Here is a 60,867-nt window from a genome sequence, read left to right as displayed (position 1 = left end):
CTTGACTTATGAGTTTAATTTGTTCCTTGACCAAGCTCATAACTCAATTTACTTATTTGTCAAAACAATGTTCCCCAGTGAAATGCACTTAATCCTTTCCAGCCTGCTCAAAAAAATTATTTACGTGTTTTAAGAAAGGGGTATAAAAAAAACACAGTATACGTAATAATAGACAATATAAAGATATTAACTGGTTCTATTAAAGCCTCAGTGTATAGTCCTTAGCACCATCTAGTGGTCAAAAAATAGCATTTAGAAGCACACAGGAGCACACACACACTACGGTGGCTCAGAGAGACCACATTTCGCAAGCCTACCACCAATTCTTATTTTGCGTGAACAAATGAGCATATCGGCAAACGACGGCAACTTGGCAGCCATTGTGAAGCCCGGCGAGCGACGCCGAAAGACTGAGCGAGTCTGAATTAGCCGGCTAACAAGAGCGGCTAGGGTGAGTTAGTCGGAGCGATAGGCTGGAGTGGCTAACAAGTGCAGCTAGCGGGAGAAGCTAGTAAAGAAAAATGCTAATAAAAGCTTGCGAGAGCAAAGCAGAAGGTGACAAGCGACGGGAGTCAGTGACGACCACCTGCAGGCCCCAGCTGTGGAAGGTAAGCGGCGGTCGACCCATTGGGTCCGACACTCGATGAAAGCACCATCAGGGCTTAAGTTGTCCTTTGGGCATCCGTAGCAGGAAGATGGCAGCAAAACATGGCAGCTCTATTAAGGAGAGACTACAGCCATGTAATATAATTAGTGATTATGAGACCTGCGATTATATAAAAAAATATTTGTTTAGGCTATGCGATACATACATTTTTTTTTTGCATACTATTGACATAAACAGTTGTGTGTGTTTTTTTTAAACGAATGAATTATTAGTTTACCACTCGATGGCGCTAGGGATCACTGACTGCCCCTTTGAAGGTAGCTTTTTTTCTGTGGTCAACGGGAATGTCGGGAGTTTCCCGGGTCACCAGTGACGGCAGTTGTCCCCACCCACCCATGGGGAACTGTGGACGAATAGTATTCTGCGCATGTCCATCCTCTCATTCACACTCCCTACCCCCATCAACGAATAGGATTCGCCACGTGCCCGTCATCTCGTCCACAGCCCCCTCACTCCCCATTGACGAATATTTTCCCAGGATGAATTTTGTTCCCAGCCGGTCCCTGACCACAACAAGTAAGGCTACATTAAAGTCTTGCTAGCAGCTTCAAGACTACATATTCCATCTTTAAGTTTATTTACTGTACATTGAAACAAGCCAAAAGTCACACAATAATTATCACCTGTGTGCGTGTACATGATTTGTACCTATTGAAGGTATCCAGCGATAACTTTCTACAACTTTCCAGTTGACTACCATAAGAGCTTGTCGGTCAAAAATTACTCCTTGGATTACTAGTCTGTGTTTTTAAGAAATTGTAGTCAGCTACTGAGATGCTCGCAGCTGGCGGGGCCAGAAGCTAGCAGCTAGCACCTCTACTCGCGCTAGGCTAGCAGCACAACAGATGAAAAACAAAATCCAGGGTCAGAAGACGCTAAACTTAGTGTGAACCCTTGTTATACTTGAACTGCAGCTGCAATGACAGCAAACTAATTTTATTTAAAAAATTCACTCAAGCTCCCTTGTAAGTCAAATTTTGTCTCGCAACACAAAAGCAAAATATCCATCATGCGATGTCTCGAAAAAAAAGAAAGAAACTCATTAAAAGGGGTACTCGGAAGTTAAGGTACCACTGTAAAATAATACAGTACAGTACTCTGCTGATGTTCTAGATTGTTTTTAAAACTCTAAAGGTGCTACAAATCCACCAGTGTGTCTAATGGTGGCATGAAATGCTGCCCCCCTCTGTACATCAGGAGCAACCGCAGTGGTCCACCACCATGGATGGGATCTTTCCGTAGATGATCTGCTCCTTGCGGTTAAAGTAGAGCATGTTAATGGGCGACATCTTTGTGGGCGTGCAGCAGGGTCCTGCCGTGCCGCGTGGGTTGGCCTTGTTTACCAGGTGTGCGTGCGGATACTGCTGCAGGTGCAAGAACTCGCACTCTCCTGAGCAGTAGTTGGCTCGATAGCGCTTGGGTGCGATGATCCAGTCCCAACCAAACTCCTCGAAGTCCACGGTGAGCGGGTAACGACAGCAGCGTGTTTCAGCTGATTCTTCATCGCAGTTCATACCCGAGTCACGGCGGGATCTCTTTGGGCTGTCCAGGATTTTGACTTCAATGAATGGTTGCTGGAAAGGAATCAGTTGTAGCGCCGTTTACGTACTCAACTCAACTCAACTCAATTCAATTTCATTTATAAAGCACTTTAAAACAACCATCGCAGCATACAAAGTGCTACATGTCCAAAAACTTTAGCAGGCTAATTCTGATGCCTGAGCCGAGAGACTGACTGAATTAGTCTATGTCAGGGGTCAGCAACCTTTACTGTCAAAAGAGCCATTTTAGGCCAAATAAATAACCAAAAACATCTGCCTGGAGCCACGAAACATTTGAACATTGTTATAAGCGGAACAGTGTGTTCGTGTTAGTCTAATTTGCTGAGGGCCCAAGAGCTAATTAGAGCTGCACCATAACAGAAAAATATGCAGCATCCAATACTTTGAGATTCATTTTCTTCTACCTTTCGTCTTTCGTTTTTGGATTATTTATATTTTTGGGTAATTTTTCATACTTTGTTTTCCATACATTTTTAGACTTTTCTGCCTTTCTTTAAAATTTCTGACATTTTTGTCAATTTTATGGATGTATTATGGTAATTTTCTGCCTCTCTCCTTCCTTATTTGGACATTTTATGTTTTGTTTAAAAAAACAAAAACATTTCTACCTTTTTGGCTATCAATTTTCTGATATTTTTGGCAATTTTGTGGACATTTTATGATAATTTCTTCTTTTGTTTATGAACGTCTTATGGTTCCTTTTTGACATTTTCTTTTCAGCCTTTTCTTAAATAAATTTTCAGACTTTTTTGGGGAGGTTTTGTGGACATTTTATGCAATTTTTTGGGTATTCTTCTTTTGTTTTGGGACATTTTATAGTTTATTTTTAAAATACATTTTCTATATGTTTTTTGTGGCAATTTGTGTACATTTTAAGGTAATTTTGAGGTGATTACTTATTTAGGTTTTCAACATTTTATAGCTACTTTTCACAATTGCATATTTTGTTTTCTGCCTTTTTCAAATTTAATTATCAGACTTTTTTTTTTGCATTTTCATGAACATTTTATGGTAATTTTCTGCCTCTCTCCTTCCTTATTTGGACATTTTATGTTTTGTTTAAAAAAAAAACTTTTTTCTACCTTTTTGGCTATCAATTTTCTGATATTTTTGGCAATTTTGTGGACATTTTATGATAATTTCTTCTTTTGTGTATGAACGTTTTATGGTTCCTTTTTGACATTTTCTTTTCAGCCTTTTCTTAAATAATTTTTCTGACTTTTTGGGCGGCTTTGTGGACATTTTATGCAAATTTCAGGTATTCTTCTTTTGTTTTGGGACATTTTATAGTTAATTTTTAAAATAAAATCACTATATGTTTTTTGTGGCAATTTGTGTATATTTTAAGGTAATTTTGAGGGGATTACTTATTTTGTTTTTCGTCATTTTATAGCTACCTTTCACAATTGCATATTTTGTTTTCTGCCTTTTTTTTTAATTTAATTATCTGACTTTTTTTTTTTTGCATTTTCATGAACATTTTATGGTAATTTTTCTGCTTTTCCTCTTCATTTTTGGACATTTATGATCACTTTTTGGACATTTTTAGGTCATTTTAAAACCGTTTTCATCCACCTTTCCTCTCTTTTTCTGACAATTCGAAAACTTAGACTGAGTATTTTTTTAACATTTAATTCATAAAAAAAAAAAAATCTAAATCATTAATTCATTTACACGTTAAATTTTATCTCAAAAATAAAAATAAAAATGTAAAAAACAAATATTCACATCTACTCCTTTTTTTCGTTTAATAGATCCACAGGGATCCACAAGAGAGGAACTTTGCAAAGTTTTATGTAAAGCATGTAAGGTGCACTCACCAGGCCTTCCTCTCCAGGCTCTGCAGATGTGACTGCCAGGTTTTCTCCTTGAGGGTCGAAAGCATTGATGTCGATACCATAGTTGCTATCTGTCTGACGCAGCCATGCCTGCAGCAGAGACTTGATGTCCATGCTCTGCCAAGAACCGGCGCCGGCATCAGCGTCCACCTTTAAAGAGCGTACTCTGACCCGGGTGTTGTTTCCCTCCCTGTCGGGTTTGAGTCGCGAGATCTGCAGGAAGACAGTTGTGACCATGTGGACTGGCCGCAGATGAACCCACAGCTGAGCGCTCAGGATGTTCTCTGTGTGAATCTTTGGACTGAGGTTGAACAGACAATAGGACAGCCTTCCTTTTGCGATGGAGTCTGCTGGAAGACATTATTCACAGCAAATGTTTAACTAAATATCAACAACTTTCAAGTCCGTCACCCTGTAAATTCAGGGTTGACAAGATTATATGAAAAATGTTTCTCTCATACTATATACTATTGTAAATAATACTTTGATCTTCAAGTATCACCATCATGGCCCAGTTCGAATATGGCAGAACGACATTTTAGGCAGGAGTTGGTCTGGTTCGGGCCAGACCGGGCTGGTTAGCCTAAGTCAAAATACCAGGGCCGATTTTTTTTTGTGCCAGTCCAGCCCTGGTGTACATGAAAAGTAAAAGAACATACTAGATTAAAAACAAAAAACAAACATTCAATCCACTGCAACATAACACAGTTTGAACATTAACACAGTGCTTAGGAAAATAAAAAACTGTACTTAAATAATCATTCAAACAAAATGCATTGCATGTACATTAAATGAAAATTGCACCTAAATAAACATTGGAAACATTTGTTTAATTGTATTTCATATATTTCATGTGTTTTATGCTCTGTGCAACAATTTGGCCAAAAATATCTTTACAATAGCCTTTTTATTTGACCATTTATGACTGAAACATCTAATTACCGGTAGTAGATAACGCCTTAGCTGTTCACAATGGCTCCTGCAAGCCTCTGGACAATAGTTTTCAGACTCGATTCGGGTTCGAATTTCCCGCCCTCTGTCTGCAGATGTGAGTGAGCAGAAGGAGTGTGCAGTTTTATTTTTCATTTTTCAACAGGCGTCAGTAGCGATTCGTCATTGAATTTTCTCCGTTCAGCTTTAAATGTATTTTATTTTTTGCATGAATTGAGTTATACTTTTGCATACCACTAGAGGGAGCCCTTTAACCATTAATGGGCTACGAGAATCACTGCACGACCACATACAATGTTTTGTAGTTTAGTTATCCTTTTTCCATCCATTTCCTTTAGCGCTGATTAGGGTCAGAGGTGAGCTGGAGCCTATCCCAGCTGACTTTGGCTTAGTGGCGGGGTACAATTCTGGACTGGTTGCCAGCCAAATACATGGCACATATAGGAAAACAATCACATCTAAGGACAATTGAAAGTCTTCGGTGAACCTAACATGTATGAAAATTAAAATGCAAATTTGATTGTGGCCAGTTGCATTAAAAATGGTCATATTGCTCCCATCAAAATGAATGTTTGGTTAGTTTGGCTATTTACACTTGGTTGCCATGGTGATGATGGTTTCCGTGGTGGCGTGGTCCTCATCTTCCACCCGCGGGTCGTACTGGTCCAGGAGCTGCGTGAGTGGCGGCGCTTTGGGCAGCAGCTGCTGGATCATGTCCCTGCTAATGTTGGGTGCCTGCTCCAGCCGTAGGATGCTGAGGATCTGGGACTTGATGCTGTAGAGCCTCATCTGCTTGCTGTGCTCCCGGAATTCACAGGCTGAGCATTGCTCTGTGCCTTCTGCCATCAGCCCGGAGGTCCGGTTCAGCTCCCTGGAGAAGCCTGCAGAGAGAAAGGCAGCCACAACAAGCAAGAGGAGCATCTTGGACACAAGTGCTTGGTGGGGTGGCGCTATCTATTGAAATGCTGCCTCTGCCCTCAGGACTCGATGATTGGCTGTTGAATCTCAAAGGAGATTTAAAGAGGTAGCTATGTTTTTTGGTTTTTGGTTTTGTTTAACATGCTGTCAGATGTAGATATCAGTGTGAGGTGTTCTGGAGTTTATTGCTGGAAATTTAACATATGCAACATAAGATAGACATAAAATCAGAAAACAGTATGTTTAATGAGAGAATGGACTTAATTTCAAACATGCAGTACAAGCAAAATAAATTCTACCCCATTACCAGTACCTAAGATAAGTCAAATCCGAAATATACCTAAATATACATGCATATTATTTATACATGCCACCATGTAAAGTGCCTCAAATAAAGTTCTGAAGCTATAGAATGCTTTTCCAAACATTTGTATAATTTTTTTAGGGTTGATCTAGGGTACTTTAACTTGGTCAGGTCAAAGGTCAAATGTGAACCTGTACACGATTCACATGTAATTAATTCTGAGCACAGTCGAATGCTCAATTATAAATGGGTCTGCAAACTTTATCTCACTTCTCTAGTTTTACTTCTCTTGTATTAAATAGTTTTGTTTTCCTTCTATAAGATTTATTTTTGTCTCATTGTTAAATATCACAAAAACTGGCATTTGACCAGGGGTGTGTAGACTTCTTATATCCACTGTATTTCACCTGTTAAGTGTTCCAGCCAAGAACCTTGATTGTGAAGTGAACACAAAACAACAATGAATGAACTATTTGTCCCAGGAATGTTTATTATTGGAAATTTGAGCGTGAAAGCAGTGCACCTGGCTATGTAATACTTATTACCACCAGAGGACGCCACTAAGCTAGTATGCTTCTTTAAGGTTAGGGACGGGTTGGGTTAGGTTTAGGTTTGGCGCTATAAAGTGATTTCAGTGATTTGTTTCTAAATATATTAGTACTGATTCAAGAAAAAGCTGAAATGGATATGAGCTCAAATGTATGTCAGTGATAGCACTGTATTGCATTTGATGAACAGCTAACTTTCTCTCGAGTGTGTCCTTTTTTGTGAACCCACACACCGGGACACAAGTTCGTCAGTCTCGTTCGGAAGGCTTCACAGTCTCGTTCGGAAGGCTTCACCTTGAGTCTGTGATCATCACCAAGGTGAAGAGACAGAGTATCACGTGATGTTTCCAACTGACAACGTCAGGATAAAAACAGAGATAGTGTGGACGTCCTCGGGTTACAGGACTCTCAGGTTGCTTCCGGGTGATGGGACGGAACATCCTCAAATATGTCACATGGGCAGACCTAAAAATTCACATTTTCAGATCATTTTAGCCGTGAATATTGTCAGTCATCCAGCTCATGGAAATCTACAATAGTTGAAATGAAGCAACTGGACTCTTGTATGTTTCACATTTATTCCAAAGGCTTCTTCACTTTTATATTTTAGGTCTTCCTTTTTATGTCTCTGGTGGCTGTGTCAAGTCTCAAGTGGCAGTCCATGTGTGAGTTGTTGCTGTTCTTGTTCTTGCTATTCTGCGGTTATTCTCCTTCCTGGTGGCAAAGCGACTCTTTGTGGCCACCCTGACATGGATTAAGACAATCTTTGTGGGAGAACTGTCAGGACATTTGTTGTAAGCAGATGATAAGTGATGAAACAAGAGGTGTGAAAGATTTCCATCTATATCAAAATAAAGAAGGTCCGCTCGAAACAGAGGATAATCGGATTTGTTGATTGGTTCCACTGTGTCCACGTCTTTAATTTTCTCAGACTAGATCGGTGCCAGCGCACATGTGACCCTAATATATTTATAGAAATTAAAATTGGACGTGTGGATGCTTAAACTGTGTCATTAAATCTATACAGCAAATAATGTTTGTAAAATTTGCAAGTGTATGTGATTAAATCAAATTTATCTTAAATCCAACACGGATTCATTTTGGAAAAGCTTGTCATATTTATTACTTCTTTGTGTATGCCACCTACACTGCTGTAGCTCATTCAACTGTGTTATGTGATAGTTTAAAAAAAATATATATTTATGTATTAATTTTTTAATTAGTTTTAGTTTTAATTTTATTTTTACTTATTAACATTTCAAATTCTGTTAACTTCAACTAGTTTTTATGGTGGCTATCTATTTTATTTTATTCCTTTATTTCCGTTTAGTCTTATTAGGCTTTAGACTTAGATTTAGTTTTAATTTTCTTTTTGTAGTTTGTGGTATTTCTCTTAACAAAAAAAGGTCACAATAATTACTATAGAGTAATAAAACATAACAAAAGCAAAAATTCAGGGTTTTAGAAGAAATTGTTACCTTAGTACAACATCTACAAATCAAATACAAAATTCAGCAGAGCCTAAACGAGTAGTTTTCAAATCAACCCAAAAAGCTTACAATAATTATGTATACCATAAAATTAATTGTTAAAAATGGCGATATTTTCACTATAACGTTTTCATTTGTTTGGTGAACAAATACTGTATTGCAATTAGAGTTAATTATTTTTTTGTGTAACTCATTCACTGCCATTGACGGCTATAGACGTCATAAATTCATTTTAACTATTTCTATTAGTTAAATTTTTTTCCCCACTTTTGTTAACAAGAGTATGAAAACCTAGAATATTTTTTTTACGTTTAGAACAGATATAAAATTTGTGATTAATCGTGAGTTAACTTGTGAAGTCATGCAATTAATTACGATTAAAAAATTTAATCACCTGACACCCCTATTTTTTAATAATCTTTTCTTCTTTCTTTTTTTAAATGATAAAAATTAGGGGCGTCAGGTGATTACCATTTTTAATCGTAATTAATCGCATGACTTTACTAGTTAACTCATGATTAATCACAAATTTTATATCTGTTGTAATACAATAAAAAAAATCTAGGTTTTCATACTCTTGTTAACAAAAGTGGGAATTTTTTTTAAACTAATATAAATAGTTAAAATGAATTTTGGACGTCTATACACGTCAATGGCAGTGAATGAGTTAAAAAAATCGAATTTAAATTAATTAAAATGTTTTTCAATTTTTCAAGATTTTGTTACTTCGTTAGTTTTCTAAGACGACTATCAACTATCATAACCTTGACATGTATGCATTTAAAAATAAATAATAATAATGTGCTGTTACATGAGTACAAAAACACGTTTCCCTGTGTTTTACTCGTTTATAATCAGACATCCTTCAGAGTGGGGCGTTGTGATGGTTGAATCCAATTATGAGTTGCAAAGCCACTAGTTGGGCTACAGCTTTTGAGGTGTGGCTTGGGGATTGGAGAGGTTTGGAGGGGATGCAGATTGCGAGATCTACTCACCAGGCAAGACAAATAAACTTAATGTAATGATCATAATGATGATGAGGCAGTCAATGTGAAAATTTGGACTCAGTAAAACGAGGTTTTAAAGTTGCCCTCAGGTGCACGTGTGTCCAAGTATCCTCCCCTGCTGCAGGAAGATGGTACGGTCCATGTTACCAAGGTGAGTGGACTGCTTAGTGGGAGAGGCCATATCAGCCCAGCTCATTGTGTTCACACAGAGTGGCCGCTTTGAACCTCTCTGGACATGCTGGGATTCCACTCACAGGTACTTCCTGTTTCCCTCCATATGTGTGCTTCATTTAAAATCTGTTCTGATAAAATCATGTGCTTTAAAGACAAGAGGGATTACATCAAATAGTGATGTGTGTGTGTATGTGTGTTAGAGATAATAACAGCTAGATAACACATGAAAGTTTGGGATGAATGATTGGTGCTTTGATCAAACGGTTTGTGCTTGGAGTTGAACAGAAGCACGATTGTCAGATTTTACAGATGTGTTTAGGAAACTTTATTGTCCTACTCTCATGCTTAATTTTCCGGTACAGGCAATGGCACTCAGATAAGCCCAGCCATGATGACTGTGGCAGTTTGCTTTGTGTTGCTGTGTTTGTAGATGAGTGGGGCCCGTTAGCCCCATAGCTGCATGTTTTGGCCCTGTTGTCAGCAGGCTGTTGGATCAGAGGGGCTCAGATGACGGAAATTGAAATGACACTTGCGTGATTGGATGATGCATTGACACGCCTTGTGTTTTCAAGGGTGTACATCTTGCAGTCTCCTGCCCTGGCAGAGGACTTTCACAATGATGGAGCTCAGGCTGAAATTGTTTGCTGTCTCCACAGAGCAAGCATTCCTGCTCGGCTGCGCTTACGTGCCCACAAGGACACCGAATCAGATGAAAAACAGAACTCTGGACTGTGAAATACATGTTCCAGCCTCCGCAGGACCCAACTTTCATGCACACTTATTTATGAAAAGTTAGTACATGACAGGCTTATTGCCTTTGATTGAGTGTGAGCTCCTTTCCAAAATCCTAGATTACAGCAAGGACACTGTGCTGGACAATGACTCCTCCCCTTCTCTCAAATCCCCCTTTATAATCCCCGCAGAGATCTACCAGCAGCAAAAGGTGTGTTGCACTTGTTTGTACAATGCCACAGACTCTTGTGTCACATTGGTGTGAAAGTATAACTTTGTGACAGGCATAGCTGCGGGAAAGTGATATGAGCGTGCATCTTACCCAAGTCTTCAGCACACAGAAACTACTCATGCAATAGGTGAGTTTTTTTTCTTCCTGCATTCACTATTTGATATGTCATACGTTCACCTGTGATGCCACGAGTTGATCACCTTGAGCTCTGATATGCCTTGATAGCTCTGTGTTTGAGTTACTACCGTCAGAATCACAAGTATTCTTGTCCAGTCAGTTGTGAATATTAACGTTTGGAGTTGTATCCCAAATTAACAGTTAAAACATCCCCTGACAATGGACAAAAACACTTAGTTGCATTGTGGATTAGCTTGTTGGGAGACGACACAACTTTTATTTTGTGCATCACACTGATGTTTGACTGTCAAAATAAGAGCACCTTTACAAAAACTCTGCTACAATCGTCTGCCTTCTGGACGATGCAAAAGAACGATATACTGTAGTATGTATATATATATGTATATATATATATATATATATATATATATATATATATATATGTATGTATACTATACGTGATGTTACCTTCTGGCTTGCGTTCATTAACATATTAGCCTGATTACTGGGACAGCTAGAAACTTTTCCACATGAAGCGAGAGCATGGCAGGAAAGGAAAATACCTCCCTGCATTCCTTAGTGGAAAGAATGTGCTTCCATCACAGCCTGGCAGTGTCAAACCTTTGGGTAGGACGATTTAATGATTACATTGACATTCGGACAGCAACCATGTAAAACTGGTGAAAAAGATTCTTCACATCCCACCCAGTAAAGGTAAATTATTTCACTTGTTCATCCTGACAGGCTGCATGTGTTTCCATTGTAAGCCTCATTTTGTCAACATGACCTTCCCTGATTTAGTGAGTGTGATATAGTTCACTGTAAACTTAAGAGTTTAGACTTCACTAAAGGCTTCATGGTGTTTGTGACTGACTCGCCCTGTGTTTTTTCGCTACTAAGAAGGTTGATAGGGACATAACCGGGGCACATTTATTAACTCATTCACTGCCATTGACGACTATAGACGTCAAAAATTCATGTGAACTCGTTCTATTAGTTAATTTTTTTTATTTCATTTCATTTTTTATGAAAACCTATAATTTTTTTATTGTATATTTATAACAGATATAAAATTGTCATGTGATTCATTACGATTAAACGGCCCTTATTTTATTTTTATTATTTTAATTTGGCCCATCAGGCGATTACATTTTTTAATTATAATTAATCACATGACTTCACTAGTTAACTAACGATTAATCACACATTTTATATCTGTTATAAATTTACAATATTTTTTCCCCTAGGTTTTCATACTCTTGTTAGCAAAAGTGGAAATAAATGTTAAACTAATAGAAATAAATTTAATGAATTTTTGGCGTCTATAGCCGTCAATGTCAGTGAATGAGTTAATGTGGGTTCTTGTCTTATCAACCTGCTTCAGAATTAGAAGTGTTGATGGTCTGCAATCATCCTCTCTTTTTCCCTTTTCTCTTCCTTTGCTCGTCATTATCAGGACTAAAATGGTTGATGTTGTATCACCACACACCATGCCATCAGAAAGCGAAGTTCTTGTGGCAAGGTGCTTTCTGACCAAGATTTTGCGAAGCTCTATGAGGTACAATTACGTAGCTAGCATCCTCGGATCACATAGGCTAGCGCTCAGGGCTGGTAGATGGAGGAGGTATCCTCCATTGTTCTGCTTCACTAGTTTTGATTCCTTGTGTCAAGACTGCTTGTCAAGTGAATAGAGATTTTTAGTAGGTTCACACATGAATGATAAAGCATCATTTTTTTTGTTCAACATGCCAACCAGGAAGAATCGCTTTAAAGGGTATGTCAAGACCAATTCATATGGTGTGAAATGTCCTGATCTATAAGTCTGCCAAGATAGCAAAATAGACACAGTTGAATCTCTGTAGTTACACCTTGCAGTGTTACAGTCTTCAATTTTCAAAAATGATAACAGCATTTGGAAGAAGTTCAGTGGTTTCTGGCATTCTGCTCAACAGGAAGAATGATACGAGCTCTCGCCCTCATTCCTGGCACTCCTCCAAGCTGACAGTGGAGGAGTCTGAGCCCCTTGGCAAAGAGGCTGCCACAATGCCAGTGTGGCAGCAAAAAGAAGCAAGGTGGGCCTGACACGTTTGGTTGCAAGTGACTCCCTTAGTTTCTTTCAAAACTCAACAACTCAAAGGAATCATTATGGACGAGGCCTACTGTAGTGATGATAATGGTCATTATAATGGTGCTGTAACCCCAAATCGTCATGTGATCTTCCACAACAGGCACAAAGAGTCATCCTGTCAAATAGGCCAGAATAACAATCTGCTAACTGGCCAGCTCGGCTCAGTGAGCAACATGGAGAAACCGGAGCGTCCTGGTCATCCTTTCCCACCAGATCGTGCTTCCCCGACTAAATATACTAGCATCAGTGAGACTCTCAGTGGTTCAGAAGGCAGAAGAGACACATTCAGCTGTTTCCCCAGTGGATCCAACTCCATGGTCCAAGACTCAAGCTCACTTGGTAGAAAGGGAACCAGTGCAGAAAACACTTTTTTCAAAGGTCTTCAAGAAGAAGGGCCCTTTACAGTGGAGCGCCCCGAGTACTTTCAGACTCTTTGCGAGGAGGGGCCATGGTTAGATAAGCAGATGTCAAATAGATTTAGGCGCAGCATTGGTTCAGTGTGGCAGGTACCAGAAAAGAAGAAGTCCAAGTCTCCTCCTCCTCATCCCCCTTTGGGCAATGATGGTTGTGTTGCCACAAGCATGTTTCCATATTTTGAGGGATCTGAAAAAAATCTAATGACTTACAGCAGGTCAGTTGAGAGGCTGGCTGAAGGTAACAAATTTCAGCCAGGAACAAACATCAAGTCCAGATGTAGCATCACATCACTGTCAGAAAAAGACTTTTTCCATCCCAGCAGAGCAGTTGAACACAACCAACTCCACCCAAACAAACATTTCTCATTGTCCAGCACTGATGTCAGACAATCTCATTACGCCAACAGACTTCCCCACCAGAAACAGTACAATGATGAGAATCCCTTTTATCCCCAGACATGCTTTGACCCTCGCACCAAGATTCAGAGTGTTGGAAGTTATTATCGCAGTTTACAGGACCTGCCCGTAAAGGCCTCCTGCCGTAAATTGGTCTGGTGCTCCTCAGCCTCTGTGGCTGCCACAAATCTAGAAAATGACAGATACTCTGGTTCAGTAAACAAAAAGGGAAAGCACCAGTCGGTCCACCCAGAAAACAAGGGGCACAATGGTCTTTTGAAAACTGTTCCCCTTCTTGACCCCCAAATCTCTGAACACTCTCACTGCCGTGGGCCACAGGTTGCCACAAATAGAAGTGATGGACACATTAACAATATGAAAAGAATTTCTCCAGCTCATCAAAGTAATAATCACAAGGTTAGTCTTTCAAGTTTCCACGACCCCTGGGTACCAAAAGAAGATCACCGAATATCCCCCTTGGAACCCCCATTGCTTCATTCACTGCCAGAGGAGAGTAGAATTCAAACACAAATTATACCAACAAGTATTGTGTCATCCCAGAATCTCTGTGACTCCATGGTTGTAAGTGGCGGAAAAAACAGTCGGCGTGGCGACCGTTATGCCACTACACTACGGAATGAAGTGCAACAAAAGCGAGCCCAGCTGCAAAAAAGCTGTAGTGCTGCAACACTGACTTGTGATATCCAGGATGACGACCCCGCAGAGTGGAAATACGCTGAGACTTTGATATCATGTAGCAAATCCTCCTCAAACACCTACAAAGACAATCTGAAAGAGGCACAAGCTAGAGTCCTCCAGGCTACCTCTTTTCAGAGACGTGATCTAGAACCCCTTGGAGCAGAGGCACCAGCGCTTAAAACCTCTAATGGACGAATTCGAGGACGTAAGCGTTTCCAATTAGCCAAACGTATGCATTCCTTCTCAGAACCTGACAAAATAGATAGAGTGGGGGTGGACAGAGAGCATCGAGATGGACCTGAGGTCTCATTCTCTGAGGCTAAGCCAGCGTTTTCTAAACCAGTTAAGCCATTGTCAACATCCAATAAGGATTTGAACCAAAGTCAAGTTAGGACAGGAGAAACCAAAGAGAAACGGATATCGGGGGAAGCTCAGGAGACTCATTCCCATGTAGAGACCAGCAGCCTCAGCCCCCCAGGGGTGCTGGCCCTACAGGAGCAACGGAAGCTCGGAACGTTTGCTGAGTACCAAGCCACGTGGGACAAACAGAAGAGAACATCTGAGGCCAAGATCCAAGGCAGGTATTACTCGGCAGAGAACATCTTGGATACTGAAGCTGAGGAAACGGCAGCCTGCTTCCACGAAAGATCCAGATCTTCTCCCTCTGCAGACTTTTGTACTCAGGTGAGCCAAGGATGCAAATTCTTTTGCCTGATTCTTCTAGCTGAACAACTCTAAAACATTAATTTTCTTCTGCAGAATATTCCATCCCTGTGGAAAGATCCTCAAGCAAAGCAGAGCAATGACGCTGCAAGGTAAATTTGGTGAGACAAGAGGAAGAACTAATTTTGGGGGGAACGGTGAGAGGAAGCTGGACAACCAAGAAAAAATGTCTTTGTAACCTAATTTAAGTACTAGAATGAAAAGGACAGAGAGCATTAAGTCTCTGGACAGTATGTCTAAATGTCTGTTTTATATTTGACCACTAGAAACGAGGTCACGGGCCCAGGCATTACTGACCACCAGACCAACACAGATACTGTCAACCCGACCTTAGCAGTCTCTTCTGATCCTTGTAGCCTGAGTCCTCTCCTTGGCTCCCAGCAGCCAGCCCAGCCTCTACAAGTCAATGCTGTCTCATCCTCCAGGCCCCATTTAGGCCCGGAAACTATTTGCTCGTCGCAGGACTTACTCTCAGCGGTCCTTGCAGACCCAGCAATACTTCAACCTCTGTCCCTTTTGGACATCACTACAAAGAGTCCCGCCCCTCCTGGCTCTCCTTGCCTTCGCACAATGCCTCAATCTGAAGCGAGAAGAGAGGATGCAGAGAGCAAGAAGGAGCAGTCAGCATCTTCATCCTATTTATCCCTTGTAGCGAACCCCCCTCATGTTCCCTCGCCGCTTCTGAGACTGATGGACAAACAGCCGGCTGTGTCTGTGCAGGAGGATTCACCTCTTCGGTAAGCGGCTTATCTGAAGTGTTTCAGGTCTGCATCATCTCCTTGCCTTCTTGTTACGTAATAGTTTGCTGCTCTAGTAATACCAACTTTACTTGAAGAAAAGAAGATTTCATTGCAAAGTACCAAATTACTGCAAAAGTTTTTGAACATTTTGGGACTGTGTTTCTTTTTAGGTCTGAAAATGACTCTAAGATCTCAGATGGTCTGATGGACGTAAGCAGTTCAGGGGGGAAAATTGTTGTCTCACCTCAGAGCAACAACACGCCTGACATCTTGAATCCACGCTCAGGCACCATCTCAGTGGATGCTAACGAGATGTGGCCCTCCCCATCAATTATCGTCTGTACACAGCAGCCTACTAAGGACCTGAGATGTGGATCAGAGCAGCTAAAAAACAACATTCCTAAGTCAAACATAACGGGAGAAGAAGACGCAAAAACACAGCAGCTGGTAAGGGATATCATGGGCAAAGACAAATCCCTGGTGGAGATATTAGATCAGACTGGCAGGAAGACCACAATGGACCTGATGGAGGGACTATTTCTCCAAGAGAAGCTGATCCTGAAGGGGTCCCAGCAACGTAGAAGAACCTCAAGCGGCTCCAGGCTGTCCACCACAACAAGCAGGTCAGTCTTAAGCCCACACCGCACGGAGTAACATGACCTGACATTATTTCTTGACTATGTGTGTCACTAAAATGCACGAGTGTAGTCAAGCGCTGAAGCTTTGAGGCCAAGCAGCCTCATAAATAGCCATTCTCTACTTTAAACTCATTCGTCTCCTCTTTGTATTTTTATGTTTTTCCTTGACAATGGCACCATGTGACATGGTGGATTAGCACATCCGCCTCACAGTTCAGAGGTTGTGGGTTCAAATATGGGCTCCTGTTTTCCTGTGTGGAGTTTGCAAGTTCTTTCTATGCCTGTGTGGGTTTTCATCCACATAAAAACAAAAAACATCCATGGTTGGTTAATTGATAACTTTAAAATTTTGGGATTTGTGAATGAGATGCGTTGATCCAGGTCAGTACAAACGGTCCTTCTCACTCCGTGTATTTTTCCGAGGCTTCGCGTCATTAAGCACTCACCGAAAATGTGGGCATCCATCTACGATGGGGCCGCCGGAGAGACGGAAGGGCCCACCTCTGACAATCTCACCTGATTGTTTCAGTAATGTCCTTTTTTTAGAGATATAAAAAACTCAATCTTCTCTGACTTACACAATAACAGAAGTGCAATCAGACTGATCTTCCTTTGTCTCTGGTGTGTGCGTGTGCGTGTGTATATGTCCACGCTGTTAGGAGAGATGAGGAGGATCTATCTGCAGCGGGTTCGCTGGTTCCCAGCTCCTCCTACTACAACACGTCAGCTCCAAAAGCTGAGCTCCTCATCAAGATGAAGGACATGCAGGAACAACTGCTGCAACAGGACTCTGAAGATGAGCTGGATATAGACCTAGCCAGTAAAAAGGTATTACATCCTTGCAATTCATGACCTGAAAACAGTTTATCCAACCTTTATTGAGCATTTATCCTTAGAAATGCAAATCTCAGCACACACACCACCCAACAAAAATGCCACAAAAACTTCATACACTGGTTAGTTGTACGCTCTGCTATGTTGTGGAAGATCATAAATTGTTGAACGAAGACAAATTATTTGCAGTAAAATAATTTTCAGACAAATTAGGTAAAACTGGATAATTTCCCTTGGCACACCTGATGTTCTCGCACTGTACAGTCTTTGGAAATCATTGCCTTAAAGAAGTCATCTTTAATTAAGTGAATTCTCTTCGGAATCTCTCCAGCAGGAGCTGATCTCAAGCCTGGCCAAGAAGCTGGAGGTGTTAAGGGAGGCACGACAGAGCCTGCAGGAAGACGTAGAGGACAACGAGGCTTTGGGCAGCGAGGTGGAGAATACCGTGCAACGCTTTTGCCTGCCCAACCAGTTGGACAAGTTCCGGATGTTTGTGGGTGACCTGGATAAAGTCGTGAGCCTGCTGCTGTCACTTTCGGGTCGGCTGGCGCGTGTGGAGAACGCTCTCAACAGTCTGGAAGATGGAGCGCCCTCGGAGGAGAAGGTAGTTTCTTGTACAAAGCACCTTAAGGAGAACAGTGATTTGATCAGGGCAAAGCTTACTTAACTCATTCACTCCCAGCCATTTTCACTGAAGCAACCCCTTTTGCTCCTGGCTATTTTACTGGATTTTGACTGACCCACAGAATATTGTGTTCTATTGCTATAAAAACATGGAACCTACCAAAAGAAAGATTAGAGCCTCTTAATTCATCAGGAAAAAAAAACATATTTATATCTGTTTCTGTTTTGCATCAATTAGCATTAGAATATAGCTAAATTTCATATTATTTAGAAATGTGAGTAAAAGAGCTGTTTTTCAACATGGCCCTGGTTGATCTCTTTTGCTCTTCGGAAGCATGATGTTATTTAAAATAGAACATATTTATACGTTTTTTGGGAGCAAATTAGTTAAATATTGAATATTACCCGGTAATAAGAAATCCAGCCATCCGAGATGTCAGGCACTTAAGACCAGCTAGAATAGCTAAAAAAAAGTGTGGCATGGGACCCTTCACATTACTTGCCTATTCTTCTACTAAGTGCTCTTTTGTTCATGCATCTTGTCAACAAACTATTTCTTGTGATTTTATTTTGCAGTAACTAATAGCAAAGATGGTTAGGGGGAATGTATCAGCGTCTAAGTGTACATTTTATTTATGAAATGATCAATGTAAAATAAATAGTAAACTACACTCACAGAAATATTTCAAGCCTAATTTAAGATTTATATATATTTTTTAACATTATATTAGAATTTCTATTTACTTTTTTTATTAATTTTTTTAGATATTTTAACACAAACCTACCAAATTAAACTTATATAATACATATGAATTAGTCTAATAAAGCCTATTCATTTAAAATGCACAATCTTCAGGTTAATGTATTTAGTATTAATAAACTAATTTTAAAAAATAGTAATAATAATAATAATAATACATTTTACATTTTTGGGACGTCTGCATTCAATTTAATGCCAAATGTATAAAAATGTATAAAAAAAAAAACGCACAAAAAATAGACATTGTTTGGACAGTGTTTTTCACATAGCAGTATATTTATCATGCGTAGGTAACCTGATTGTGATGCAATTCAAACAATATAGTTTATGTATATTAAATAAATACTCTCATTATTATTAATTTAGAGTAGTTACACTTTATTAATACTAAATACAAAAGAACTGGGGGTTATGCATTTCAAATAAATAGGCTTTATTAGACTAATGAATATGTATCATGCAAGGTTTATTTGGTAGGTTTGTGTTAAAATTATCGAAAAAAGTAAATGAGAATTTGTCATGTAAAAAAATTACATAAATCTTAAGTTCGGCTTGAAATATTTCTGTGAGTGTAGAATCGTGAAGTTAAACCATAAATACAAGAACATTTTACTCAAGTACAGTAATTGAGAATATTTTTTAAAAAAGAAGCAGAATGTGGTGTATGTTGTAGATATAGACCAATATCAACAGCATCTGAGGCCTCCCTGCTAGCTACTAGCTAGCAAGGACACACTGTTGTTGCAGTGTTTAGCCTTGCTATTGATATAGGCAAACCTTCAGCTCGTGAATCGAAGCTAAAGCCTGGGCTACCGCTCTGTTTTTGCGTCTTCTCTGTCACGTTTTTCTCTATGCCATGTTGAGATAACAGATGTCTCCTCTTCTCAGCGCACCCTGACTGAGAAGCGCAAATTGCTAATGCGGCAGCACGAGGATGCCAAGGAGCTGAAGGAGAACTTGGACCGCCGTGAGCGTCTGGTGTCTTCTATCATGGAGACCCACTTGAACCTTGAGCGCCTGGATGACTATCGCCATTTTGTCAAGATGAAGTCTGCTCTCATCATTGAACAGCGCAAACTGGAGGACAAAATCAAGCTTGGCGAGGAGCAGCTCAAGTGCCTATTGGACAGTCTGCCGCTGGAGCAGAGGTCGCAGTTTTAAATAAAAACAAGATGAAGCTCTCCATGGGTTCTGGTCGAGTTACACTACTCTAGGTTATACTGTCACTGGCCGTGTAGCCTATGAAGGTTTTATTTTGCACATGATGTATAATGCTTCAATGTATGTTACTCTACAAGTATGTGACAGCGCTCAAGATTATAGAATCAATGCACTTTTGGAATGCTGTGATTTTAATGAGATTATCGACTTAAATGTATTGTATTTCATTCCTTAGGTATTTAATGGCATACATTATAATATCTACTGTATCTAGCTGGGAAAGCACAGCAGAACTGGATACATGTACCTTTGTGAACTATGAAATCCAACTGTAAAATATACAGAAATAATTATTCTCAGAGTGCGCAAGGCAGTCCTGATATGTTCACCACATACAAAATCACTGGTTCCGTTCATATTTTCTACATTGACGTCATTTGTTACATATTCTGTAAAGTCTCGATGGAAACACTGACACGGAAAAAAAAAAGTTGTTTTAAATTCGTTGTCGCTTTTGTAATCACTTAAAATGCGTGATGTTGGTGGTTTTCTACTCAACAAGGCTTCAGAGATCTGGGGTGCAGTTTCTAGTGACAAACAGGTGTTCCCTGTAGTGCGACACCGATTTAAAAGCCTCCAACGGGAACTCTTGTGTCTGGTCCTTTGCCAGGACTTGTGTACAATATCTATCCATTGGCACAGTGCAGCCACACCTTATGTACCCTTTCACCAGGGCAAATGCAATAAAAGGATCAGGTGATCGCTTCTTTCTGTTTCCTGTTGTTCAGTCCATTTTGAAAGATGTAAAGACAACAGTGTAGTCCTGTGTATGACTGATAAGCTGAGCAAAAGCACAATAACAGGAGGCACTGTAAATTATTTACAGCCAGCAGCAATAAATAAGGAAAAGACTTAGCGGATGAGGACAAGGAAGTTTGACTTAGTCTGGAGATGTTCTACAGGGACAAAGAAAGCAGGTGCGTTACTCCAAAATAACTGACTGGTTTAATATCTGGTTAGCCTTGTATCCAACTAGAATAGCTTTGCCCCTGCGCTGATCAGATTTCCACATTCAGAACAATTTTGAGGTTAAAATGTTACTCCAGGGTTTACTTCCCTCATTCTTCTGTGTGTGTTCATCATTTTAGGCTGGAGTCCAAAAGATGACATGACCTAGGATTCTCCTGATGTGGATTTGTTTGTGAAATTGTGCACTGGCTATGAGCCGCTCTCACTCCCAGCTCTGCGCCTTATGGCTGGGTTGCATAGGCTGGATTCTAACTGCCATAGCTCTCGGGCTGGTCCAGTGGAGGGTTTGGTTGGTGTACGACAGCGAAGTAATCAGCTCGGGGGTCGCATGGGTCGGCGTGTGGAGGGCTTGCTTCAACAGTCACACGCAGGTGAGCCCCGGTTTTATGGTCAGGCACTGCGGGTCTATCAGCCTGTCAGAGGCGTCCACACCACCCGAGATCGCGGCAGCTCAAGTCCTCATGCTCCTGTCTCTGCTGGTGGGCCTGGTGGGGAACAGTGGTGGCGTTTACACCCTGAGGAACACCTACTTTGGCTTGGAGAAAAATACAGCCACCTGCTTTTTAATCACTGGAGCGCTGTTCTTGTCATCTTCTGGGATGTCTCTCTTGCCCCTCGCATGGAATCTGAGCTCAGTTTTGTCCAATCAGACCATCGCGTTCCCCCCTGGATTCAAGATGCCCCGTGCTCCGGATTCTCAGCACGTGGGATGTGGCATTGCAGTGGGAATGGTGGGCATGGTCCTAATGGTATTGTCTGGACTTATGTTCTGTAGATATGGGTTATGTCGATCAACGAACACACCAGTGGGGTCACAATGTGACAGATCTGTTGAAAATGATCACCCAGCATTTAACTCTAATGAACTTGTTAGGGATATTTAATACAAACAAAAAATAATAACACAAGATCTTGCTTTGTCCGGTCATAAATATTTTATTTGGAAAAAAATGCTCATCAGAATGTCAAACCATCTGTATCAAGGTTCCTCTGAAGAAGAACTAGAAATGTTTGGAGTCCAGTTAAAGCTTCGCAAGTGTTGTTGCACACAGCTCTGAGAGAGCCTAACCTTCCACTGGATCATCATCTTGGACATTGCTGTTGGAGAAGCGGTTGATGTGACGTTCACCTCTTAATCCCTGAGTGTGCAAAAGACGGTTCATTTCCAGAAACTTCACACTACTGAATGTAAGATTTCAGAAGCAACGAGTGAAGCTCCCACCACAGCAGTGTGTCCAAAAGGGTGCAGCAAGCAATTTATTTACATGATGAAATATTTCAATATGAGCAGTAAACCACACAAGAGATAAACATGGCGTTATCAAACACTCCAAAACTGACATTAACATGTACAACCACAAATATCATTAGTATAAAAACAAATATTATTGAAATTATTTCAATACCAATACCAAATTATTCAATGGGAAACAGTTGCAAATTCAATGTAGACAGTGGTCTCCTCGACAAACAATTTTTCTGGGAGCAAACAGTGGGTCTTTACAATTCTGTACAAGGGAAATGCAATGCTCAAAATAAAGTACATCAAAAATGGTATGTCATTTAGTTACATGCTGCATTTTTACATCCTGGTGCTGTTGCTGTAGAATCTGTGTATGTGACATTACAGGACATGGCTTGTTTGAAAGAGTTGAAACCAAAAAGGCTCCCGTAAAAATACATCCTCATTGGAATGCTAACCACATACGCACTCCTGCAACCTCCAACCCCCAACCCCACCCAAGTCCCCTTTCTGTCGCGATGCATGGAAGCCCACATCATTTTGATCCAGATGGTTTGAAAGTGAACAAATGCATTCATAAAAAACAAAAACAAAAACTAAAAAACTAAATGCAATACAAGTTTAATCATTCCAAACTCCACCTGTCTGTTCTTGATATACTTCAATGACGTCCTCGTCTTCCATTCCCAACTGTGGAGAGAAGATCATTCATATTTCAGGAAGATGCCTCGAATGTGAACCTAATGTTAAAGTGTTTATCAATTTTAATGCAAGTACCTCTTTTGGAGTTTGATTATCTGCGATTCTCTGACCTTCAAACAGAAACCTGAGTGTATTTGCTGGGACGCCCTGCAACACACACAAACTTTTAGGTCTAACGCTCTGTAAGTAAGATAAATATTAAACAGAAATATGAAAAATATCAATAAACAGAATAAAGGATATAGCATAAATCGTTGTATACGACAATGTTTTGAAAGATAAAGTGGCGTGTGATTTGTTCAATTCAATTGTACTTTCAGTTCAGGTCCTGATATACTGTGCGAATTCTTACCTGTCTCTGGCTGTAAGAGTCCTTGAGCTTTTTCAGATGCGTTGTCATCTTCACTTTAAAATGAATTTCACTGCTGTCCTGTGAAACCAAAAGTGGTTTTGTCAAACAATAACGTTGTTACTCGGGCAATGGAAACCAACAAAACCAAATGTCACCATTTGGACAAGATTTCAAACATCTCCTACCTGACCGATCACCTTCAATTTGATGTACTCCCCATCCTTCTTATCTCCACAGTCTTGGCTCGATGGTTTTGTCTCCTACAAAATTACAACGAATACGCTGTTAAACGTTGCTATCGTAAAAAGTTAACACAAAAGACCCTCAGAACGAACAGACAATGGCAAAAAACGCCGCGGAAGGTTGTATTCCAAACTACCGTTAAAAATACACGTTGCGAAAATTGCTATTAGGAAGTTTGAGCTCGATGCTAAACTGGATAGTTGTTTAAAGGAGTTTGGGGCCTCTAGCGAGATATGTAAGCTAACAGTTAGCATTCCAGAGCACAAGATACAAAGTTAGCCACTAAACACCGCGGTGTCTTGTTTTGCCTTACGCACAAGTACAGAGCAACAACTGTTAGTTGATCCTTTCATCTCACCGTATCTGACATGTTTCCCTCTCTGGAAAATGCAATATTAAAATCAGCACTGGCTAGCAAACGTTGCTTTTCTCTCACATAAGCACACTTAGCTTATCTCGGACGAGATGTTGTTACTGTGAGTCAAAGGAAACGGAAATAACGCAACACCATCGCTACACTTTCGAAATAAAGTGTATTTTGAATGTCACGGGCACGGGGGAAAAGACTCGGCAACGATACACTTTCAAAATAAGAATCACTTGCTCGTCAAAGAACAAGTGCTTCGGAAGAGTTCGGGCATTTTTAGTCATGATCCTCGTAATTTGTGTGAAAATGTGGGTAATTTTAAAACACTGAAAATGAATTAATTTAGAAATTACATGTGGTTCAGAAAATGGATGCCATGTATTTTGCTGTAATATAATCCCCACCCCTTCTTTATTTTGTTAACTGACACACTGTTTCATATTTGCAGGTTGTAAGTTCTATTTCGTGTAATATTGTTTCATTTTTATTATTTCTTAATCTTTGGTTGTGTTTTGGTACTTTCATCCAAAGAGGTCGAAGGCTATAACATGTCAAGTGTGCTATTATAATAAACAATGATTCATTCTGTTTGGCTACAAAATAAAAATCTTTCGTATTATACGACGTTGTAAAAACCTTTATTTTGTTAGTAAAGTATAGCGACTTCCGTCACTAACTAGCAACAATCAAGCTGTTAAGGCCACAGCAAGCAAAAGCTATCGTAGTCAGCCAACACGGCGATAAGTAGCATAAAATCGCAGCTGTGTAGTAACTTCGTTATATATTTTTTTTAATCAGAAATTATTCTACAGAAAAGGGACTCGATCGTAGGTTCAATGCTACATTTGACGTTCGTTTTCCTGGGCAGACGGGGCTAAAGTGACAGCCCGAGGGCCTCGCCGTCGTGTCCCGAGCAGCTCTCGAGCGAACTTGTCAGCTCGGTGCCAAACTTCGGCATCGGTTTTCCGCAGGGCTCGGGGCGCGAGGCTCCGGCCCTGTGGATGAAGTTGTAAATTCCGTTCCATCCAGGTAAGATATATCAAATACAAGCACGACGGCCGAGTGTTATTGCAACCGCGTTTGCCTACACGACCGTGCAATGGCTTGCTTCCCCATTCGTCCACTTTCACGTTAGCGTAGCTTGACAACTTCTCTGGCCTGACAGCTAAGCTGCACAGCGAAGTGTATCGCTTAGCTTTCTTGCCAGTTACAAGTACGCCGTCGTATGTTGTGGGTTGACATGATCTGTAGCCGCTTTGCTTTGGAATTATTTAGCGAAAGTGTTAACGAGCCGGGGGCTCATCAAGCCGCGCTAGTCCATGTAGCATGGAGGCTAATTCTCTGCAAAGCAGGCCATAATCACGGCTGCAATGTTTGTTGTCAGTAGTAACAAGTAATGTGCTGTACTGTTTCAAAACCTTTCGTGAACAAAGGCGCATATTTGAATTCGAAAAATCCTATCGCACACTACTGAACAAAAATGTCACCAACAGTGCACAGGTCAATTTGGTACCTTCTGTCATTATACCTTGCTGGCGTAAATTGCTGATCAAACGACACTTTATTTACAAATAATAATTCAGGGGTGAAACTGGATAAATTCCCGCAGCACACCTGAGGATATATCATGGTGGTTGGTACTGTACTCTACTGTGCTGTGCTGTACTGTCTCTCACCTCACAGAATGGGGCATGTTAGCATTGATGAGGCTGTCTAATGCAGTTTCACAGCCTTTACGGAGGCAAAGTTGCACAACACTAAGCAAAAATGACAAAAAGTGGTTTCACGGGTCAGTTATGTACCTCCTTTCATCTAATGGAAGACATTTAATTGTACTACCCGCCATTACACATTGTACACATAGATAATAATAATAATAACAATAATAATCTTTATTTAAAACACCTTTCAAAGTACTTGAATTCTTTACAGTGGAATGCATTAAAGGGAAAAAACATGTTAACGTGAAACAATCACACAAAAGCATTGCAGAAGTGGGTTTTGAGAAGGAATTTGAAGGTGGACAAGATAGGGCATCTGTCTAGGGAGTGTTCTTCAGGGATGGGAAGAATGATGCAATATTTGTAGATAAATAACTAAAGGATCAGTTAAGTGAAATTGAATATATTCCTGTAACACACCTGATGATCTCTCACTGCACACTTTTTTTTGAATAATTGCTTTAAGGGCCATCAAATGCTGCACAAATTCGCAAAAAAATGACAGTTGCCCACTCGTGTGTGTGCTCTTCGTCTATGCAGCTATCTAATGTGATAGCAACTTGTGGCAAGTGAATCCATGACTTGTTGACTGATGCACACAGGTTGTCTTGCTGATCCGGTAGAACACATTTGCTTTTTCGGATATCTCGCAAAATGTGCAGATTTTGAGAGTGCGTTTGTTTTTGTTGGACAGTAACAGCATGCAGGTTAACGTGGCGCTGTATGAAGAAGAAATGTTGAGTGTCAGTTGTGCTCATCTTCTTGTCATAACTTGTCTTACAGGAGGAAGGAATCCCTTTGATGGGAGAAACTTATTTCCTGGCCTCTTGGGTCAAAGGTTGTGCCATTATGATGGGTATGTATGTATTTACATGACAAGTTCTTAAGCCCGTATCCCACTGAGCAGCGAATGTAGCCAATGTTGATTTCTTGTCAGGGTTCGTTTAAGGTCTCAAACGGTCACAAAGACATTCGCCAACACTTTTTCTTGTCGCAATGTCCTTGCGACAAGAAAAACAGTTTACGTTGTTAACTTCCTTTTATGCTTGTGTGCCAAATGAATGAGCAGATGAGCAGGAGGCGCTGCAGTCAATCATGCAGGACCTGGCAGAACTTCACCGCTCCAGCCGTCCTGCCGGGTTCCTTTCGGACCTGGCCAAGCCCAAAGCCTCCTCGCCCAAGAACCTGGTAAGTTTTGTGCTCAGTGTAGATTTTGGGTTTATTGGCGGCCGTTTCCTAGATTCAGGACTTAAAGGACTCCGGATCTCCGGCGTAAGAGCCACCAGTGCTTTGACAAATCCAACAAAGTTTACATGTGGGGAATATTGGAAACGTCAGGCAAAACACCGCCAATGTGGAGAGAAGGCCAACTTCAAAATAAACCTACCCATAGAAAGTAATATGTGGAGCACAATGCCAAGAAACTCTTTTATTTTGAAGTTTTTCCCGGGACCGTTTTGCCAGTCCCGGCGCAACGGATGACATGACTCGTCCTTCGGAACGTTGCCGTTGCCTGACGTTTTTATTGCCGGCATAAACGATTGCAAGCAAAGTCAACAAAACAACTTTGTACAGTAATCACGTTCGATCTCCAATTAAGGGCGCTAAAAGAATAATTAATTAGGCTGACATTGTATTGTACGGTGCCTGTTGCCAGTGTTTCGAGTGTCTACAGTGTTAGCGTGCTAATGGTACTAGCGGCTCTAGCTATTGGACTACTTTTCAAAGGCAGTCTAATTGACAGGATGATTTGCACACTTTGATGCTGACAGCCGGACACAGTTGCCGTTCCTAGAGATCAGTTAATAAACCGTGTTCATTCAATTGTGCAGCTGACGGTCGGCAAAATCACAACTGTGGTTCTGACGTCACTTTGTCTCACAGACCAAAAACTACTCAACTCGAAATTTCATTTCATAAAAAGTGCTGTACATGGAGTAAAAAGCAGTCATGGAATAAAGACGGGTAAGACAAAAATAACACCAAATAAATTAAATGAATAAGTCAATAAAATAACACAAGTAGGTAAGTAAATAAAATAAATAAATTAATAACAAAATACAGCAGACACCGTAAAACATTGAAACAATGATGAGTCTCATGCCGAGTCAAACGCCAAAGAACAAAGATGTGTTTTAAGAGTGGGTAGAGAGGGACGTTGCCTAATATTTAACGGAAGGTCATTCTCTAAAATCTCCCTTAACCTTCTAGAGAGGAAAATAATGTGCCTTTAAGCACAATTTAAATTTAAGTAAAAAAGAAAAGAAAAGTAAGTTTATTATCTAGAAATGAAAGTTGGTCGATCATTATTAAGTGGAAATATATTATTAATGTCTTCTTTACTCATAATTGTTCTTTCACCACGCGAAAACATTATTTTTTATCCAAATACCTGATTATTCAACAGAATTTTCCATAGGATATTTGAATACCAAAGTATTCGATAGATGCAGCACGAGAGGGGACAGCAACCCGCAGTGCTATACTTATACATAATATAAATGGATAATGAAACAGATGACCTGACGCTTGGGGAGGACTGGCCATCGGGAATTTCACGAGTTTCCCAAATGCCCAGTCCATCCACGGCCACGAATCGAATTGCTTGATGTCGGTCGAACAACGAATCGGCACGTTGGACACTGCACCACCGTTCCCCGGAAAAAGTTCAGGCTCAGGATTTTTTTTTACTTTAAGGCCTGTCGATTAAATGCCACTAGATGGCAGAGCATACAATTAACCTGTTTGTTGCCATTCATAGAACAGAATAATAGCTTTGTGCTCAACTAAACAGACCCAGATTTCACACTATGCCATTAAGTTTGTGAGTAAATTGAGACAAGCTCAGTTTCCAATGTACCGTACAGTGTATATACAAGTAATTTTCGTTTTTGTTTTGTGGTGTAGCGTACGAATTCGCCCATGTAAAATAAAGGCTGGGAACCACTGCACCTTAAAAATGCATGAAACACAATCTTACATTTGACTGACATTTGTCTTTCTCTCACTGTTTGTGTTTGGGACAGAACGACGTCAGAGTGAAATTCGAATTCAAAGGAGAGAAGAGGTGAAGCTCAGGCTTGCTTTGTAACCGATGTTCCTTTTACTGTGCACCCCATGACCTTTCCTGTTCATCTGTGTAGGATTTTGCAATTCTCTCGCCCCATCAAGTTGGACGACCTGAGGGATAAAGCAAAGGTGGCTTTTGGTCAGACGATGGACCTTCACTATAGCAACAACGAGGTATAGCCGGGACTATTATTCACCGTGATACTGTACTGTGTCATTTAAATCCAGCTGCACACCGACTGTGGCGGCCAAACTCGAGCACCTGCCGACTTGTTGCAATGGAAAAGTGCGCCCCCTGGTGTTCGTATTGGGAAACAACCTTTTAAGGACTATATGTTATCACATGGTCCCATTGTCAACGAAAAAGCAGGTTGCCCTGGCCACTGTAGCGACATTTATAATAGACAGAGAGGAAGTGGAAGAGGTTAAAAAAAAAAAGCGTTTGAATATTCGAGAGGCTATTGGCAACGACAACCCCATTCAGAGACTGCACTCATGGATTTTGGTGGTAGAAAGACTCCACGTTTCTCTTTTTACTCATAGATATATATAACATTATAAAGATAGGAGTTATTGTATAAACCAATATATAGCTCTGGAAAAAACACAAAAAGTAACAATTGCAAAATGACCCATTTCTCTGATTTGGCTATTTATACAAAGTACAATGAACATTTTTGTTTTAACCTACTACTGACATGAATCCTAAGACCCAAATATTCTCATAGAGAGCATTTATTTTCAGAAAATGGTCAAAATACCAAATACCATCACTCATTTTGCTGTTTGTTTTCTGCAGCTGGTGATTCCACTTACTGTTCAGGACGACCTGGACAAGGCGGTAGAGCTGCTAGATCGAAGCGTTCACATGAAGAGTCTGAAGATCCTCTTGGTGCTGCAGATCTCCTCGCAGGTCATTTTGGTTGAGTCTGTTGCTGACCTTTACCTCTAGACACAATTATTTTTCAATTATTTTTTGTTTGTCCTCACTTTCTGTTTCCAGAACTCTTCTTGCAATGTGGGCCTTCTGCATTCCTGCGAGGAGTTGGACAACACAGGTTTCAGAGTCACAGACAAGAAGAGCGTGCTTCCGTCGTTAGGTGAAAAAAAAATGACAATGGCTGTGTTTGGAATCATTCAATTATCCCCTACTCCCTCTTCAATATGTATAGGGATTTCATTCTTTTAGCATGACTGTTGTGTCTTCCTGGCTCAGGGTCCCATTCGACGGACCGTAGCTCTCCTCCACCCGGATACATTCCTGACGCACTCCAGCAAGTGGCAAGGAATGGCTCCTTCACAAGCATCAACAGTGAAGGAGAGTTCATTCCAGAGAGCATGGACCAGGTGCCCATCCTGTCTGGAAAAATTGCACTTTTCCACACACAGGAAGTATTAGTGGTGCTTCTTTTTCTTTCCCCTCAGATGCTTGACCCACTGAGCATGAGCAGTCCGGAGAACTCTGCTTCTGGAAGTTGTCCTTCTTTAGACAGCCCATTAGACAGGTAAAGATACTCTGGTTTAATCAGGCTACAATGATGGGCAATGGCGGTTCTTGAAGAGACCCTTCCTTGTCTAACAGTGAATACCCAAAGTCAAGGATGCCAAGAGCACAGAGTTACCCTGACAACCATCAGGACTTTCCAGGTGTGTGGTGGTGGTGGTGTGTGTGCGTGTGTGTGTGTGTGTGTGTGTGTATTATATTTATTTCACACCATTACATCAGTGGTCGGCAACGTGCCGGCCAAGATTGGCCTTCTGCTAATTATATCTATCCTGCCAGATGACGTTGATGGGACAAGGACACATTTGGCTCTTTAGTCCCTCTGCTGTGGCTCCCTGTGGAACTCTTTAAAAAAATATATATAATAATAATAATAATAAAGAAAAATAATAATAATAAAAATATATATATAAATAAATGAATGTCAGAGCCCAAAAATTTAAGTTGGCAGAAAAAGAAAGCTGAAAGGTAGATAATTTAAAAAAAAAAAAAAAATATATATATATATATATATATATATATAAAAAACAAACTTAAAATGTCCAAAAAGAAAGAGGAAAAGCTGAAAATTGGCATAAAATGTTCATGAAATTCCCCCAAAATGTCAAGAAAATTGCATAAAAAGGGTTTAAAAAAACATTCAAAAAGTAACCATAAAATGTCCACAAAATTGCTAAAAATGTCAGAAAATTGATAGTAAAAAGGCAGATTAAATGTAAAAAGAATAGCCATAAAAATTCCAAAAAAGAGAGGCGGAAAATCATCATATGTCCATAACATTGCCAAAAATTTAAGAAATTTGATAGAAAGGTATGAAGAATTACAACAAAAAATACCCAAAACCGAAAGATGTAAAATAGAAGAAAATTTATCTCAAAGTATTGGATGCTGCTTATTTTTCTGGTATTTATTAGCTCTTGGCCCCTCAGTAAATTAGACTAACACTAACACACTGTTTTGTTCTTCACAATGTTAAAATGTTTTGCGTTTCCAAAAAGATTTTTGGTTATTTGGCCTAAAATGGCTTTTTTTGACAGTAAAGGTTGCTGACCCCTGGATTAGGGTGCAAAATATGTGATTGGGAACGCCATTATTATCTAACCGCCAACTGGTTCAAATGCATTCACATGACACAACCTAGTGATGTACTTTCTGTCATGAACAGCGCTCCTCATCGTGTCCCTTCCTCTCCAGAGTACGACATCCCAGTCTTTGACAAGTCAGGAAAAGGAGGCACATACCCTCGGCGATACGGCGTTCCTTTCGGCCTACAAGATTACAGCGACGGTTGGAATTCACTTTTGGTTTCCTCAGAAACACTAGACCACGAAAGCACGACACCCATTCATTTTGCTTCTCGTTTTGTGCATCAGGGAGGAAGACCTTCCCCCGTGCTCGGCGAACGCAGGCACATGGTCTCCGCTCACCTGTCAGCTTCAGTCCCACCGAGCAGTCTCCCAGCACCAGCAGCGGCAGCAGCGTGTTCACCCCCGACCTGGAAGATGGCGCTGGGTCTGCCAGGCGGCCGCGGCGGGGAAGTGACATTGAGGCCAACCAGTCGAGCACCCCAACCCTGTCGGTCATGGACATTAGCCCGCCTAGCCGTTGTAAGTTCTCACTCTCACATCACAAAGCTTCCTTTTCAGCTTCCTTTTGTCACCTTGATCACATGCAGACGTGGGTAGAGGAGCCAAACATTGTACTTGAGTAAGATAGTGCTGGGCGATGTGGAAAAATTCTTCTATCACGCTATAGGCTGTTTTATATCACGATATGCCGTGATATATTTTCAGTTATTCTTTTAGAAATTCTACAACACTATGACTGTTTACATTTTCTCAATTTTTGTTTAAGTTACATTAAACAGATGTGTATCAGATGAGAAATGCATCCATTATTAGTGATGCTATATAAAAATATCAAATGCAAACAGAAGAGGCACAGTTTCATCTAAAAAAAATTCTGACAGAAATTGTGTAATGTAAACAAATAACATTTAGTGATATTAAATGTATTCACTTTAGTATATCCATCCATTTTCTGACTCGCTTATCAATATCAATAAACGTTAAACCTCCTCCCGGCTGACGTACATGACGCCGTAACAATCTCATCACTTCCTGTTTACCAAAGTGAATTTGCTGAGTGTGTAGTATTAGTTTCTCTTTCCAGATACTCATTAAATTGCCAGTTATTTTGCTGTTCAAAGTTGGACACGCTCCCCTTTAACGCGGTTCCAACGAAACTTTTGTGAAAAGTGTAATCGATCACCCAAGCACATATTGCCACGTCCACGATAACGTTAGCCGGTTAGCATAGCAGTTAGCACGGGTTATCCGTCTTTCTCGCTTGTTAATCACTCCTCGTAATCACTTCAAGAGAATGTCGGTACTTGCAACTTTTATACGCCGCCATGGAGGCTTATCATTACCAACTTGAGGAGCGAAAGCGCAACGTGTTTATGAGCCGAAGCTCGTTGCTATGTTAGAAAAAACGATCTCGCTTATAGGTAATGTAAACATCCCAGCGAAGCTTTTGGGGCTGCCCCCAACGTTCAATTTTTGGAAAACTTAAAAATCCTTGTTCCTAAAAATGCACATGATGTAGACACTGCTATCCGAAACAAATTATTTCAAGCCTTGTGGTGGCCAAAAGGAGCGAAGGAGTACACAGCATTGTTCGAGGTGGCTTTTTTTGACTTATTCACTCCCAGCCATTTTCACTAAAACAATCCCCTTCACTCTCGGCTGTTTTACTGGGTTTTGACTGATTTCGCAAGGCCCACAGAATATTGTGTAATATTGCTATAAAAATTTGGAATTTACCAAAAGAAAGATTTTTAACATGGTCCTGGTTCATTTCCTATGCTCTGCTAACCGTTTGTGTAATAACTACAATTTCTTCAACTGTTCTTTGCAGTTGAGAGGCTGCGTCAAAGCCTTCTGTATGCTCTGGCACAGGGGTGGGCACACTCGGTTCTCGAGGGCCGGAGTCCTGCAGGTTTTGGAGGTTTCCCTTCAACACAGCTGATAAATGGTCAGCTCATCAGCAAGCTCTGCATAAGCTTGGTAACGATCCTGTTGATTGGAATCAGCTGCTTTGCAGCAGGGAAACCTCCAAAACCTGCAGGACGCCGGCCCTTGAGGACCGAATTTGCCTACCACTTCTCTAGCATAAAAAACGCACACACACACACAAACTTATAAATACGTCTTTGGGACACTTAAAACATAAAAAAAGAACATATTTATACGATTTTGGGAGCAAATTAGTTAATAATTAGTTGTTTTAGTTAAGTTTTTCAAAGTAGTAGGATTCGTTATTTGCATTTACCCACCTTGTTTTTTTTATTAATTTTCATTGACTATAAACGTTTCAAATAATGGATGGGTGGATGATAGTTGGCACCGTAAGTTTGTAATGTATGACCACTATGTATCATGATTGCCTGTTATATATGTGTTGTTCAGGCTGCCACCTAGGGACAGCTGTGTGAAATAAGCATGCAAATGAATGCTTTTGCCTGTCCAACAAGCATTCTGTCACTTATTTTGTTTGCTGTAAGTGACAAATGCCGATAGACACGATAGGAAAAAAATGACACGATAAGAACTTTTTTTATCGTCGTCACAATAATATCGTCATATCTCCCAGCACTAGCGAACGAGTACTGTTATTTTACAATAATTAAAGCTAAAGACTAGCAGAGGGAGTGATGTGATGTCTACTGATTGTATAACAAGAAAAAGTGTTAGGATGTTAGAAACTGCAGGCTGGAAAAGGTGTGTGGGTTTGCGATATTGCCACTGAACTGGTTGAAAAGTAGATCTTGGATCAAAAAAGCTTGGGGCCCCCCATGTGCTCACAACCAGTGCTGCCAACATGTAGTCGTGACTAATCGATGATCAAAATCCTCGACAGTTCATTAATAGTCGTTTAGTTTTTTTCTCATAACAGCCTCGTCTCCTTCCCGTCTGTGTTGCACGTGCGCAAAATTGTAATCCGGGTCATCCGTGATGTCAACAAAAGCGCGATGGCTAAAGCAGTGTAATGGCTAACCGGTGTTAGCAACAGATAGCTTGGGTGCATTTCGTTTGCCATTCATGGTGGCACCACGGGTATGCACGTGCGTCTAAAAAGGAATCACGGTGTGGCTGATGGCTAATTCCATTTTTGATTTAGGCACAGTCGTGTCTGGAAGCTATTATTATCACACACAGGTTATGTTGTATGTTTGATGTAATGTCAATTATGCTACTATTTACATACCCGTTTAGTTGACTAAGTGCGACTACTATCGGTGACGACTAGTTGACTAGTAAAATACTAGTTTGTGACAGCCCTAGCACTCGTCTACTTTGTCCTTAACACAAATGCTCAAGCAAAATACATTTTATGCTGTACTAAAATTACTCTTAGAAGTACAGGTTGTCAATAAATGTACGTCAGTAAATGTAATTGAGTAATTGTAGTTTGTTACTACCCAAATTGTATTCAGCTCCACGCGCGCCCACCAACTGGCGACTGGGGAAGCTCCTTGGGCAAGGTGCCTTTGGACGTGTTTTTCTATGCTACGACGCAGACACTGGACGGGAACTGGCTGTCAAACAGGTCCAGTTTGATCCAGAGAGTCCGGAGACGAGCAAGGTCAGAATTGCCGGTCCACCGTTTTTTCCATTTTTTATCCAGAGCAGGGATGCTTTTATCGTTCTTTTGTCTTGAGTAGGAGGTGAGCGCGTTGGAGTGTGAAATCCAGCTTTTGAAAAACCTTTGCCACGAACGCATTGTCCAGTACTACGGCTGCCTGCGAGACTCCATGGAGCGAACGCTCTCCATCTTCATGGAGTACATGCCTGGAGTGAGTGCTTTGTTTCTGTCAAATCTGTGATTGCTTGTTAATGCTTTACTGATGATGTCCCGTGTCTGCAGGGTTCCATAAAGGACCAGGTGAAGTCCTACGGTGCACTGACGGAGAACGTGACGCGTCGTTATACCCGGCAGATCCTTGAGGGGGTTTCTTACCTGCACAGCAACATGATCGTTCACAGGGATATCAAAGGTATGATAAATATAAAGATATTCTTAAAATATTACTACATCTCTTCAATTCAAAATATTAAACAACGTTCATTGTTCCAAAAATGAGCTAGATGATATAGCTCTCCCTGAATCCACTTTTTTTTTAAACTCATTTACTGCCATTGACGGCTATAGATGTCAAAAATTAATTTGTACTATTTCTATTAGTTTAACATTTTTCCCCCACTTTTGTTAACAAGAGTATGAAAACCTAGAAAAAAATATATTGTACATTTAGAACAGATATAACATTTTTGATTAATCATGAGTTAACTATTGAAGTCATGCAATTAATTACAATTAAAAAAAATTATCGCCTGACACGATTTAAAAAAAGATTATTAAAAAATTAAGGGCGTCGCAAATTTGATATCTGTTCTAAATGTACAATAAAAAAATTCTAGGTTTTCATACTCTTGTTAACAAAAGTGGAAAAAAATGAACTAAAACTAATAGAAATAGTTCAAATGATTTTTTTACGTCCATAGCCGTCAATGGCAGTGAATGAGTTAATAAATGTACCTGTCATGTTTTTTTTTGGTATCCTGAATAGGCAACGGCGGTACATGTAATCTATTACTCGCCAAGCCTGTATATAACATTGGTGCACAATGTCCAAAAGTAATTATCTCACACACAGTGGAGAGTTGTGAATAGTGCATGGTATAAAAATATTTTTGTTTGCTTTTCCTTATTTATTCTGTTGGGAGAAGAGAGATGGAAGAAAGCTTTAAAAGTTGTTGTCTTCAGGGGCCAACATCCTCCGAGATTCGTTAGGAAACGTAAAGCTGGGCGACTTTGGGGCCAGTCGCAGGCTGCAGACCATTTGCCTGTCAGGAACGGGAATCAAGTCAGTGACCGGCACGCCCTACTGGATGAGCCCCGAAGTAATCAGTGGTGAGGGCTACGGCAGGAAGGCTGACATCTGGTAGGACCACATGTGACATGTTGCTGTGTTAACACCAATTTGAGGATTTGTGACCGGTTGAGACTCCTTTGACTTTGACTTGAACACATGAAGTGGACACGTCTTTCCTGTTTACAGTAACACAGAACTTTTGCTGCTTGTGCTCACCCCGTTCCTTTCTCATCCAATCAAAGATCAGGACTTTGCCTTAACAAATTCACGACCTTGCAAACTTAAAGACTTGAGACTTCTGACTTGTAAATATGTGACTTACTCCCACCTCTGGTTAAGAAATGCTGTAATAACATTTTGGATGAAAAGAATGACCGTACATTTTGGATTGAATATTGCATGCGAGTGAAGGACGTATGCTTTTCTGTGTCGTTCTTCTCTCAGGAGTGTGGGCTGCACTGTTGTTGAGATGCTGACCCAGCGACCCCCCTGGGCAGAGTTTGAGGCCATGGCGGCCATCTTTAAGATTGCCACTCAGCCCACCAATCCCGTATTACCTGCCCACGTGTCGGACCACTGCAGAGAGTTCCTCAAACGTATCTTTGTGGAGACGAAGCAACGTCCGTGTGCGGATGAGCTGCTGAGGCACATCTTCGTACATTAACTTTCTGCCCTCCTGCCAATTGGACTGAGCTGGGCTTCCTTGCTGTAACCGTGTTGGACCAGAAAGAAGGTTGGGTGCTTCCGGGCCTTTGTATAAAACTGCAGAAGACAAAAGTCTTCTGATTTTGCACCTTAATTTCTCAAGTGGGAATAAGTCAAGTCCTCCCTTGTGATGATTTGAACTCTTGGGAAGCATCTCCGTTTTTTAACGCTTTGTCTTCAAACGAATCCTGTTGTGTTGCGGGATGGTGTCTACGTTGCGAACCCGACCCCAGAATGTAGTCTCCCGCCTTCGATGACCAGGGCCTGCTGCTGCTTTGAAAACAAAAACATGCGGATAACTTTCTCTCACCTGCCTTCATCTCACCCACTTTATCAGTCGCCATCTCACTTTGTGCCTTTTTTGTTTCTCAACATTGCCTGAATGAGTTTGTGAGTAGTCATTCTTGTTAGCTCCGGGATGAAACCAAATCCTGCTCAGATCTTCAGCTTTGCTGCTGGCTTATCGCGCATTGCCACATCACATTGCTAAGCACATCCATGTCAGACGCTGTCACAAAAACAACAGAAAAAAACAACTAATTAAGACATTGAATGAATCATTTTGTTCATCAGCAATTTTGAAACATTTCCTCCAGCGGTGAGTCACAAGCTGCGTGTCTATCAGTAACACTCCGGATTGTGCCTCTTGACCTGGTTTAAGATGCCTTTAAGGTCCCTGCCAACAAACAGGAACCATTGCAACGCAGTGTCTGCTTCTAAAGCTCTTCCGTTTCACCACAGATGCACATCCATCTTATCAAATGTGCCACATTGACCATGCCCTGCTCTTAGTTTAGTTGTGATCTGAAGCTTGATGCTGCTGGAATTGTCGCCGATGCTGGTCCGAGCTTGAATGGCGCTCTGTGCCAGGTCCCGCTTTGGCACCCACACGTACCAGAAACTGCCTCTGACGGTTTCCATAGGTCCACGTAAAGATTGCAGTTAACCAACCAGATTGGAGTTTTTCAACAGCAGCCACTCGGTGTTACTCAAAGCCACTAAACGTCATTTCCCTCTGAAAGCACTTATCGCTATCCGACATGCTGTGCTACACGAGACATCGCCACATTCAGTCACACTAAACCTGGAATGTACCCAGGATGCATATTCAACTCACTAATGTTTAATGAGTGTATGTATATATACATATATATAAATGCAAATGTATGTATATTTAAGTATATGTATATATGTAGATATATGTATACATACATGCATCCAATTCCTTCTCATTGTTGTTTTGCATGTTTGCTAAGTTTCTTACAGAAGTGAATGAATGTTAAGTGTCAGATGGCCTCGTTTGCCAGTATTAGGTTCATGAGGTTGCGAGGGTGTTTTTACTACTGTCTTTTGCTCAGTTGGGGCCTCCCAAGTTTCCTGGAGCCAGCGTTCTCAGCATGGGTGGAGGACACTGGCGATGAAAATCTTGTACAAATGTAAAAAGTCAAATGTATGTACCTTTTTGTTTTTCTAAAGTCTGTGTATGTCTTGTAAAAGAAGCCATGTTTATAATTCTAATTCTAATTGGTTTGTGACCAATACGCCTGTTTATATCAGATCTGTATATCAGTGGTATGTATAATTTTTTAATATATATATTTTTATTTCACATGGGAGATTTTATGCATGGTCGGTCCAGACCGATGCAGCAGTGCCGTTAAATGTTTTTGGCCAAATTCCGCAGTAATGCGACAGCTCTGTGTTCATTAATATGACGGTGAAGAATAAAAGATATTTATTTCATCTGTTGGTGGTGTGTCCACATGCGTAAGTTTGAATTGACATCTAGTATTATAGCGTTAAGCCAATCACTAATCAAGTGTTTGCACATCCAGGCATGGAGAAAAAAGTGTTATATAAAAACATATCCAATCTATGTATTTTTTGCATTGCCTTGTCATCTGCAAAGGTTGGAAAAAAGAAAGAAAAGAAAAGTAACGTGTGCAACAGTTTGACTCAGAAGAAACAACACATGTTGGCATCACCAAATAATTTTATTATGTGGAAGACTTGTTGGTCAACACACCAAATTCTATTGGTACAAAGTGGTAATAATTTGTGTTTTTTTCTTCTTATCTCCTAAATAATTTGTACCAAAACAAGGTAATTTGCAACATCATACAGTGTCATCCATTTGGGGCCATCAAATGCATGTTTAACTTGAAGAGCCCATTGGAATCTGGGTCACCTGAGAACACAAAACTTGGTATTAGCTCCCAACTGTCATTATTTATACATTTTTCAAAGTCCCTCTTGAGCCCCTTCAACCTTGTTCCAGGTTTCATCACTTCACATATGACACATTTGAGAAAAAGTGACCATTTCTTGAACAGGTCCTACCTAAATGATCCATTCCATTGAGAGTAAGTCCCCACCAAACTCTTCCAAGTTTTCTTTTAAGGCTCTGCGTCTTCTGCTTTGTACCCCGCTACAGTCCTGCTGAGACAGGACAAAAGAAAATGCTGCCTATACTCCCAGACCAGTGGGCCAAACAACAATGTGCTCGCAACTCACCGGGGCGCACTGCGGCTTCACGCACAGGTTCACATTGCAGTGCAGGTAGAAGCTTGTACTTTCCACAAATTGGAACATTCGGAACGAGAAGTAGTTGTCCGTCCCCAATCCATTGCCCACCATCTCCACCGTGCCATCTTGGAGGTTCGGGCAGCTGCTCGGAAACAAGAAAATACGTCTGACAAAGTGTTGGCAAGCCTGCTTTAATATGGAGCCAGTGGGTCGTCACCCGTCGATGATGAGGTCGTATTTCAAAGTGGCGTTGGGCGAAGAATCTTGTGTCACCCAGCAGGACTGGGTCACAATTTTGACCGTGTTCCCATCCAGCTCTTCTGCGCGCAGCTGGATCCAAATCTGCTGATTAAGATCCAAGTATGTGTCGGACGCCAACAGCTGTGTGCGCTCACTGTCTGTGTACGCTTGCATGGCCAGAGTGTAGTTCTCGGTCTCTGATACCACTCGGCGCACCACGGCGCTGTGGAACATTCAAGTCGTCAGCTGTTTGGCCGTCACCTGGTCCGAGCTGCAATATAAGGCTCCACTTACCTGCTTTTGACGAGGAAGGTCAAGGTTTTGGTTTCCGGCTGCCTATACACACACGTGAAGTTTAACTCCACCAGGCGGCTGCGCGTGATAATGGAGTTGTTTTGAGGGGCTTCGCCCATAGCAATGCTGTTCTTTAAAACCACGAAGCTGTTGTTCACCTGTCAAAAGTAGAAATACTTTTTTCTAAGTACGGTGAATGCCATGTAGTCTTCCATGTCGAATAATTTCTATCAGCAAAAGGCTGTTGTAGGGCTCACTGTCCTCTCATCCCTCGCCCGGTCGCTCATCCTCTTTTTCCTGTTAACTCTGTTTATCTAAATCACCATGCATACTTTCCAGTGTTTTGCATGTAAATATTAAAAAAGGATGGATGGATGGTATTTTCAAAATGATATGTCAATCTTCAATAGTTGGTTGGATTCCCTTTGCCTTGACCACTGCCTCGATGCGCCGTGGCATTGCCTGGGGGTCCTGGAAGCCCAGGCTTTATTGATGCTTGCTGCTAGCTCTTTGTTTTTGGGTCTGGTGGCCCTCATTTTCCTCTTGTAATACAGTATCGTTTTGAAAATAACATTCATCCATCCATCTTTTCCCCCTATGCAAAACACTGGGAAGTATGCATGGTGATTTCTTCACATTATTATTTTTTTTGACATCCTGTTTTATGAGCTGGAAGCCCAAATCATGTAAAAATAAACAAATAAATACTTGAAATCACTTAAGTTCTTATATATATATTCATTTTTTTTGACGAGCACCTGTAGTATTAGGTTCCAGACGTCTCAAGGAGAAACTAGCGTTCCTCCTGAGACTTTGTAAAAATAGATGTTTAGCACAAACAAAAATGTAACCCAATAATAATAATAATGTCCTTGACAAACCAAAAGCTGATTTTGTTTGCAATCATTCAAACGGTGCCCCATTCATAGCCTCTTCACCATGTGTTGTTGACAAACCTGGGTTTCTGTCCCACATGTGTTGCTGGAGTCAAAGTTGAAGATCACCAAGTGGGTCTCATTGTCCCTTTCGCCATGGCAGGTCTCATTTTTGAGATGCAAGGCGGTGTAGTCGATGCCATCCTCCTCCAGCAGACAGCCAACCAGGGAGATGGATCCTCTACCCGAGTGGCAAGTGGGTGGGTCACCTGAACAAACGAGGATGTTAGCCAATGCAGGTAACGGAGGCAAAGGGTGTTTGTTACCATAAGTGTTTTTCAACTTGTACTCTGATGCGAATATGGCTCGGCAGAGGCAGGTGGGTGTATTGAACACGGAATCTCCACAGAACTCGTTAGCACTGCAAGTGTGATTCTGACAGTACGCCTGATTGTCGGAAGCTGTGGACAGACACAGAAGTTGCCATTAACCTTTCAAATGATTTCCTTTCTTAATGGTTGAGTAAATAGTGTTGGAAATCAGTCCTTGATTTCTGTGTGTTCAAATAAATTCAAAGTTGAAATCTGTGAACAAGTTTGCCAGCTTTTATTTCAGAGTCTGAAAGACAAATTAGGGGCTGCTCAATCATAGCAGCTCACCCACAAATGTGTCCTTCTCAAAGTTCATGCATGCATATATACACAAAACGTCCCCACCCCCTTCATTGACAAAAGTACCTTTTGCCCTTCCAGCATGTGGCATTTCCTGTCAAAACAAGTCTACACACCCCCTCTCCTTATCTCTGGCTCAGGATGTGGGCAAACACTTGGCCCCCCGTCACCTCCTTGCACCAGGGACCCCCCATAAAACCCCACACAGAGCACAGCCCCCGAGGAAGAGACTGAGAGACTTTGATCTTGTTCTGTCAGCAAAGCGAAATACAATCAGGCCATCTCCCATTGAGTTATTTTAGTCCTCAACAGATGTGGGTAAATAATTGGCTCCTGGATAAACAATTGGCCCCTGGAGCATCCTCACACCAGAGACTCACGCAGACGGCCCTGTTGTTCAGACACCTCTTATTTAGATTAAATCAGACACCTTACTATGACAGGGAATAGAACGAAGACCATAGATAAACTAACATATGGGGAACAGTTGTAACATATCTAACTAAAATCAAAAACACTTTGAAAAATATAAATTGAAACAGAAAAACAATGTTAATAATCCAACAATAGTAAAGGGTTATAACCCTAGATAAGCCTCGCAGAAGGAGTGCATGGCCATGTGTGCATGTGTCACCCTTACGGCAGTTGACAGAAGACCTCCAGTTGCCCAGGTCGATGTCATATTGCTGCTTGCAGACTTCGGCATACGCCTCAAAGAACTGGCACTTGAGGTTGTCCTTAATGGGGTAACTGGTTAGCGTGTTGTTGCACGACTGGATGTAAGGCTCGACTTCAACTTTATCGTGGCAAGCAATGAAAGGCTCCGACTGGAGCAGGGAACAGCTGCGCATGCAAAGAGGGATGGTGAGTGTTGCCACGGTGATGAAAGCAAAACATGATACTCTCGAGCGATTGCGCTTACAGTTCTGTTCCCGCCGCACTGTTGACCCCTGATATGGTATTACCCACTCGGGGCATTATTTCACATCTAGGGGTGACAAAGGGCAGAGAGCAGCAGGGAAAACATATTCACAATTGGAGTCATCAAATCAGAATCATGTAATATACATTGTATTATGGATACTTAAATTACACAAAACTTCCGCCTACCCCGTAAAGCTATTGCTATCAAGGATGGGGATTGGAGAATAAGTTTGATCGCTTGGATCTCCACATAAGCCGTGCAGAGATGCTCCGTCGGGTACTGAGAGGAAGAAGCACAACGCAATCAGTCAATTGCAGGTGATCCGCACAAAGGTCACTTGATAAGTACTCAACCCACCTTTGATGCGTGCAGTGGAGCCATCAAAGAAAATGGAAACATCCACATCCGAGTTGGCATTGTTCAATATCTCCAAAGTGACACCAGCTTCGTTGCTAGAGAGAAGCACTCCGTTGACATCGGTGGGGGTAGTACCAGATGCTTGTATTTCACCATTTACCTGCATTACAAAAAAAAAAATTTGCCCGACCAAATGAGTAAATCCCTTTTCACACTACATTTAGCAGTCGTCAACCCCCTTTATTGTGTATGTGGTGTGGTGCAGGAACCACGGAATGGAGCATTGCTGGTCGGCATGGAGTGGCACAGTAAGAGAATTCTGCTGTGACAGATTGGTGCCTCGAACCCGACCGAGTGATATAATGTTATTTCGGCAGACTTATTTACAAGTAAACTATTAAGTTCTTGCCGAACCATTCCCTGCTGCTTGTGTCTTCCTCCTACTTATAATGAGCAAAGTCACGGCTTTCTTTTGATGATTTTAATGAAACATTTTATTGAAGTGCGATCCAACCAGCGGCAAAAATCTACTTTTTGACTTCCTGGTAGGCTTCTATGTCAGTATTTCCAAATATGGGCATGCTGGCAACTGAGTGCGAGTGCAGTGTGAAAAGGGCTTGACTGTGCTCCCGAATGCCTCCTGCAGCACACCGTGCCAAATCTTATATTTTCTAATCTTTGTGTTAAAGGGGAAGTCAACCGTAAGCATTTCTTGACAACAATATGTTATATGTGACCTAACTAGTTCTAAACATGTCATTCTGATTTATATTACATTTGTGGAATATGAGTTTTTATCTATCTCAGGGGGCGGCCATTTTGCCACTTGCTGTCAACTGAAGATGACATCACTGTTGCTCAGGGCTCAAGCAATGACCAATCATAGCTCACCTGTTTTTTTTAAGCTGAGCAATGATTGGTTGTTACCTCAGACCTGAGCAACTGTGATGTAATTTTCCCTCGACAGCAAGTGTCAAAATGGCCGCCTTCTGATATTGATAAAAAACTGCTGGATTTTGCAGCTTAACTCCTATTCCACTAATGCAATGGTAAGCAGAATAATATTTAGACAAGTGGGGCTGCATAGAACATATTGTCAAGAAGTTTTTGGGTGGTTGATGTTCCCTTTAATCCTTTTAAGTCACCAACAGTGAGAAAAAAGCTTTTGCTAACTTGTCATAGGAGGGAGTGCAGAATTTTCTCTCATTACTTGACTATACTGTTAAAAAGGACACTACTGGCGGATGTTTTGAAAACTACCATGTGCAACACCACATACATATCACTATTCACAACATTAACTCATTCACTGCCATTGACGGCTGTAGACGTCAAAAATTCATTTGAACTATTTCTATTAGTTGTACTTTTTATTTTTTATTTTTTACTTTTGTTAACAAGAGTATTTTTTTATTGTACATTTAGAGCAGATATAAAATTTGTGATTAATTGTGAGTTAACTAGTCATGCGATTAATTACAATGAAACATTTTAATCACCTGATGTCCCGAATTTTTTATTATCTTTAAGTCGCGTCAGGCGATTAAATGTTTTAATTCTAATTAATCGCATGACGTCAGTAGTTGACTCAAGATTAATCACACATTTTATATCTGTTTTAAATGTACAATAATTTTTTTTCTAGGTTTTCATACTCTTGTTAACAAAAGTGGAACTAAACTAATAGAAATAGTTCAAATGAATTTTTTACGTCTATAGCCGTCAATGGCAGTGAATGAGTTAACATCAGCCATAGCGTAGTGGCCATCTTCTTACCCGAACTCTCCCGCTTGTTTCAAGCGTGATAGACACGTTGGATGACGTCAGTTCCAGATCCAGACCGTCCAAGAAGGTCATGACCAGACTGCGGCGATCTTCAAAAGATGCCCGCAATATAAAGTTACCAGTGGCTGACTCAAGCAGGCTGTACATGCAGCGGTCCGTAATGGGAGTCACTTGGCCGAAGAACTGGATTACATGGCCTCCGGTCACCGTGCACACGCGGTGCGTCGGCTGGCACCTAAATGAGATGGAACTGAATCAGTCAAGCAGAGTCGGAAGGTCAGGTGACCCCTTTACTAATCAAATGTTTTTTTTTTAATACGGTGCTAACAACAGTTGTATCGACTAGACAGCGAAATGATTTACATGTCATTGGTATCGCAAGTCTCCTTGGATCCACAAGAGGGTTCGCCAATTAGTGCAGCCTGAGCGTCGCATGAGAAGTTGGTGCAATTTTCTGAGATGATCGTATCTGAAGCAGGAAAGATGACCTGTCCTGCCGATTTAAAGCCATGAATCCGTGTTAGACATCATTTGTGTTTGCGTGACACGCTAGCCAACATTTGAGCGGCCCGTTAAAGTTTTTTACGTACCCTGTAACCTGCAGCCACTGAGATCCAAGTACTTTGTTGCCACTCCTTCAGCATTGGTGACGTTGGTGTCAAAGCCAGCTATGCCGCCAACTGATTGCACTCGCTGTGTGCACAATGTTACATCTTCACAAAAGCACACTAACTCTGAAAACACGTCACCCATTGGCCAACCAAATATGTCACGTATACTTACAACATACGGGTTCTGGTACGAAGTCAGAAACACACTCAAGGCCGCTTGGGATCCAAAGTTCATTAAACTAATGGTCATCTGAGCACATAAAAACACAAGCAATATTAAGTAGTTGGTAATGTTGCCCACCTGAGCTGAAAGGACTCACATTCAGTTGGCTATTAGTGGACAAGTTGATTTCCAAATAGCAGGTCAGGGTGCCGCCGAGTTGAGGAAGTTCTGCCTTGACTAATGTTTCAAGTCCACTGGTGTCATTCCGAATGTTTGACATCACAGTGAAGTCATTTGCACCAGAGATTTGGATGCATTCAGAGTAAGCATTAGCGGCCGTAAAGCAGAATTGAGTGGAATGATTGCTCTGGCTTATCTGTAAGGATAGAAAACATCATCAGCATGTTGAAGAATTTCAAGGCAGACTTCTTTTTTTTTTCTTTTGTGCATATACAATGGAGAACAATATGTGACCGCATTGCTACTCACTTCTACATTTGTTTGCTCTTTCCCAAAAATGCTAATAGGACAATCGACCAGACTGACAGGCGTTGATGTCTGGGCGTGTGTCTGGCCCAACAGGCTGCAGACAGCTGAGCACACGAAGAGGAAACATTTTGTTTTGCTCAATGACAATGTAGTGAAAACAGCAGAAGCAAAAAAGAAATTGTGACGTGAACGTTGGCTCACCTGCCAGCAGGGGTAGCAGCGAATTGGCCTTCATCACTGAAATATTAACATGAATATCAGAAATGATGCTCTGCTTTCATCACTGCACATTCAAACAGCCAATATATATATATTTTTTTTATTGTGAACTGCGAAAGTCCGTTTACACAGTGTAAAATATTAAATGTAGAACATAAAGATTTGTCTGTAATTTAAACTTTTTATCCCACTCGGAAAACAATACACGCTTTTTTTCATTTGCAGAGATACCAGATGGTTTTATTTTGAAATCACAATATATTTTTGATATTACAGCAATATTGAATTGTAAGTCACACAGAAATTCCCACCGCTTGTCAACATCCTTAAGATGCTGACAGACTTTTCCATGCACATAATCAACTGTTAATATTGAGATTTAACAATGTTTCTCAATATGCTTTCGGAACATTGAGCATAGCCGGCGTTAATCTGACCCATTTTTATCTTAAAGAACTACAAATTGATAGTTTTTTGCTATGGGACCTGTTGACATTTTCTCAATTAAAATGGTTACTAATGTTTATTGGAATGCTTTTGGAACATTAAACCTAGCCAGGTCAAACTGACCCATTTTAAAGTTGAAGAACTACAAACGATACATTTTTGTTACAAAAGTTCTCATCAATTAAAATGGTCTTCTATGACATATTTTCAACTAAAATGGTTATTAATGTTTATTGGAATGCCTTTGGAGCATTAAACGTAGCCTGGTCACTACAAATGGCAGTATTCTATAATGAAACTAGTTGAAAATAGTTAATTTGAAATATTTGCAACAAAAGCGGTTAATAATGTTTATTGGGATGTGTTTTTATAATCCAACTGACCCGAGAACATTGTTGTTCCTGAGATGCCAACCTATCGTGCGGGTTAAAACATTTCAACACATTTTATCATTTGAGTTGATGCTGAGTTACTTACCGCGTGCAGGAGGATGGAGAGCAATGAGAAAAGGATGCACTTGGGGAGTACAAGTCGCTTCCGATGCCTGCTTAGTGTCTCCGGCCATCTGCTTATATGCACTCAGTCTATATGCACACACACCCCAAATGCATGCAACTGGACACATTCTTAGAATTTTCCAACCACCCAAACTGGCTTTGCAAAAACGAATAGCTGACATTAGAAAAAAATGTCATCCATCTCCAATAAATAGCTTCATCTTTCTTTTCTTTTTTTCTGATATAGGCTCCAGCACTATATCATATACGCGGTTCAGAAAATGGAGGGATAGATCTTGTATATTTTGTGAATCAGATCCCAATGTAAATACTTGGAAATAAAAGCACTTGTCTCATACAGCTTTTGGTGTCAAATACAAATATCGCTGGCGTCCCGAAACAAACATAAGTCACAATTTGGTCAATTTAATATTTTTTCAAAAATCAACACTATTGGTCAGTCTATACATGTGGGTGTTATTTATACAAATTATCAACCAATCTAAAGTGTTGAAAATGGCTTGCTCTCTTTGATGATGCAATGGTAATGGTTGAACAAACGTGCCGTTTTTTTAACTGCACATATGCTGTTAAATAAGTTTTTTTTAATGTACTCTTTTGAATTTTATGGTCTGTTGCTATGAAAGCGAAATTATATAATGATGAGAATATAATTACCATCCACCCACCCATTCATTTTCATTAAGTTTAGTTGTCCTGTTCCGGGATTTGAACTGAAGCCAATCCCAGTTGAACTTTGGGTGAAAGGCAGACTACACCCTGAACTGGTTACCAGTCAATCACAGGATGCATATAGACAACCATTTAGACTGTCACTGAGTGGGACTGCACCTATACAGTATCTGTCTTCTTATCCCAACATTGCTACACCATCAGTGACAAGAAATATACCTAATGATCAAATAGTCAAATACTAGTTAAAATTTTTCAGTTGATACTGTAGCACTCCTTAAATATACAGTAACAGCCCTAAATGGCCTTGTGTAAATGTATTCATTCATGCATTATTATTATTATTTTTTGTAGGTAGTAAAACATGATGAACACATGCATATTGCTGGCAGTGGGCCGAAACCTCCTATGTTATAAATCTCAATTTAATCTAAAATGACTATTGGACAGGTGTGTGTTATTATTATTATTATTATTATTATTTTTTTTTTTTTACAAATTACTGCCTAATCTAAAGTGCTAAAAATGGCCTGCTCTCTTTGATGACGCAATGTTAATTGTTGGACAAACACACCTGGCTTTTTTGAGGTCTCATGAAAACTGATTTTTTTTTTTTAGGTATTAGGATTCTGCCCAACGGCAGTGGTACGCCGGACATTTTTGTGCGATGGTTTTCCAACTATTTTTAAATGTACGTTACTCGCTACTCCTGTTTCATGCGGAACCAAGTTCCTACTGACCTGGCCGTCGTACCGCGTGAGCGGCATGACTAACCAAACCAGATGAAAGGCTTCCCAACCTCCTCCCACTTAATATGTGTGCATTTTTTACTTTTGAGAAAGCAGGTTGTACTTGTAGGTGTAGTAGTAAATTAGTCTGGCATCCGCGTGGGCTGTGTGGGATCCATTCCCACTTGGTGATGTTATTAATGGTTGTCTGACTATGCACCCTGTGATTGACACCAGGTGTGGCGGATGAACCCAAGTGCACTCAATAGCTTGTCATAAAGCGTGTGAAGCAAGCTTGGGCCCAGCAGGTCTTCAGTGATGAAGACAGGACCATCCTGTCCTGTCTTCATCACTCCCAAAGAGAATCTGATCCCATGAGTAACACGCACCCGTGCATAATACCAAATCACCCTTATATATGTTTTTTTTCTCTGCACACCTATTTGCTGGATCCTTTATTATGAGAGTGAATAATAAACACCAAACAATAAATTACTATAAAAAAAAATCTCCAGTAAATGTGCAAAATTTGCAACGTGCAAAAATGACAATTAACTCAGCCAAAAACAGAACTTATAAAACTTTTTTTTCCACCATATTAATAAAAAAGGATTAGTTACATAGTTCTATATTCCTGGGTTGCTAATTGAGATAGGGTACATGCCCTTAGCGAGCATAAGTGTCATGACCTCCATTATTTCTTGAAGTAAGTATTAAGTAACTTGTGTTACCTTGGAATGCTGCAAAATTTAGATTGATGGCCAGCGCTACTGGGGGCACATGTTTACATTGGGTAAAGTACCGATTGGAAGGTTTGAAGATCAAGCTCAAGACGTCTGATTTGAGATAGAAAAAGATCGACAGTGTAGAAATTGATAAAAGGTTGCAGGAAATGGAGCTGGATAAACTGAATTGAATAAGAGCTAATATGACTACAAGCACTTTCAGTTGTTGTTTGTTTTAGGAAGTTACACTCTCCGCGTTAGCAGGTTAAATGCATGCTCTTTAGGGTTTACATTTGCTGATGACCTGATCTCAAAACATGTCTTTTGCCTGATCAACTCATCTGTTATACAGCTTGTATATTGTGTATCCCATCCAGGTATAAATGCCTAGAAATAAAAGATCCCTTTTCCCATATTCATCTTTTGTTGTCCAAACCTAAAATATGCTCAGTTTACCAAAATAATTGACCTCTCTGTAGACTGTATACTTTTAAAAGTGAATGCAAAACTGAACACGTTAAAATAATTTGCATCTTAAACCCAGAAGGAATGGGCCACTTGAAAACACGTTTGTGACGCACACACACAAAAAAAAGAGACAAAAACAGGTTTTAAGTATGGTGGCCATACTGCATTTTTAACAATTATTGTAAAACTTCAAAAATGATCCCAATGTTACCCGAGGCTGTATATGGTGATAAATGAGCAGTGGGTGGTCATCTCCCCAAAAACGTTGATCATCCAGTTTGAGCGACTGAACCACATTTAACTACATATGCCGCAAAGGGGATTTTCTGAAGTGTGCTCTTCTGAAGATTATGTCAGTGGGAAAGTGATGAATACCAAGTTTTGGTACAATTAAAAAAACAAAAAATGAAATTATCATGACAGTCGTTTTTGAGTAACAAGTGAGCCTTTCGGGAATGCTCCTTTTCTATCCAATCATAACACTCACCTGTTTCCAATGAAACTGTTCACCTGTGAAATGTATTTCTAATCTGAGTATTTCTAATCTTTCCCAGTCTTTTGTTGCCCCTGTCCCAGTTTTTTTTAATGTGTCATCAACATCAAATTCAGAATCACAAAAAAAAGGGAAAAAAAACATTCATCAATTTGAACATTATAATCATGTCTTTAGAATGTATTCAATTTAACATAAATGGAGAAGGATTTGCATATCACTCTTTTTGTTTACATTGTACACAATATAACTGGAATTGGGATTTCAAGCCTTTACAGAACATTCTGTGGCAACTCATACACACCCATAAAGTGGGAGGAAAAAGTATGTAAACTTGTAATTTCTTAAATTTCTGCATCAATTGGTCATAAAATGTGGTCTGATCTTCATCTAAACCACAAGATTTAAACAGAATCTGCTTAAACTAACACCACATCATCAGTGATATGTGTTCATTTTTTTTTTTAATTGAAAAGTGACTAGGGATACCCTATATGATAGATGTCATCGTTATTGTGAGGGTTTCAATGTAGGGTTTTAGGCTAGGGTTAGGTTAATTAGGTTTTTAAACTAGGGTTAGGGTTTCAAATTAGGGTTTAAAACTAGGGTAAGGGTTTCAAATAACGGTTTTAAACTAGGTTTAGGGTTGCAAATTAGGGTTTTGAACTTGGATTAGGGTTTCAAATGAGTATTTTCAAATAAGTTTATGGTGTTGAAAAGGGGTTTAAAATAAATTTAAAATACAAATTAGGGTTTGGGATACAGATTAGGGTTTTAAACTCGGGCTAGGGCTTCAAATAAGGGTTTTAAACTAGGATTAGGGTTTCGAATTAGGGTTTGGATTTTAGGTTAAGGCTTCATATGATTATTTTTAAATACGGTTAGTGTGTCAAAGTAGGGTTTGAAAATAGGTTTTGCAATTCAAAGTAGGGTTTAGGATATAGATTAGGTTTTTGAACTTGGATTAGGGTTTCAAATGAGTATTTTCAAATAAGTGTTATAGTGTTAAGAAAGAGTTGAAAAATAGGTTTAGGGATTCAAAGTAGGGTTTGGGTTACCGATTAGTGTTTTAAACTAGATTTAGGGTTTCAAATTAGGGTTTTAAAATATGGCTAGGGTTTCAAATAAGGGTTTTAAACTAGGTTTAGGGTTTCAAATTAGGGTTTTGAACTAGGGCAAGGGTTTCAAATAAGGGTTTTAAACTAGGTTTAGGGTTTCAAATTAGGGTTTTGAACAAGGGCTAGGGTTTCAAATAAGGGTTTTAAACTAGGTTTAGGGTTTCAAATTAGGGGTTTAAACTAGGATAAGGGTTTCAGATAAGGGTTTTAAACTAGGTTAAGGGTTTCAAATGAGTATTTTCAAATAAGTTTTATCGTGTTGAGAAAGAGTTCAAATATAGGTTCAGGGATTCAAAGTAGGGTTTGGGGTACAGATTAGGGTTTTAAACTAGGGCTAGGGTTTCATTTAAGGATTTTGAACTAGGGTTAAGGTTTCAAATTAGGGTTTGGTTCTTTGGTTAGGGTTACATATGAGTATTTTTAAATAAGGCTAGGGTGTCAAAGTAGGGTTTAAAGATAGGTTTAGGGGTTCAAAGTAGAGTTTGGGATATAGATTAGGGTTTTAAACTAGGGTTAGGGTTTTAAATTTGGGTTTTGAACTAGGGTTAGGGTTTCAAATTCGGGTTTTAAACTTTGGTTAGGCTATCAAATGAGTCATTTAAAAAAATAAGATTAGGGTGTCAAAGTAGGGTTTAAATTTAGGTTTAGGGGTTCAAAGTAGAGTTTGGGATATAGATTAGGGTTTTAAACCAGGGTTAGGGTTTCAAATTAGGGTTTAAACTAGGGTTAGGGTTTTGAATTATGGTTTTAAACTAGGGTTGGGGTTTGAAATTAGCCTTTTAAACTAGGGTTAGGGTTTCAAATTAGGGTTTTAAACTAGGGTTGGGGTTTCAAATTAGGGTTTTAAACTAGGGTTAGGGTTTCAAATTAGGGTTTGAAAATAGGTGATTGAATTAGTGATTAAAAGTAGGGTCACCCCCCGTCACCTCGGTCCCCGCCAAGTTCATCACTCCGGTCCCCATCTTGTGCACCTCATAGCCCCACATTACCGCCACGTCAAGACTTAGTCCCCACTTCACCTGGTTCCTTACCCAATCCCGTTTCTTCTCGTTACGTTCCTTCAGTCTCAGTATCCTCGGTTTCTAGTATCCCTGCTGCTCCTCACTCCCCATGGTGGCAGGCTGATGTGGCCCCAGTTCCTGCTCTTAAGTCTACTTCAGCCACGCCACCCCAAGCCATGTTCACCCAGCTACCGCCAAGCCAAGCACCGCCAAGCCAAGCACATGTCCCCGAACCACGTTCTGCGTGATCAAACTGTACCCACTCCTCCGATGAATATGCATTGGACTCAGGGTACTCTTCATCGTGCTCGGTTGTGCACCACGTTTTCCGGCGTTAGCATCGCTAGCCGGTGAGGCTTTACGACGTGATCGAAGCCGCCGCGTCAACGCTTCCAACTTTGGCGTCAACCTCGGAGTCACCATCATCATCATCAATGTGCTCTTTAGCACTGGTCGATGTTTTTCGTCTTTGAAGAAAATGCTCAAGCGTGAGCTGCTTACAACCGGTCGCCATTTTCGCTTCCTCAGACCATTCTCCACTCAACACTCTCGCTCCACCTCACGTCTTCTACTACTGACTCCTACCCTATCTTGTCCAAAGAGAGTAATCCCTGCCATCTAGTGCCCATAAATAATCATTATACTAACTCGATCTGCTTGATACTTTGAGCACAGCTGGCCAAGGCTTTCCTCCACCCGTTTCCATGAAAAAACAAAGTTAACGTCTTTTAACGTTTTTGGCGGCACTCATTTGGATTTTACTAAACGTTATTAAACGTTTTTGGCGGTCAAAGAGTTCAACTAGGGTTACGGTTTCAAATTGGGATTTTAAACTTGTTTTAGGAATTCAAATTAGGGGTTTAAACTAGGTTTAGGGTTTCAAATCAGGGTTTTAAATTAGGGCTAAGGTTTCAAATACGGGTTTTAAACTAGGTTTAGGGTTTTAAACCAGGTTTATGGTTTTAAATAAGGGTTATAAACTAGTATTAGGGTTTTAAACTAGGGTTAGGGTTTCAAATAAGGGTTTAAGACAAGTTTTAGGGTTTCAAATTAGGGTTTTAAACTAATTTTAGGGTTTTAAATTAGGGTTTTAAACTAGGGCTAGGGTTTACAATTGGGGTTTTAATTTTGTTTTAGGGTTTCAAATTTGGGTTTTAAACTAGGGTTAAGGTTTCAAATTAGGGTTTAAAACTTTGATTAGGGTTTCAAATTAGGGTTTTAAACTAGGGCTGGGGTTTCAAATTAGGGTTTTAAAATAGGTTAAGGGTTTCAGATTAGGGTTTTTAACTTGGGTTAGGGTTTCAAATTAAGGTTTTAAACTAAGATAAGGGTTTCAAATTAGGGTTTTAAACTAGGGTTAGGGTTTCAAATAAGGGTTTTAAACTTGTTTTAGAGTTTCAAATTAGGGTTTTAAACTAGTTTTAGGGTTTCAAATTAGGGTTTTATTCTAGGGCTAGGGATTAAAATCGGGGGTTTAAACTAGGGCTAGGGTTTCAAAAAAGGGTTTTAAACTTGTTTTAGGGTTTCGAATTAGGGTTTTAAACTAGGGCAAGGGTTTCAAATAAGGGTTTTAAACTAGGGCTAGGGTTTCAAATGAAGGTTTTAAACTTGTTTAAGGGTTTCGAATTAGGGTTTTAAACTAGGGCAAGGATTTCAAATAAGGGTTTTAAACTAAGTTTAGGGTTTCAAATTAGGGGTTTGAACTAGGGCTAGGATTTCAAATAAGGGTTTTAAACTAGGGTTAGGGTTTTAAATACGGGTTTGAAACACGGGTTAGGGTTTCAAATACGGGTTTTAAATTAGTTTTAGGGTTTCAAATTAGGGTTTTAAATTAGGGTTGGGGTTTCAAATTAGGGTTTTAAACTAGGGTTAGGGTTTCAAATGAGGGTTTTAAACTTTGATTAGGATTTCAGATGAGGGTTTTAAACTAGGGTTAGGATTACAAAGTGGGGTTTAAGACTAGTTTTAGGGTTTCAAATTAGGGTTTTAAACTAGGGTAAGGGTTTCAAATTAGGGTTTTAAACTAGGGTTAGGGTTTCAAATAAGGGTTTTAAACTTGTTTTAGGGTTTCAAATTAAGGTTTTAAACTAATTTTAGGGTTTTAAACTAGGGCTAGGGTTTAAAATTGGGGATTTAATTTTATTTTAGGGTTTCAAATTTGGGTTTTAAACTAGTGTTGGGGTTTCAAATTAGGGTTTTAAACTAGGGTTAAGGTTTCAAATTAGGGTTTAAAACTTTGATTAGGGTTTCAAATTAGGGTTTTAAACTTTGATTAGGGTTTCAAATGAGGGTTTTAAACTAGGGCTGGGGTTTCAAATTAGGGTTTTAAATAGGTTAAGGATTTCAGATGAGGGTTTTTAACTTGGGTTAGGGTTTAAAATTAGGGTTTTAAACTAGGGTAAGGGTTTCAAATTAGGGTTTTAAACTAGGGTTAGGGTTACAAAGTAGGGGTTTAAACTAGGGTTAGGGTTACAAAGTAGGGTTTTAAACTAGGGTTAGGGTTTCAAAGTAGGATTTTAAACTAGGGTTAAGGTTTCAAAGTAGGGCTTTAAACTAGGGTTAGGGTTACAAAGATGGGTTTAAAACTAGGGTTAGGGTTTCAAAGAAGGGTTTTAAACTAGGGTTAGGGTTTCAAAGTAGGGTATTAAACTAGGGTTAGGGTTTCAATGGAGGGGTTTTAACTAGGGTTAAGGTTTGAAAGTAGGGTTTTAAACTAGGGTTAGGGTTTTAAAGTAGGGTTTTAAACTAGGGTTAGGGTTACAAAGTAGGGTTAGGGTTTCAAAGTAGGGGTTTAAACTAGGGTTAGGGTTTTAAACTAGGGTTTGGGTTTCAAAGTAGGGGTTTTAACTAGGGTTAGGGTTTCAAAGCAGGGGTTTAAAATAGGGTAAAAGTTACAAAGTAGGGTTTAAAACTAGGGTTAGGGTTTCAAAGTAGGGTTTTAAACTCGGATTAGGGTTACAAAGAAGGGTTTAAAAGTAGGAATTGGGTTTCAAAGTAGGGGTTTTAACTAGGGTTAGGGTTTCAAAGCAGGGGTTTAAAATAGGGTTAAAGTTACAAAGTAGGGTTTAAAACTAGGGTTAGGGTTTCATAGAAGGGTTTTAAACTAGGGTTTTAAAGTAGGGTTTTAAACTAGGGTTAGGGTTACAAAGTAGGGTTTAAACCTAGGGTTAAGGTTTCAAAGTAGGGTTTAAAACTAGGGTTAGGGTTTCATAGTAGGGTTTTAAACTAGGGTTAGGGTTTTAAAGTAGGGTTTTAAACTAGGGTTAGGGTTACAAAGTAGGGTTTAAAACTAGGGTAAGGTTTTCAAAGTAGGGTTAAGGTTTCAAAGTAGGGTTTAAAACTAGGGTTAGGGTTTCAAAGTTGGGTTTTAAACTAGGGTTAGGGTGACAAAGTAGGGTTTTAAACGAGGGTTAGGGTTTCAAAGTAGGGGTTTTAACTAGGGTTAGGGTTTCAAAGCAGGGGTTTAAAATAGGGTTAAAGTTACAAAGTAGGGTTTAAAACTAGGGTTAGGGTTTCAAAGTAAGGTTTTAAACTCGGGTTAGGGTTACAAAGAAGGGTTAAAAACTAGGGTTAAGGTTTCAAAGTAGGGTTTTAAACTAGGGTAAGGGTTACAAAAAAGGGTTTTAAACTAGGGTTAGGGTTTCAAAGTAGGGGTTTAAACTAGGCTTAGGGTTACAAAATAGGGTTTTAAACTAGGGTTAGGGTTTCAAAGTAGGGGTTTTAACTAGGGTTTCAAAGTAGGGTTTTAAACTAGGGTAAGGGTTACAAAAAAGGGTTTTAAACTAGGGTTAGGGTTTCAAGGTAGGGGTTTAAACTAGGGTTAGGGTTTCAAAGTAGGGGTTTAAACTAGGGTTAGGGTTACAAAGTAGGGTTTTAAACTTGGGTTAGGGTTTCAAAGTAGTGGTTTAAACTAGGGTTAGGGTTTCAAAGTAGGGGTTTAAACTAGGGTTAGGGTTACAAAGAAGGGTTTAAAACTAGTGTTAGGGTTTCAAAGTAGGATTTTAAACTAGGGTTAGGGTTTCAAAGTAGAGTTTTAAACTAGGGTTAGGGTTACAAAGAAGGGTTTTAAACTAGGGTTAGGGTTTCAAAGTAGGGTTTAAAACTAGGGTTAGGGTTTCATTGAAAGGTTTTAAACTAGGGTTAGGGTTTTAAAGTAGGGTTTTAAACTAGGGTTAGGGTTACAAAGTAGGGTTTAAAACTAGGGTTAGAGTTTCAAAGTAGGGTTAGGGTTTCAAAGTAGGGTTTGAAACTAGAGTTAGGGTTTCAAAGTTGGGTTTTAAACTAGGGTTAGTGTGACAAAGTAGGGTTTTAAACGAGGGTTAGGGTTTCAAAGTAGGGGTTTAAACTAGGGTTAGGGTTACAAAGAAGGGTTTAAAACTAGGGTTAATGTTTCAAAGTAGGGTTTTAAACTAGGGTTAGGGTTACAAAAAAGGGTTTTAAACTAGGGTTAGGGTTTCAAAGTAGGGGTTTAAACTAGGGTTAGGGTTGCAAAATAGGGTTTTTAACTAGGGTTAGGGTTTAAAGATAGGGGTTAAACTAGGGTTAGGGTTTCAAAGTAGGGGTTTAAACTAGGGTTAGGGTTATAAAGTAGGGTTTTAAACTAGGGTTATGGTTTCAAAGTAGGGTTTAAAACGAGGTTTAGGGTAACAAAGTAGGATTTTAAAGTAGGGTTAGGGTTACAAAGAAGGGTTTAAAACTAGGGTTAGGGTTTCAAAGTAGGGCTTTAAACTAGGGTTAGGGTAACAAAGTAGGGTTTAAAACTAGGGTTAGGGTTTCAAAGTATGGTTTTAAACTAGGGTTAGGGTTTCAAAGTAGGGGTTTAAAATAGGGTTAGGGTTTCAATGTAGGGGTTTAAACTAGGGTTAGGGTTACAAAGTATGGGTTTAAACTAGGGTTAGGGTTACAAAGAAGGGTTTAAAACTAGGGTTAGGGTTACAAAGAAGGGTTTAAAACTAGCGTTAGGGTTTCAAAGTAGGGTTTTAAACTAGGGTTAGGGTTTCAAAGTAGGGTTTAAAACTAGGGTTAGGGTTTCAAAGTAGGGTTTTAAACTAGGGTTAGGGTTACAAAGAAGGGTTTTAAACTAGGGTTAGGGTTTCAAGATAGGGGTTGAAACTAGGGTTAGGGTTTCAAAGTAGGGGTTTAAACTAGGGTTAGGGTTATACAGTAGGGTTTTAAACTAGGGTTAGGGTTTCAAAGTAGGGGTTTTAACTAGGGTTAGGGTTTCAAAGTAGGGGTTTAAACAAGGGTTAGGGTTACAAAGTAGTGTTTAAACTAGGGTTAGGGTTTCAAAGTAGGGGTTTAAACTAGGAATAGGGTTTCAAAGTAGGGGTTTAAACTAGGGTTAGGGTTAAAAAGAAGGGTTTAAAACTAGGGTTAGGGTTTCAAAGTAGGGTTTTAAACTAGGGTTAGGGTTACAAAGTAGGGTTTTAAACTAGGGTTAGGGTTTCAAGATAGGTGTTGAAACTAGGGTTAGGGTTTCAAAGTAGGAGTTTAAACTAGGGTTAGGGTTATACAGTAGGGTTTTAAACTAGGGTTAGGGTTTCAAAGTAGGGTTTAAAACGAGGGTTAGGGTAACAAAGTAGGGTTTTAAAGTAGGGTTAGGGTTACAAAGAAGGGTTTAAAAGTAGGGTTTTAAACTAGGGTTAGGGTTACACAGTAGGGTTTTAAACTAGGGTTAGGGTTACAAAGTAGGGTTTTAAACTGGGGTTAGGGTTTCAAAGTAGGAATTTAAACTAGGGTTTAGGGTTACAAAGAAGGGTTTAAAACTAGGGTAAGGGTTTCAAAGTAGGGTTTTAAACTAAGGTTAGGGTTTCAAAGTAGGGTTTAAAACTAGGGTTAGGGTTTCAAAGTAGGGTTTTAAACTAGGGTTAGAGTTACAAAGAATGGGTTTAAACTAGGGTTAGGGTTACAAACAAGATTTAAAAACTAGGGTTAGGGATTCAAATTAGGGTTTAAAACTAGGGTTAGGGTTACAAAAAAGGGTTTTAAACTAGGGTTAAGGTTTCAAAGTAGGGTTTTAAACTAGGGTTAGGGTTTCAAAGTAGGGGTTTAAACTAGGGTTAGGGTTTCAAAGTAGGGGTTTAAACTAGGGTTAGGGTTACAAAGAAGGGTTTAAAACTAGGGTTAGGGTTTCAAAGTAGGGTTTTAAACTAGGATTAGGGTTACAAAGTCGGGTTTTAAACTAGGGTTAGGGTTTCAAAGTAGGGGTTTAAACTAGGGTTAGGGTTATACAGTAGGGTTTTAAACTAGGGTTAGGGTTTCAAATTAGTGTTTAAAACTAGGGTTAGGGTTACAAAAAAGGGTTTTAAACTAGGGTTAGGGTTTCAAAGTAGGGGTTTTAACTAGGGTTAGGGTTTCAAAGTAGGGGTTTAAACAAGGGTTAGGGTTACAAAGTAGTGTTTAAACTAGGGTTAGGGTTACAAAGTAGGGTTTTAAACTAGGGTTAGGGTTTCAAAGTAGGGGTTTAAACTAGGGTTAGGGTTTCAAAGTAGGTGTTTAAGCTAGGGTTAGGGTTACAAAAAAGGGTTTAAAACTAGGGTTAGGGTTTCAAAGTAGGGTTTTAAGCTAGGGTTAGGGTTACAGAGTAGGGTTTTAAACTAGGGTTAGGGTTTCAAGATAGGTGTTGAAACTAGGGTTAGGGTTTCAAAGTAGGGGTTTAAACTAGGGTTAAGGTTGTACAGTAGGGTTTTAAACTAGGGTTAGGGTTTCAAAGTAGGGTTTAAAACGAGGGTTAGGGTAACAAAGTAGGGTTTTAAAGTAGGGTTAGGGTTACAAAGAAGGGTTTAAAACTAGGTTTAGGGTTTTAAAGTAGGGTTTTAAACTAGCGTTAGGGTTACACAGTAGGGTTTTAAACTAGGGTTAGGATTACAAAGTAGGGTTTTAAACTAGGGTTAGGGTTTCAAAGTAGGGTTTTAAACTAGGGTATAGGGTTACAAAGAAGGGTTTAAAACTAGGGTTAGGGTTTCAAAGTAGGGTTTTAAACTAAGGTTAGGGTTTCAAAGTAGGGTTTAAAACTAGGGTTAGGGTTTCAAAATAGGGTTTTAAACTAGGGTTAGAGTTACAAAGAATGGGTTTAAACTAGGGTTAGGGTTACAAACAAGATTTTAAAACTAGGGTTAGGGTTTCAAATTAGGGTTTAAAACTAGGGTTAGGGTTACAAAAAAGGGTTTTAATCTAGGGTTAGGGTTACAAAGAAGGGTTTTAAACTAGGGTTAGGGTAACAAAGTCGGGTTTTAAACTAGGGTTAGGGTTTCGAAGTAGGGGTTTAAACTAGGGTTAGGGTTACAAAGTAGGGTTCCAAACTAGGGTTAGGGTTTCAAAGTAGGGTTTTAAACTAGGGTTAGGGTTTCAAGATAGGGGTTGAAACTAGGGTTAGGGTTTCAAAGTAGGGGTTTAAACTAGGGTTTGGGTTACAAAGTAGGGTTTTAAACTAGGGTTAGGGTTTCAAAGTAGGGGTTTAAACTAGGGTTACGGTTTCAAAATAGGGGTTTAAACTAGGATTAGGGTTACAAAGAAGGGTTAAAACTAGGGTTAGGGTTTCAAAGTAGGGTTTTAAACTAGGGTTAGTTTTACAAAGTAGGGTTTTAAACTAGGGTTAGGGTTTCAAAGTAGGGGTTTAAACTAGGGTTAGGGTTACAAAGTAGGGTTTAAAACTAGGTTTAGGGTTTCAAAGTAGGGTTCTAAACTAGGGTTATGGTTTCAAAGAATTGTTTAAATCTAGGGTTAGGGTTTTACAGTAGGGTTTATAACGAGGGTTAGGGTAACGAAGTATGGTTTTAAACTAGGGTTAGGGTTACAAAGAAAGGTTTAAAACTAGGGTAAGGGTTTCAAAGTAGGGTTTTAAACTAGGGTTAGGGTTTCAAAGTAGGGTTTAAAACTAGGGTTAGGGTTTCAAAGTAGGGTTTTAAACTAGGGTTAGGGTTACAAAGAATGGGTTTAAACTAGGGTTAGGGTTACAAAGAAGGGTTTTAAACTAGGGTTAGGGTTTCAAGATAGGGGTTGAAACTAAGGTTAGGGTTTCAAAGTAGGGGTTTAAACTAGGGTTAGGGTTATACAGTACGGTTTTAAACTAGGGTTTGGGTTTCAAATTAGTGTTTAAAACTAGGGTTAGGGTTACAAAAAAGGGTTTTAAACTAGGGTTAGGGTTTCAAAGTAGGGGTTTTAACTAGGGTTAGGGTTTCAAAGTAGGGGTTTAAACAAGGGTTAGGGTTACAAAGTAGTGTTTAAACTAGGGTTAGGGTTACAAAGTAGGGTTTTAAACTAGGGTTAGGGTTTCAAAGTAGGGGTTTAAACTAGGGTTAGGATTTCAAAGTAGGGGTTTAAACTAGGGTTAGGGTTTCAAAGTAGGGGTTTAAAATAGGGTTAGGGTTTCAAAGTAGGGGTTTAGACTAGGGATAGGGTTTCAAATTAGGGGTTTAAACTAGGGTTAGGGTTTCAAAGTAGGGGTTTAAACTAGGGTTAGGGTTTTAAAGATGGATTTAAAACTAGGGTTAGGATTTCAAAGTAGGGTTTTAAACTAGGGTTACGGTTTCAAAGTAGGGGTTTAAACTAGGGTTAGGGTTTCAAAGTATGGGGTTTAAACTAGGGTTAGGGTTTTAAAGAATTGTTTAAATCTAGGGTTAGGGTTTCAAAGTAGGGTTTTAAACTAGGGTTAGTGTTTCAAAGTAGGGTTTAAAACTAGGGTTAGGGTTACAAAGAAGGGTTTAAAACTAGGGTTAGGGTTTCAAAGTAGGGTTTTAAACAAGGGTTAGGGTTACACAGTAGGGTTTTAAACTAGGGTTAGGGTTTCAAAGTAGGGGTTTAAACTAGGGTTAGGGTAACAAAGTAGGGTTTAAAACTAGGGTTAGGGTTTCAAAGTATGGTTTTAAACTAGGGTTAAGGATTCAAAGTAGGGTTTTAAACTAGGGTTAGGGTTTCAAAGTAGGGGTTTAAACTAGGGTTAGGGTTTCAAAGTAGGGTTTTAAACTAGGGTTAGTTTTACAAAGTAGGGTTTTAAACTAGGGTTAGGGTT

The 60,867-nt window shown here is 40.0% G+C and overlaps 6 protein-coding genes across 11 annotated transcripts; 3 read left to right on the top strand and 3 right to left on the bottom strand.

Moving 5' to 3' along the window:
* Positions 1-1,227: 1,227 nt before the first annotated feature.
* Positions 1,228-5,944, bottom strand: LOC147179611 (growth/differentiation factor 8-like). Of its 2 annotated transcripts, none has more exons than XM_086068089.1 (3): positions 5,612-5,944; positions 4,050-4,417; positions 1,228-2,241 (listed from the first exon to the last, which is right to left on the bottom strand). In XM_086068089.1, the coding sequence occupies exons 1-3, from the start codon at positions 5,937-5,939 to the stop codon at positions 1,861-1,863; spliced, it is 1,077 nt and encodes a 358-aa protein (XP_085924215.1). In that variant the 5' UTR covers positions 5,940-5,944; the 3' UTR covers positions 1,228-1,860. The 2 variants fall into 2 exon arrangements, with proteins under 2 accessions (XP_085924215.1, XP_085924216.1); XM_086068090.1 differs by having other exon boundaries at positions 4,050-4,414.
* Positions 5,945-9,469: 3,525 nt separating this feature from the next.
* Positions 9,470-20,426, top strand: LOC147179610 (protein Shroom2-like). Of its 5 annotated transcripts, XM_086068069.1 has the most exons (14): positions 9,470-9,541; positions 10,116-10,402; positions 10,476-10,550; positions 11,055-11,254; positions 11,997-12,098; positions 12,297-12,314; positions 12,493-12,612; positions 12,769-14,863; positions 14,939-14,994; positions 15,169-15,639; positions 15,813-16,265; positions 16,940-17,108; positions 17,446-17,718; positions 19,387-20,426. In XM_086068069.1, exons 5-14 carry the CDS (start codon positions 12,004-12,006, stop codon positions 19,657-19,659), a joined length of 4,023 nt encoding a protein of 1,340 aa, XP_085924195.1. In that variant the 5' UTR covers positions 9,470-9,541; positions 10,116-10,402; positions 10,476-10,550; positions 11,055-11,254; positions 11,997-12,003; the 3' UTR covers positions 19,660-20,426. The 5 variants fall into 5 exon arrangements, with proteins under 5 accessions (XP_085924195.1, XP_085924194.1, XP_085924191.1 ...); XM_086068068.1 differs by lacking the exon at positions 11,055-11,254; XM_086068065.1 differs by having other exon boundaries at positions 11,205-12,098.
* A 453-nt stretch (positions 20,427-20,879) lies between these two features.
* On the top strand, positions 20,880-21,693 carry LOC147179609 (claudin-34-like). Its single transcript, XM_086067054.1, has 2 exons — positions 20,880-21,494; positions 21,673-21,693. The coding sequence occupies exons 1-2, from the start codon at positions 20,880-20,882 to the stop codon at positions 21,691-21,693; spliced, it is 636 nt and encodes a 211-aa protein (XP_085923180.1).
* Positions 21,694-21,918: 225 nt separating this feature from the next.
* sumo1 (small ubiquitin like modifier 1) lies at positions 21,919-23,747 on the bottom strand. The gene is made up of 5 exons (XM_086068091.1): positions 23,587-23,747; positions 23,171-23,245; positions 22,986-23,063; positions 22,709-22,780; positions 21,919-22,621 (listed from the first exon to the last, which is right to left on the bottom strand). Exons 1-5 carry the CDS (start codon positions 23,596-23,598, stop codon positions 22,553-22,555), a joined length of 306 nt encoding a protein of 101 aa, XP_085924217.1. The 5' UTR covers positions 23,599-23,747; the 3' UTR covers positions 21,919-22,552.
* A 538-nt stretch (positions 23,748-24,285) lies between these two features.
* On the top strand, positions 24,286-38,275 carry map3k2 (mitogen-activated protein kinase kinase kinase 2). Its single transcript, XM_086068083.1, has 17 exons — positions 24,286-24,624; positions 26,100-26,172; positions 26,386-26,504; positions 28,343-28,383; positions 28,460-28,559; positions 29,185-29,298; positions 29,389-29,485; positions 29,602-29,732; positions 29,811-29,890; positions 29,968-30,032; positions 31,084-31,176; positions 31,263-31,496; positions 34,388-34,536; positions 34,616-34,747; positions 34,819-34,948; positions 35,719-35,896; positions 36,272-38,275. The coding sequence occupies exons 2-17, from the start codon at positions 26,118-26,120 to the stop codon at positions 36,489-36,491; spliced, it is 1,938 nt and encodes a 645-aa protein (XP_085924209.1). The 5' UTR covers positions 24,286-24,624; positions 26,100-26,117; the 3' UTR covers positions 36,492-38,275.
* Positions 38,276-38,582: 307 nt separating this feature from the next.
* Positions 38,583-45,703, bottom strand: LOC147179606 (alpha-tectorin-like). The gene is made up of 18 exons (XM_086067053.1): positions 45,670-45,703; positions 45,469-45,572; positions 45,137-45,355; positions 44,989-45,066; positions 44,796-44,898; positions 44,569-44,698; positions 44,197-44,440; positions 42,421-42,580; positions 42,249-42,342; positions 42,061-42,126; positions 41,773-41,981; positions 40,794-40,928; positions 40,549-40,736; positions 39,593-39,750; positions 39,276-39,521; positions 39,047-39,200; positions 38,873-38,968; positions 38,583-38,720 (listed from the first exon to the last, which is right to left on the bottom strand). Exons 1-17 carry the CDS (start codon positions 45,701-45,703, stop codon positions 38,873-38,875), a joined length of 2,418 nt encoding a protein of 805 aa, XP_085923179.1. The 3' UTR covers positions 38,583-38,720.
* Between the last annotated feature and the right edge of the window lie 15,164 nt (positions 45,704-60,867).

The sequence above is a fragment of the Leptonotus elevatus genome, chromosome 2 (assembly GCF_054856555.1).
Source record: "Leptonotus elevatus isolate MCC_2025b chromosome 2, RoL_Lele_1.0, whole genome shotgun sequence".
Taxonomy (NCBI): domain Eukaryota; kingdom Metazoa; phylum Chordata; class Actinopteri; order Syngnathiformes; family Syngnathidae; genus Leptonotus; species Leptonotus elevatus.
The sequence above is the reverse complement of the archived record's forward strand: the minus strand, read 5'-3'. Positions and strand labels throughout refer to the sequence as shown.

Coding starts and splice junctions, on each gene's coding strand:
- LOC147179611 (XM_086068089.1), bottom strand. CDS start 5,939: ATGCTCCTCTTGCTTGTTGTGGCTGCCTTTCTCTCTGCAGGCTTCTCC. Junction 4,418..5,611: donor CATCACCATGGCAACCAAGT/GTAAATAGCCAA, acceptor AATGTCTTCCAG/CAGACTCCATCGCAAAAGGA. Junction 2,242..4,049: donor AGCCTGGAGAGGAAGGCCTG/GTGAGTGCACCT, acceptor ATTCCTTTCCAG/CAACCATTCATTGAAGTCAA.
- LOC147179610 (XM_086068065.1), top strand. CDS start 11,875: ATGTCAGTGAATGAGTTAATGTGGGTTCTTGTCTTATCAACCTGCTTC. Junction 14,864..14,938: donor CTGCAGACTTTTGTACTCAG/GTGAGCCAAGGA, acceptor TTTCTTCTGCAG/AATATTCCATCCCTGTGGAA. Junction 14,995..15,168: donor CAGAGCAATGACGCTGCAAG/GTAAATTTGGTG, acceptor TTTGACCACTAG/AAACGAGGTCACGGGCCCAG.
- LOC147179609 (XM_086067054.1), top strand. CDS start 20,880: ATGAGCCGCTCTCACTCCCAGCTCTGCGCCTTATGGCTGGGTTGCATA. Junction 21,495..21,672: donor GTCGATCAACGAACACACCA/GTGGGGTCACAA, acceptor ATCTGTATCAAG/GTTCCTCTGAAGAAGAACTA.
- sumo1 (XM_086068091.1), bottom strand. Junction 23,064..23,170: donor AATTGAAGGTGATCGGTCAG/GTAGGAGATGTT, acceptor TTGGTTTCACAG/GACAGCAGTGAAATTCATTT. Junction 22,781..22,985: donor ACTCTTACAGCCAGAGACAG/GTAAGAATTCGC, acceptor TGTGTGTTGCAG/GGCGTCCCAGCAAATACACT.
- map3k2 (XM_086068083.1), top strand. CDS start 26,118: ATGGGAGAAACTTATTTCCTGGCCTCTTGGGTCAAAGGTTGTGCCATT. Junction 26,505..28,342: donor CCTCCTCGCCCAAGAACCTG/GTAAGTTTTGTG, acceptor TGTTTGGGACAG/AACGACGTCAGAGTGAAATT. Junction 29,733..29,810: donor TTCCAGAGAGCATGGACCAG/GTGCCCATCCTG, acceptor CTTTCCCCTCAG/ATGCTTGACCCACTGAGCAT.
- LOC147179606 (XM_086067053.1), bottom strand. CDS start 45,703: ATGAAGGCCAATTCGCTGCTACCCCTGCTGGCAG. Junction 44,441..44,568: donor ACTTGCGATACCAATGACAT/GTAAATCATTTC, acceptor CATCTCATTTAG/GTGCCAGCCGACGCACCGCG. Junction 42,581..44,196: donor AAACAAGCGGGAGAGTTCGG/GTAAGAAGATGG, acceptor TTTGTAATGCAG/GTAAATGGTGAAATACAAGC.